General features: G+C 44.6%; 1 protein-coding gene across 1 annotated transcript; it reads left to right on the forward strand.

The window, feature by feature from the left end:
- Positions 1-15,256: 15,256 nt before the first annotated feature.
- LOC309415219 (Krueppel-like factor 9) lies at positions 15,257-43,426 on the forward strand (the record flags this gene model as incomplete). Its single annotated transcript, XM_082012670.1, has 2 exons — positions 15,257-15,722; positions 43,203-43,426. The coding sequence occupies 2 exons, from the start codon at positions 15,257-15,259 to the stop codon at positions 43,424-43,426; spliced, it is 690 nt and encodes a 229-aa protein (XP_081868796.1).
- Positions 43,427-72,089: the final 28,663 nt, after the last annotated feature.

Genomic DNA, 72,089 nt, shown 5'->3' on the forward strand with positions numbered 1-72,089 from the left:
TGATAAATTCGCTGTCTGCAAAGCACGTGCAGTAAATTAAATACAGCCGGGTTACACACACGTGTAAAAAAACAACTCTATATAGAGATTCCTAAAGTTCCCGGGGATTCACTCGGGATAGCCGAGTGTTCGAATCTTACCCAAAGGCGTCCCAATGGGGGAGAAGAGAGGGTCAGCCCGTCGGCGGATCCTAAAAGTCAGGAGCGATGATATCTTCCCTGACATCCAGCTCTTTTCCAACTATTTTATAGTGTTTTACTTTGCAGGTGGAGCTTGAGTGACTCTAGTCATACGTACCTTTATCAGGATTGGTCCAAAATTCTCTTGCTTCGCGTTTAAAGGCACAGACTAGGAAAAATTCAGTGCGCAAGCTCATTAAGGGGTGGTTGCACCTTGGGAGGTGGGTAACTTTTGAGAGGGGTGTGCGTTTTGGTATTATAATGATATTATAATAAGCAAAGTTCACTCCGAGTACAGCATTTTATCAAAAGTTGGCAGACTGCTGGCTCAGGGCATCGAATGTGCAGCTAATTAATTATACTGTGTACCTTTAGGTTCCCTCGCAATCACAGAGCGTGGCCGCGATGTCTCCACTCTGCTCCACTCTCCATGCAATTTCTCCCAGAGTCAGCACACCAAGTTCCCCTGATGTTGTCGACATCTGGGGTTGCCTAGGGAATTGCCACCGTACAGACTCGTACATTAGCTGCGTTCCACCCTGTTTCAATGCTGTTCTTAGAGTGTGAATATAAGTTTAATTTCTAAGTTTCCCTCCAGCAATTATTCCACATTATCCACCCTGTGACTATAGTCACTTAAGCTTCACAATTCTTTTCTTTTTAAGATAAATGGGGAGTGTCACATACATTCTTAATTGCAAGGATACATATGTATCCTGTGGGGGTACTGGATGAGTTAGGCATTTCCAAAATTTAACATACGAAATGATTATTAAAACAAAACACAATACATTAAATAATAACAAAACAATGATAGGATGTAACATCTTATTGAAGAGTCCCGTAGCAGTTGGTGACCATCCAAAAAGAGTGTCCCACCATTTGTGTTCTCCATCTTTCTTCACTCTTTCCAGCACCTGGCATATTTCTTTGACATCATGATGGACAGTAACTAGAATCTTTTGTCCATTTTCTCACACTTGCTTTAACAACGCCTTTAGGTCTTCATGTTGTAGGAGTCTTCTCACCAATGTGAGATTCATCCCAATAGTGACAGGTAACAGATCTCGAAATAGTGTGTAGTTGGATTGTAATAAGTGGTAAGTCACAACAGGTACTGAATAGCTGTTTACATCCTCTAATGTTAGTAAAATCACAAACACAAGTATTAGAATGATTGCTGGTATCTATGGTAGTATTATCTACAAACAAAAAATTACATGTGGTTCTAAGACAAATGCATCTTTTTCCCTTATATATGAGTACTGTTTCTAGAGTTTCATTCGGATGCATTTCAAAATGGCAAATATTTTGTTCTGTATCGAGACAGATGTCTTGGGCTTTGATGGTGTTACTTTCACAGATGAACCCTTGTTGTTCTCGCATGGTACATGCATCAACATCAATAGTTTGCCATTTATCTTTGTTTTGCTGAGCCCACACTCTATGTTCTATGGGGTAAAGTATAGTATAGTTTCATGTAGATTTATTCCCAGTGCAATGATTTGGTATATGGTATATACCAAAGCATTGCGTATCGTCAGCACAAAAGCTGTGGCTTTGTCGTCAGTAGGGCTGTAGGTGAAGTTAACTAGGTACCACCAGGATTGGAATTCTTTCTCAAATTCAGTAGCATTGTTCCAAATTACTTTTCGAATTTCAGTGGGCAAGATGCCCTCTTCACCTTCTCGTATAATTGCAGCTGCTGTTGATTGCATCCACAGCTGAGCTTGGATGCGACTAAGGGCTAGAGGAATATTATTTTGGGTTTGATCGAGTGCTTCCACAATCAACTGGTGATCCTTTTTGTTCACTTCTCCCCACTGAGGCAACAGATTTGACACAAGCCATTGGTTATTTCTCAGGGTTGAAAGAGAAGATTGTAAGGGGTGTCTGTCTTTGTTTAAATCATTGGTTACTGTAGTCAATTTATTGGCAAGTACCTCAGCATCTATACTGTTTAAGACACCTAATCCCATTCCCAAGATACCAGTCACATCTCTCTGATTGTCTTGGAGAGACGAGAGTCTGTCCACGTAGCCATGCTGACCATCCTGCGTAAGATGGACTCAAGAATGGTGAGCAAGTAGGTTTAATTGTGGAGATATTTGTTTGCATTGAAAATTCCACTCGCTTGAGGGAATATGATGGATTAAACAACACTTGTTGTTGACCTGTGGTTTTAATCACGTAAGGACCAATGTTGAAGATGTAGGGAGTTAGACTAATAGGAGGTCGAGGTGTTACATTTTCCAAATCTGATATGGGTAGAGGTTTCGTGTTCCTTTCAATTGGCACAGATGTTTTATCAATCATATATTCAAATAACAAGTCTGTACCTTTGTAACCTCATATACAGTACACAATTATAGGTTTGGTAAAGGTAAAGTTGTACCAACAATTTGAATTTGGTTCAATTATTTTGTAACACTCGATGTCATAGTTCTTTGGCCTGGTTCCACTCGTGTTTTGAAAACACCTTGGCCCCATGCATGACTACAGTAGCTAAAGTTAAATTTTTCGGGATGATTTGTGTTCCCACAATTTCATTATACTTGACATAAGCTTGGGACAACGGCCATTTCAGGTCTTTCGAATTACAAGTTAAGAGAAATTGTATTAAAATTAAGGCAAGATGCCACATCACTAATTCCATCCGTTGGGTTATGGTCCCACGTTGTTCATTTGGGATTCCTGTGAACACAAAAAAAAGAAAATATGCTCGGTCTTACTTAACCAGCAGGGTTAAAAAGAGGGTGAAATCCACCGGGTGCTAATCCGGCGTACTTTTCCTGAACAATCTTTGGCTTCCCGTGTGTAGGGATTTTTTGGGGGTGGCCAGTACCATTGGTACTGGTCCAATTTGAATGATATCTTTTTCCAATTCTGTTACCACCCCATCAATTCTCACCAGTGCTGCTGCTGGCAGCGGGTACTGCTGAACATTGGTGCCTGCAAAACTCCACACAGTCCCATCCGGGAGTTTCCACATCTGCCCACGCAGCGTGTTAAATCCTAGAATGTCAGTGTGTGCAGCACCTACCAGTACCTCCGCCCTGGTTAACCTCTGTTCCCCTGGCAACCAGAGGGAAATCTTGGCAGCGGGGTATTCCTTTACCACACCTTCTATTCCTGTAAATTTAACCCTGCGTCGACTGGGTTTGATGTTTAGGGATCGAGCTGTTTCTTCGGTGATTACTGACATTTGGGCCCCGGTATCAATGAGAAAATTTACCAGTATTTTCTGGGGTCCCACGGGGATGGCAATAATAGGTTCAGAGTTTTTAACAGAGAGCCATTGAATTGCTTATACCCGCCGGGCAGGGTGGCTCACTGCCCTCCCCAGGGATCGAAGTTTTTTTGCTGGACTTCTGCTGCATCAGTTGGATTACATTTTGGTGCAGAAGGCACACTTTCCTTGTGGGTTGGGAGTGGTCGAGCTGTAGGATTTTCCACAGCCAATTCATTCTTTTTGCCCAGAGATTGGATTAATGTACGGAGATCCCCTGTAGAGGCACCACACAAAAATATCGGGGTACGTCCAAATCCAGGGCTTTACGTCTAAACTTCCAATCTGGTTTATGTTTGGGGGTGTGTACTTGGCAAACTCGCCAGGCATATTCTGGGGGCTTTTCACCAGACAATCCGATCCAACCCATTCGGTGTCTGTACTTATCTAGGTCTTGTACAAAGTTACTCCAGGTGGGTATGTTAGCAATTTGACCCCAGTTCTTTCGACTGCGACCAGCGTCATTGATAGTGGTTTGTATACGATCCTGAGTATTTGCTACATACATCTTGAGACAATCGGGGAGACCACGAATGAGGGGGGTTAATCGTGCCGGGTCGATTTGGGCTAGCATCGGTGATTTCAAAAGCTGATTCCTGTCATACATCGCTTGTATGTAGGCTGCTTTCTGTACTGCCTCGGCTAGGTCAGAATAGCCTGTGGCTTTAATTTCTATTGGCTCTCCCCCCAGCTGGGGATCTATGCCGCCTGCCCAAAATGCAACCCGTGAGGTCAAAGAATAACTATGCTCCCCTGGGTTGGTGGTTAAAAACACTCCTGGTTCCCAAAAGCCTCCTGCTTCTTCCTCATTCAACGTAATCTGGTCTCCTCCCTCAAGGGAAACTCACCACGAATACTCAACCTCTGACTCTCCTGGTTGCCTTGAGAATTTTTCCTGTATTTTTATCAACTCTGCTGGTGACCATGGAATCATACGCACAGTAGTGCAGACCTCATCATCATCATCAACAATAGTCTCAGTTTTAATCAAGGGTCGTAAGGGGACCAGTTGAAAGTCGGAATCAGAGGTTTCTCCAATCTCCTCATCACTGCTACAAAACCCCACAAATCTGCTTCCAGTCTCAGGGTCCGATTTACGTATTAACCTGCAAATCTGTGTAACTGGAGCACAAGATGGTATTTTAGCTAACAGCTGACACACCTTGTCTAACAGCTGATTTTCTATTTTGGCACACAAGACCTTCATGTTCCTTTATAAGTTTACCCTTTTCTTTCACAAGTTTATCCTTTTCACTCAAAAGTTTATCAACTTGGAGTCCTAATTTTTCTCCTATCTCCCTTTCAAAAGCTAATGATGACTTCAACACCTCATTTTCTGATTTCAAAGTTGTATATTCCACATTAGAAACTAGTGTGGGAGCAGGGGCTTCCTTAGCTTCTTGTTGAGCACAAGATAAACAAGCTCCTAAAACTGCACAGATAACACCTTTGCTTTTTCTCATTCTACCCTTTTGTGCAGCTTGACGCTGCTCAATGTGCTCTATCACTTTTTCTTCATCCTTCCAAAATTGTTGGGCCCACTCCTTCACAGCCTGGGAACGGGCACAGTTATATTTTTGCAGCAGTTTATCCATGGCAATCCTGTCTGTGACGCCAATTTTTCTGTGCCACGCCACGCCAGGGGGCCGCCCGCAGGCCGAAGCGGTGATATCTGAGGCAAATGGAAGATTCTAGTGTGCAGATCGGTAGGAGTTAACACAATCATAAAGATTAATGGAACTGGATCTGGTGGTCAAGAAAATAAAGAAATATTTGTACTTAAGCAGTAAACCATGAAGACTTAGCTGTTCCTGCACTCTTGAAAAATGTAACTGTTATGAAGTCAGCAGAATCCACAGTAACTGGGATAAAGGTAAAGGTGGCAGGGGGAGATGACAACCACCGACTCAACTGAGGGACTATGCAAATTACCCCCCCCTCTTTCTAGGAACATGCATGCCAATTTGAATATGTGTAACCAATAATAATCAATATGGTAATTACTAGCCAATGAATGTAAACTTGGGTGGGTTCTCTGTTGTTTTCGCTAATTGTGTAACAGGATAAATATCTGGTGATTCCTCTGTGTGGTGTGCTAGCTTTGTGGAAAACCACCTAGCACCCATATCTGCGCAAATACGCTTTAAATAAAATACTTCTGTGTGTATATTGGCGTGTTGCACACCAGGTATACGATCCCACTTTTGGGACAACAGCAGTGGAAGCAGCACTGCCCGCACGGTCTCATTGCTTTCCCAGGGCAACCCTGACACTTCTGCCTGGCCCCCTGCACCTATGGCTGTTCAACCTCATACTTCCAAGAGACCATGTGCAGAGGAAAAGAAGAATTGTGTTGAAAAGTAAATAACTTTTCTTGGGATTTTTCCTGGGGGAAGGGAGAGGGGGTTGCATCAATGCTGGGGAAAGATACTGCTGGAAAACATGCAGACCAATATGGGAATCTGGAGTCAGTTACAAAAGTACAGAAAGAAAAGTTACATTTAAGTGTAATGATCAAGGAAGAAAAGCTCTAGGGTCAGCCAACAGGAGCTAATATGATTGCAAGGCTAGAGATATCTGTCTAGATTAACACATAAAATATGTTGAGCAGAGATCCTGGAGGATGGTCACTGGTGGGAAACCAGTATAAGCAACAGTTCTGCCATTTTATTGCTATCTCCACTTAATGAACTTAATAATAGTCAATGCAAAGCTGGCTGTAGAATTGTGTATATGCTCCATTGTACTTAATTATGCAGTGATATCCTAATAACAGTATTTTCCTTCACACTTGGAAAGGTAGAAGGCTTAAAAGACCTCACTCATTCAAAACACATAATGAATTACACTTTAACTCACTGAATTTCAATCTCTACTATTTTTTAATGAAACATTTCAATGCCTTGTCTGTATAATTTACACAATCCATCTGATGGGGTGAACTGGTGACAATGTTGATTGATAGACTGTGTTGCAGCACCCCTTCCCAGTGACAGCCTTCCACTGAAACAGTAGTGCTGTCAGATATCATTTCTTACTATCAAGTAGATATTAGGAAGTTTCAAAGGCCTTACATGTAAAGGCACATAAACTTACCTGATCACAGAATCACAGAATCACAGAATCACTAGGTTGGAAAGGACCTTCAAGATCATCAAGTCCAACCATTAATCCAGCACTACCATGTCCCCTAAACCATGTCCTGAAGTGCCACATCCACACCTTTTTTGAACACTTCCAGAGATGGCGACTCCACCACCTCCCTGGGCAGCCTGTTCCAATGCCTGACCACTCTCTCAGTGAAGAAATTTTTCCTAATATCCAATCTAAACCTCCCCTGGCGCAACTTGAGGCCATTTCCTCTTGTCCTATCACTAGTTACTTGGGAGAAGAGACCAACACCCTTGTCGCCACAACCCCCTTTCAGGTAGTTGTAGAGAGCGATAAGGCCTCCCCTCAGCCTCCTCTTCTCCAGACTGAACAATCCCAGTTCCCTCAGCCGCTCCTCAGAAGACTTGTTCTCCAGACCCCTCACCAGCTTTGTTGCCCTTCTCTGGACACACTCCAGCACCTCAACATCCTTCTTGTAGTGAGGGGCCCAAAAGTGAACACAGTATTCAAGCTGCGGCCTCACCAGTGCCGAGTACAGGGGCACAATCACTTCCCTACTCCTGCTGGCCACACTATTCCTGATACAGGCGATGATGAGCCGATGTTCTGTGATAGAAATGACAAAAAACTATTTTCAATTAGCATCATAGTACATTCTTGAGGAAGCAGGAGGAGGAATGTTTTTTTGATCAGTTTATAAAAATGGTGTGAATCACTGAATGAAATGTCCTTTAAATCTAACCATTAAGTGATTCCCAGTCCACATTCTCCATGTATATTGTGTGCTGGCTTTGTTGTGAATTTATTATTCATTGGATGTCTTCACTGCAGTCAAAGGTAGACATTTCCAAATTAACTTTAACTTACCTTTTCCTTCACATATGTGAACAAGCAAACAACTTCTCTTTCTTACATGTGCCTGAACCTCACTTTTCATTTTCCTCTTTGCTACTTCCCTTCTGCTGCACCTGTGATGTCTCCCTGTTAGCCATTGAAGCTTGACTCCCTTGCTGTGATCTGAGTCCTAATCCGTTCTTTTCTCATTCATCTTGGGAGGTCACCATCTTTCTCTTTTATGCCCTCTGTAACAGATGGCTCCTATTAATGTGCATTTCCTCTGTGTCAGAGAACAAGCAGCCTCCTCAGAAACTTCTGCTAATGACTTCAGACCTGTTATGAACAAAGTAGCTGCTCCTGAGGAGGAGCTACTAGTTATGCTATATTCCTATATGCGTGGCCAGTGTAGAAGGCAAACACCTGCCAATGAGAAGCTGGTTTGAGGCCATAAACAGCAAGTTGAATTTGGACTCTAGACTTTGACAAGTGAGTGCCACCTGGTCCTGAAAGCGTCCCATCTTTCTGTTTTATCAAAGTGCTATATTTGGTTTAAACTATTATCTCTACAAGTTATGATAATCATCCTTGGTCATCCAAATATAGTCTAAATACTGAAAAAAATTAGTTTTGTTATTAATTAAAAACTGAGCTATTGATTAAATGTATGTTCTGAAATAAAATCCAAATATTATCACCACTACAGTCAAATCCAGGTTATAGTCCCTATCTGTGATCATCTGGGGACAAAGGAGTTTACATACATAATCCCATTCCACTGTGTGTATAAAATGTTATTTAGAAAGTAATTGTGGTCATTTTGAAACCATGTCAAAGTATCAAATTCTGCTAACATCACTTAGTAAGTGATGTTTGGACCTAGTCAGTTTGGAGTCTCAGAGCTTTGGACTGCTACATATATAAAAATTAAATACATTATTTTTTCTTTAATAGGGAATGTATTTTTGGAGATATACTGAAATTATTTTTAAAAGCTCAGCGTGCTTCCTCATTATAGAATTTATCAGAGATTATTTTCTAGCCTTTAAACTGTATGCCAAGAGTTAGCTTAAAACCAAACAAGCTAACAGATTAAAAAAATGGTAATATTTCTTTTTTTTTTGCTTATTAACACTTCCCTCCCTGAACAGTATAAATTAATATAATTTTTCTGAGCTTGCAGAAAACCTAAAATAACAGCCTTAAGAGAATCATGAGTTTGTCCCAAATATCTCAAGATAACATCATACCTAAAGAATAATTATGACAATCTACAATTCAACTACAGTTTTCTGCAGGAAAAATATTTCTGCAGTAGTGAGGTTAGATGTGAAGTACTGCTAGATGTAGTAACAGATAGTGGAACAAAGAGAGAAGTCAGGCAAGGGATAATGAGAAAGAGAATGAACTCAATCCTGCTATGCCTAGACAGTGTGATAATTTTGATTAGTGGTCCTGAGTCATCAGTCTGAAGTTTTTGAGTATGTTTCTCCTCTGTATCCCATCATCACCAGCACTATTACCTCAAGTTGACTCAGTTTACATTACATTTGATCCCAAGAATTGAATTTGTTGTGTTACCCTGCTGTGCATCAAAGTTAAACTTAATGATTCCCTACCTCTCTCCAAATAGCTTCTTAGGAAGAAAAATGCTTTTAGTTCTTCTCTATCAGCACAGCATCTGTGAAATCCTTTTCACCAGAACAGCTCCTTTTGTTTGACAGCCCAATGAAGTCAGAGTTGTCTCTTCTAGGTATATATCTGAGAATTTATTAATGTGACAATTAGATTTGTATTCAGCAAGTCAACCTCTGGGAAATCATTTTCATGTCAGTAAAAGACAGACTATGACATTTCCTATTAGCAAGTTTTGGACGGTGTCAGCCAAAGAAGTTCTGGAAGTGCTATTAAAAAGCTGACGAAACTACAACTTGAAACGATGTTCCTTATATCCAATTTAATGAACCAGGGGGTCAACTCTCAGTGTAAAATGTTATTGCCCCTCTTAAGGGAAGAGAAGGTTTTAGCCACTGGTACTACAGAGAACATACCATATTTATTTACAGTATTAGTGGTACATGAACAACAACTCATTCTGTACTCCCTTCTGATCCAATCTGGATAACAGGGCCTGTTATTCTGCCTAGTGCCTTGTAAGCACCAGAGACCAACAGATGCAGTGTTTTCGTCAATCCCTTCAGTGACGGGGAAGAACGCTGAAAGGAACAGGAAAGCACACCTGATCAACACATGGTTCAGGGGCTGGTGCCGTCGTCAGAATTTTGGGTTTTTTGACCACGGGGCGGTTTACACGGCACCAGGTCTCCTCGCAAATGATGGAGTGCAACTGACGCCGAGGGGCAAAAGGATTCTTGCTCATGAGCTGGCAGGCCTCATTGAGAGGGCTTTAAACCAGAATTGGAGGGGGGAAGGGGCTAAAACCAGGCTCACTAGAGTTGAACCTAGGGGTAGGTTCAACGTGCCAGAGTTGAAATCTATAGCCCGGCTCAGGTGCATCTACACCAATGCACGCAGCATGGGCACCAAACAGGAGGAGCTGGAAGCCATTGTGCAGCGCGACAGCTATGACGTAGTTGCCATCACAGAAACATGGTGGGATGCTTCTCATGACTGGAGTGCTGCAATGGATGGCTATAAGCTCTTCCAAAGGGATAGGCAGGGAAGGAGAGGTGGTGGGGTGGCTCTGTATGTTAGGGAGTGTTTTGATTGCATAGAAATCGAAGATTGTGAAGACCAAGTAGAGTGCTTGTGGGTAAGGATGAGGGGGAAGGCCAATGAGGCAGACATCCTGCTGGGAGTCTGTTACAGGCCACCCAACCAGGATGAAGAGACGGATGAGACATTCTATAAGCGACTGGCGGAGGTCTCGCATTCGCTGGCCCTTGTTCTTGTGGGGGACTTCAACCTACCGGACATCTGCTGGAAGTATAACACGGCAGAGAGGAAACAGTCTAGGAGGTTCCTGGAGTGTGTGGAGGATAACTTCCTGACGCAGCTGGTGAGTGAGCCCACCAGGGGAGGTGCCTTGCTGGACCTGCTGTTTACAAACAGAGAAGGACTGGTGAGAGATGTGGTGGTCGGAGGCCGTCTTGGGCTTAGCGACCATGACATGATAGAATTCTCAGTTGTGAGTGAAGTAAGGAGAGGACTCAGCAAAACTGCTACCATGGACTTCCGGAGGGCAGACTTTGGCCTGTTCAGGTCACTGATTGAGAGAGTCCCTTGGGAGACAGTCCTGAAGGACAAAGGGGTCCAGGAAGGCTGGACAGTCTTCAAGAAGGAAATCTTAAAGGCACAGGAGCAGGCGGTCCCCATGTGCCGTAAGAAGAGCTGGCGGGGAAGGCGACCGGCCTGGCTGAACAGGGAGATTTTGCTGGGACTCAGGGAAAAGAGGAGAGTTTATCACCCCTGGTAGAAGGGGCAGGCAACTCACGAAGAGTACAAGGATCTCGTTAGGTCAAGCAGGGACAAAATTAGAAAGGCAAAAGCCCAGCTAGAGCTCAGTCTGGCCACAGTAGTAAAGGATAATAAAAAATGCTTCTACAAATATATTAACAACAAAAAGAGAGCCAAGGAGAATCTCCATCCCTTACTGGATATGGCGGGGAACATTGTCTCCAAGGACGAGGACAAGGCTGAGGTACTTAATGCCTTCTTCGCCTCAGTCTTTAATAGCCACTCCAGGTATCCACAGGATATTCAGCCCCCTGAGCTGGAAGACGGGGATGGAGAGCACAATGTACTCCTCATAATCCAGGAGGAAGCAGTCAAGGACATGCTAAGCCACCTGGACACCCACAAGTCTATGGGGCCTGATGGGATCCACCCGAGAGTACTGAGAGAGCTGGCGGAGGAGCTTGCCAAGCCACTCTCCATCGTTTGTCAGCAGTCCTGGTTAACAGGGGAGGTCCCAGAAGACTGGAGGCTTGCCAATGTGACGCCCGTCTACAAGAAAGGCCGGAAGGAGGATCCTGGGAACTACAGGCCTGTCAGCCTGACCTCTGTTCCAGGGAAGATTATGGAGCGGTTGGTTTTGAGAGTGCTCACAGGGCATCTGCAGAACAGCCAAAGGATCAGGCCCAGCCAGCATGGGTTCATGAAAGGCAGGTCCTGCTTGACCAACCTGATCTCCTTCTATGACCAGGTGACCCACCTAGTGGATGAGGGAAAGGCTGTGGACGTTGTCTACCTGGACTTTAGTAAAGCCTTTGACAGCGTCTCCCACAGCATTGTCCTGGAGAAACTGGCGGCTCGTGGCTTAGACGGGTTTACTCTTCGCTGGGTGAGGAACTGGCTGGATGGCCGAGCCCAGAGAGTTGTGGTGAATGGCGTTAAATCCGGCTGGCGGCCGGTCACGAGTGGTGTTCCCCAGGGCTCGGTTCTGGGGCCGGTCTTGTTCAATATCTTTATTGATGATCTGGATGAGGGAATTGAGTGCTCCCTCAGTAAGTTTGCAGATGACACCAAGCTGAGTGGGAGTGTTGATCTGCTGGAGGGTAGGAGGGCTCTGCAGAGGGATCTGGACAGGCTGGATCGATGGGCAGAGGCCAACTGTATGAGGTTTAATAAGGCCAAGTGCAGGGTCCTGCACTTTGGCCACAACAACCCCATGCAATGCTACAGGCTTGGGGAGGAGTGGCTCGAGAGCAGCCCAGCGGAAAGGGACCTGGGGGTGCTGGTTGACAGCCGGCTGAATATGAGCCGGCAGTGTGCCCAGGTGGCCAAGAAGGCCAACAGCGTCCTGGCCTGTATCAGGAATAGTGTGGCCAGCAGGAGCAGGGAAGTGATTGTGCCCCTGTACTCGGCACTGGTGAGGCCGCACCTTGAATACTGTGTTCACTTTTGGGCCCCTCACTACAAGAAGGATGTTGAGGTGCTGGAGCGTGTCCAGAGAAGGGCAACGAAGCTGGTGAGGGGTCTGGAGCACATGTCTTATGCGGAGCGGCTGAGGGAACTGGGGTTGTTTAGTCTGGAGAAGAGGAGGCTGAGGGGAGACCTTATCGCTCTCTACAACTACCTGAAAGGGGGTTGTGGCGATGAGGGTGTTGGTCTCTTCTCCCAAGTAAATAGCGATAGGACAAGAGGAAATGGCCTCAAGTTGCGCCAGGGGAGGTTTAGATTGGATATTAGGAAAAATTTCTTCACTGAGAGGGTGATCAGGCATTGGAACAGGCTGCCCAGGGAGGTGGTGGAGTCGCCATCCCTGGAAGTGTTCAAAAAACGTGTGGATGTGGCGCTTCAGGACATGGTTTAGGGGACATGGTGGTTCTGGATTAATGGTTGGACTTGATGATCTTAAAGGTCCTTTCCAACCTAGTGATTCTGTGATTCTGTGACCCACAAGCTTTTTCATCCTATTTTCTCCCCCTGCGCTGTTGAGGAGGAGGAGGGAGAGAGCAGCTGGATGGGAGTTTGGCTGCTCACCACACAGGTGATAATTTTAACAGCATGCAGAGTCTCACAAACAGACAGAAAAGACTAGTTTAATGCCTGAGTCCTGAAAATCCCAGTAAAAAAACCTTGATTTGTTTTGTTATCTGTACAGTTGTTCAGATCCCCTCAAGACACTCAAGCATTTTGACAACTATAAAAAACAAGATGAAGATGAATGCATGACTAGACAGATTGAGCTTGGACAATGACAGAATCACAGAATCACAGAATCACTGCTGAGTTCTCAGTGTCAAGGAGTGCTCTTGGCTCATATTTCAATGGATGATACTCTGCCCTTCAAAACAGGTATTACAAATAAGCATATACCTAAAGGCATACTATTTTGCCACTGACCTTCTTACATGTCTCTGAAATAAGTCATGTTACCAAGTGTTTGAATTTCTTTAAGGGGCTTTGAAAGGAAACTGGTTTCCTGTTTCTTGCACTGAATTTATATTTAAGTAAGTCCTACAGTCTTTTTTTTAAACTTTTTTTTTTTTTGGTTGTTTGCAGGGCCCAGGAAGTACCTTTTTTCTGCATTGTTGCAAAACGACTTCTTGGGCTTGGAGGTTTTGAAAGGGAGATATGTGAAACGGCATTGGTGGGAGGGAAGTTTCTTTTATTCCTGAGAAGCATAGGACTAGAAGAGGGATGCAAGATAGGGTGCAAAAGCACATTAAAATATTCCTCAGATACCCAATTTGTAGTTTTTCCCATGCACTTTGGGTTGAACCAGTTACCAACAATTTGTTCAGGAAGAAACTTTCCCCACAACAGACTTGTGGAGACTATTGAGGTGGTTTAGGTTTTTACCTCCTCTGTAACAGAGGAAGTAGTCCATTCTGTCCAACCCTACTATATTGGCAATAGACTGAAGTCCTCCTCCTCTCTCCCAGTGATGATATCATAAGTATGACTTTTGATCCTTTACATAAGATTTAGGTATGTCAAAGGGTGCCAGGGAATGTCCCATGTACCGTGGACCTGTTTATACTTCATATCCACTGCACAGTGACCTGAGCAGTCTCTTGCAGCTCTCCGTGAGGGAATGTGTGTGCAGCAGCAGGTTCATTCAGAAAAATTGTGCTGACCCTGTTTCCTCAAGGAGATACAGAGCTGCCTGTGGCACAGCTGCTTTTTTCCTGGCAGGGAGAAATGAGGCTCAATGAGATTCCTCCAGATGGAAAGTCAGGAAGTCGACTAAAAACACACATATGAATGCATATAAAAGTTACTCATTAAGTAATTTTACATTGCCCTAAACTTGTGTTTTCTTGTACTGAGTGGAGAGAAGGCCTGCTAGTTTTACAGAAGAGTCGGCTGGAGGTTTTGGAGCGCCTGAGCGAGCTGCTTGGCCCGCAGGGCCCTGGCCGGCCCACCAGGTTTACAAGTGTTGCAACACCCTTCGGAACCTCGCTCTGATTAGCCAAGCCCTTGTCAGTGACATCAGCCGGCTCACTTTTCATTAGCCGTCTGGTTGCTGGGACTGTAGGACTTCTAGCGAGACACTTAACCCTCTCGATGCCGCGCGGCACCGGCGGCGCTGGCCGCCTCGGCGGCCTCCCCGCAGCCTGCCAGCAGGACCGCGCACCCCTCACATAGGAGGGCCCGGGGTCGGTGGTGCGAATCGAGCCTCGGAGAGGCTGCGACGAGGGAGCCGCGAGGGAAATGTGGATCCCCCTCCTCTCGCTCCCCTTGCATCATCGCCCTTTTAAACGGGCGTGCCAAGGCACCCAGAGTAGCACGCGGTCTGGGGAGAGAGCACAGGGATTGGTAGGTCTGCCGCCTGGTGGACACACCCTCCATGCAAAAAGGCTCATCTGAGTGAAAGAGACAAGAAGGTAAATAGAGTTGGTTTGTGCTGTCTGTTGGTCGATGGGGCGGGCGGGGTCCGAACGTAACGTGATGGGATTCAGCGCAGTCATTCCTGAGCAGTAGTGCGCGAGGCAGCCAGCAGTTTCCTCTCTACTAGCAGCTGCGCCTCGGCGTCCGCTGCTGTCTCCAGACCCAGGCCGACCGTGCGGCGAAACACTGTTCCTCAGCACTGCTCTCTGTCTTCTGAATATTGCCTTGGGGTGGGGGGGTGTGAAAGGTGAGCCCTAGGGGCAATTTGAACCCTCACGTTTTCTTTTATTAAATATTCCCCAGTGAACTACTCGATGTCAGCTCTGGCAGCTGTGTCTCTGAGCCTCGTCCCAGTGGCACGCTGCCCAATACTGGACTGGCCCCCCAGCGGTTGGCGGACCATGGCTTGCAGTATCTAGCACGACAGTGCGGCAGGCCCCAAGGGAGTGTATTGAGGTACCCCGCACCGCCTGGGGACTTGGCGAAGCGCAGCCAGAAGCAGGAGTGGGACTGTGCACAGCGGTGGCAGGGCTGCTCCTGTACTATGTCAGCCATCGCCTACATGGACTTCGTGGCTGCCCAGTGCCTGGTGTCCATCTCCAACCGCTCTGCCGTGCCCGAGGGGGCACGGCTGAAAGTGCCGGGTGACGAGCAGGTGGGAAAGGAGCTGTGTGACCCCCGTGATGCTTGGAAGGACTACTGCACCTTGGTGACCATCGCCAAGAGCCTCCTGGAGCTGAACAAGTACCGGCCCCTGCCCGTCCCCTCTGTCTGCAGCGGCAATGTGGAGAGCCCGGATGAGGACGTGGGCTCTGACACTGACGAGACCACAGAGCTGGGGTCGAGTTCAGCACGCAAATCGGCACTGGGGCAGCCCCCCCACCCGCGCGATGCCGTGCCCCCCAAGGGGATGTTGGCGGCTGAGAAGCGGCACAAGTGCCCCTACAGCGGCTGCAGCAAGGTCTACGGGAAGTCCTCCCACTTGAAAGCTCACTACCGAGTGCACACAGGCAAGCCGGGGGTGCGGGGGGGGAGGGCGGGGCTCAAGGGAGCTGCTTGTCCTTGGATGAACCCTGTGGGGATAGTTTGCCGCAATATCAGTTCTTTCCTCTCCCGCATTTCGGGTGGGGAGACTGTGGAGGGCGGGTCCCGTGTGAGCCCTACGTTGGCAGCACCGTAAATCTGTCCGAGAGCCCTCGGGGTTGTCTAAAATGGCGCGGCTTGGTCAGATGTGGTGTCCGCCAGACCAGCGGCAGGTGAGCAGGCCGCCTGCCACCACGGGGAGTGGAGCCGGCTGTCCTGGGCAGGGCTGTGGCAGCAGAGCGTGGCTCATCCTTCCACACCCCTATGAGCTTCCTGAATCCTCAAGGGGTGAGCCCAACTCAGCTCCTCCAATAGCCCTGGTGTGAAAGGGCCGGCAATTAATGGAGGAAAGCCCAAGGAAGAAAAAGGCAGGGAGCAGATTAACAAGTTTTGTGGAAAATCTTGGTTTTTAGAAAGATAGCACCTTTGGAAAGTGGAATACACTTTAGGTAAATGGATCAGCTTGAAGAGAAGCTGTCGGTGACTGATATTCCAAAATTGCTGTGTTGCTTTTATTTATGAGCTTCTTGAATTGGACTTTCTGATACAGCACATAAGTTTCTTAGTTATGTGACAATCACCTTCATTATATATGCTGTGGTAGGTTAACCTTGTCTGGCTGCTAGATCCCCACCTAGGTGCTCTCTCATTCCCTCTCCTGAGCAGAACAGGGGGAGAAAATAAGGTGGAAAAGCTCATGGATCAAGATAAGGACAAGGAGATTGCTTAGCAATTACAGTCAGGGGCAAAACAGACTCTACTTGGGGAAGATTAATTTATTGTCAATTAAAAATAGAGTAAGACAGGAAACAAAACCCAAAACTTTTAAAATAAATAAATGTATTTGGTTTGCATGGCAAGGTTTTGGAAGTGGGGGGCTGCAGGGGTGGCTTCTGGGAGAAGCTGCTAGAAGCTTCCCCTATGTCCCATAGAGCCAATGCCAGCTGGCTCCAAGACAGACCCACTGTTGGCCAAGGCCAAGCCCATCAGCGATGGTGGTAGTGCCTCTGGGATAACATATTGGGGGGGGGGGGGTGTCAACAGCAATTGCAGCCGGAGAGAGGAGTGAGAATATGTGAAACTCTGCAGACACCAAGGTCAGTGAAGAAGGAGGGGGAGGAGGTGCTCCAGGCGCCGGAGCAGAGATTCCCCTGCAGCCCCTGGTGAAGACCATGGTGAGGCAGGCTGTCCCCCTGCAGTCCATGGAGCTCCACAGTGGAGCAGATATTCACCTGCAGCCCGTGGAGGACCCCATGCTGGAGCAGGTGGATGCCCGAAGGAGGCTGTGAACCTGTGGGAAGCCTGTGCTGGAGCAAGCTCCTGACAGGACCTGTGGACCCGTGGAGAGAGGTGCCCATGCTGGAGCAGGTTTGCTGGCAGGACCTGTGACACCATGAGGGACCCAGGCTGGAGCAGTCTGTTCCTGAAGGACTGCACCCCATGGAAGGGACCCAGGCTGGAGCAGTTCTTGAAGAACTGCAGCCTGTGGGAAGGACTCACGTCAGAGAAGTTCATGGAGAACTGTCTCCTATGGGAGGGACCCCATGCTGGAGCAGGGGAAGAGGGTGAGTCCTCCCCCTGAGGAGGAAGGGGTGGCAGAAACGATGTGTGACGAACTGACCACAACCCTCACTCCCCATCCCCTTGTGCTGCTTGGGGGGAGGAGTTGGAGGAAAAATTGGGAATGAAGTTGAGCCTGGGAAGAAGGGAGGGGTAGGGGAAAGGGATTTTAAGATTTGGTTTTAGTTCTCATTATCCTACTCTGATTTGATTCATAATAAATTAAGTTAATCTTTCCCCAAGTCGAGTCTGTTTTGCCCGTGACAGTAATTTCTGAATGATCTCTCCCTGTCCTTATCTCAACCCACAAGCTTTTCTTTATATTCTCTCTCCCCTGCCCAGTTGAGAAGGGGAGTGATATAGCAGCTTTGATGGGCACCTGGCATCTAGCCAAGGTCAACCCACCACAATAAATAAAACCCAGCACTACCACCCACTTCTTCCTAGGTTCACCTTCACTCCTTCGTTCCTGACTTCTCTACCTCTTCCCCACCCCAAGCAGCACAGGGGGAATGGGGAATAGGGGTTGTGGTCAGTTTGTAACCCTTGGTCTCTGCTGTTCCTTCCTCCTTACACTCTCTCCCCTGCTCTAGTGTGGGGTCCCTCCCATGGGATACAGTCCTTTAAGGATTGTTCCAGCATGGGTCCTTTCTGTGGGGTAGAGGCCGTCAGGAATAGACTGCTCCAGACTACAGGCTGCAGTTCTTTCCAGGAGCCTGCTTCAGTGTCGGCTATCCACAGGCAGCAGCTTCCTTCAGGGCATATCCACCTGCATGACCCTCTCCATGGGCTGCAGGGGAACAACCTGCTTCACTATGGTTTTCTCCACAGGCTGCAGGAGAATCTCTGCTCAGGTGCCTGGAGCACCTCCTTCTCCTCCTTCTTCACTGACCTTGGTGTCTGCAGGGTTTTTTCTCTCACATATTTTCTCACTCCTCTCTGAGGAGTGCACAGCACTTTTTTTTACCCTTTCTTAAAAATGTTATCACAGAGGCATTACCAACATCGCTGATTAGCTCAGGTTTGGCCAGCGGTGGGTCCATTTTGGAGCTGGCTGAAACCACCTCTGTCTGGCACAGGGGCAGCCCCTGATTTCTTTTTATATAGGCCACCGCTGCAGCATCCCCCCCTCCCCGGTACCAAAACCTTGCCATGTAAACCCAATGCAGATGTTTATTATAATATTGGCTTGTGGCAGAGTAGCTTTGTATGAAGATGCTGAGCATGTTCTGTATGTAAGGAAATCCTCGCTACTTCTCAGAGTATTAAGCTCTGAAAGAACACAGAGGCAAACTTTCTGCTGATATAAATGAGCAAGTTTCAGTAACACTAATGGCGTTTTGCTCACTTGCAGCAGTAAAGTTTTTTGGCCCATTTTCTAAAAATAAATCAGTGGCCTTGGGTAAAAAAAAAAAAAGCTCTCCTGCTGTTCTTTGAGAGGATGTGTATTTGGTAATGCTCAACTACTGGTTTTACCTTTTTGAAGCCAGGTTTAATTCATCAGTTTTGCAGTCTGTGTTTTGATAGTCCTTAGTATCTTTAAGCTTTGTTTCATGCCAGGGAAACTGGATGTTTCAGGATCCTAGTAATGGCTTGAGTACCGAAGTTGTGCGTTGGCACCATACTCTGTCTCACTTCTGGGCTATGTGAAGTGAACTGTTAAATCTTGGCATAGCTCTTTGCAAAGGGGAGGCCATGTCTCCCTTGCACAGTGATAAATTACACCTTTTGGCTTTTGTTGGCAGACCCCCTCAAGCAGGTGAAGGACCAAATGAACTTAAGGGGGAAATTCCAAAAGTATGCAACTTAACTTAAAAACCTGTGTCAGCCCCACAGACCCCCCCATGGAAGAGGCTTTCTTCAGGGACTTAGGTTACATTGCAAATGATACCAGCAGGTTAACTTGTACTCCCTAGAGGATTTAGCCACTGTCCATATGGGATTGGCTACTTCTCTGCTCAGCTGTTCCTGTTATTATAAATGCCATCTCAGCTGTGATGGGTTTTCATAAGGGCTTCATTCATAAGACTCTGTCTTTTAATACCCATGTACTCTCCCAAGTTGTTTAGAGGGTGTGGCAAGATAGAAACTTAATGTTTAAGAAAATATCTGCTGCAACAACTCTTATTTCCTCTGGTTTTGCCTAACAATTAAAAGTATAGTAATTGTGGACTTTTTTTTTAATTTCTCTAGATTAAAGGGCTGTGTATGAGTAAGGAAAGGCATGGAGCAAAGGAAACACACTGGCACATGCTTCATATCTGTTTTGTAAATGACTTCTGGATTTTGTATATTGGCAGTGATAGTAAGTGGTGAAGTAAAAAATGAATTTATCACCGAGGGAAGTGTTGCAAGTTGTTGCTTTAGTATTTAGTGCAGTCTGAGTAGGATATGGTCAAATCTGAACACTGTCTAAACTTCTATTGCTCTGACTTGCCTGTTCATCTAGCTATATTTGTATTGCAAAGGAAGAGACCTGGAGTTGGTTATCTACCTATGCACTACTAGGAGATCTGTTATGTGCTTGGCTCAAGAGGTCAGGAGAAGGAGGATTACTGGATGTGGTTCAGTGGTGGACTCTGTGTTTAGGTGGAGTTAAGATTGTCTCCATGAGCAAGGAAAGATGGTCAGTGATGACCCTTAAATAACCTCAATACCTACCCTAGGGATTATTGTGTTATCAACTCAAAGATTTCAGCTCAAATCTTCTTTCGGAGGCTGAAGGTAACTGATGCCTTGCAAAACTTTGGCTCACAAGTGACAAAGGAAATACATTAGTATCACTTCCACTTAGTGCTCAGATACCCACCCTGATATGGGGACCAAAATAGACATCAACTAGGATAGCATTTTGGGTGTTAACATGAAAATTAATATACTGTACAACTCACACTGCTTGCTGTATGCAATATAGTTCTAAGTATCTTCTGAAGTGGTGTGAGGCTTACAAAGGCCACTCACTTGTGGGTGACATATAACTCCAAGTATTAAATGCCTAACGGACACAGTAATGTACCTTCACTGTAGTTCTGTGTGATTAAAAACATTACAAAAATGCAGCAGTAAATAAACTTTGAGAGCTTTCTAATGTGAACAGTAATAGTAACCAACTGAAATACTAAATGCTGCTGCTAATGCTAACTACTTTTTATAAATGGTAGAACAATTCCATAGCAACAGTGGGATTTGATTGAGCCTCCAGAGTTATTCATAACTACATATTGCGGAGCATTAATGGTCCCTCCTCAGTACTATTAAAAAAAAAAATCATTTATCTCAGATTTTTGAATCCCACCTTGCACTTCTTAGGCCATCAATTTGGTTTCTTCCTGCTTTGTAGCCTTTAGTTGAAGTGGGTAAACAGCTATCAATTAAAAACTTCCTGGTCTTAAAATTTTAATATTTAACCTCAGTCTCTCAATCTTGGACAATGACTTTAGGACTTTGGTTCACACCTATGATCTTCCTTGTATCAACATGGCTTTTTACTCATGGATGCTTGATGTCAGAGACAAATGAAAGATTCTAGGGGGGCAGGTCAGTAGGAGACAACACAATTAAAAAAAGATTAATGAACCTGGATTTAGTGGTCAAGAAGATTAAGAAGTAGTTGTACTTAAGCTGTAAACCATGAAGACTGACTTGTTCCTGCACTCTTGAAAAATGTAACTGTCATGAGATCAGCAGAATCCACAGTAACTAGGGTAAAGGTAAAGGTGGCAGGGGGAGATCGTGACCACCGACTCAATTGAGGGACTATGCAAATTACCCCCCCACTCTTTCTAGGAGCATGCGTGATAATTTAAATATGTGTAGCCAATAATAAGCAATGTGGTAATTACTAGCCAATGAATGTACATTTGGGAGGTTCTCTATTGTTTTTGCTGATTGTGTAATGGGATAAATATGTGGTGATTCCTCTGTGTGTGTGCTAGCTTTGTGGAATACCACCTCGCACCCATATCTGCGCAAATATGCTTTAAATAAAATACCTCTACTCTGTGTCTATATTGGAGTGTTGCACACTGGGTATACGATCCCACTTTTGGGACAACAGTTTTCTGGTGACCCAGATGGGACTGCGCTGACAACCTTGCCCGGATCGTCTCGCCGCACCCGATGGGGAGAAGCAGTCTGACTGGACTCCAGCACAAACCGACTTGTTGACTGGGGACTCCATCGGCTCCTCTCCTGCCATCAGGCGGTGAGCGACACAATGGCGCAACGCTACTTGAAAGAGGTATTTTAAGGGAAAAAGGGGGGAAGGGCGAGACTCTCTAAGGAAGCAGTTGGAGTTGTTATTTGTTTAAGCTCTGCATAAGACACATCAGAAGGGGTACGCAGCAGCAGCATAGTTTGTTTCTACACGCTGTGGAATTTTTGTGTATGAAACGTTGGTTTACCGAAATGGGTTCCGCTGCTTCCACAGAGACTCCTCTTTGCTCTCCCTTAGGATGCATCCTAATGAACTGGAATAAGTTTGGAGGGGACACCTTGAAAAAAACAAAATTGAAATGGTATTGTAATCAGTGGTGGCCACAATATAAACTGGACGATGGTGAAAGGTGGCCTGAAAATGGATCCTTGAAATATAATAGTATTTTACAATTAATGTTGTTCTGCAGAAAAAAATGAAAAATGGTATGAAGTACCATATGTAGATTTGTTTTTTTAATTTCATAAATAATTGGGAAGTTAGGAAAAGGTGTGGTTTAGTGGATTCAAAACACCAGAATGGGATATATTCTTTAACAGAGAAAGAAAGGAAAGAGAAAGAAAATTTATGTTGTGGTAACTGTAGGACGGGAAAGTCTAAGTGTGAGGAAACAGAGGAAGATGTTCAATTACTATTACACCCCCCCCCCCCCGAAACAACCAGATTCTGAAACTTTGAGTGAGGATGAAAATGAGGTTACCAGCCCTGTGTCTGGAAGAACTAGAGGACAGAGACCAGTGATTCAGGCTCCTCTTAGACAGGCTGTCGGACCTGAAGGGACACCAGTATATGTGCATGTACCTTTTACCACATCTGATCTACTAAATTGGAAACAGGCAGATGGGTCTTATCAGAATAATCCAGAGGGAACGTATAGTACTGTTAAAACTGTAATGATGACCCACAACCCGAACTGGGGAGATATACAAGCCCTTTTAGAATACTTGTTTACTTATGAAGAAGAATGGAGAGCAGTTTTAGAGAAAGCTAGGGAAGGAAACCCCACCTGCTTTCTATGAGAGACTGTGCGAATTAGCTTGAAAATGGACTGATTTGAACCTGGAAGATGCTAGTAATATGAAATTGTTTAATATGTTGTTCATTGGTCAATTGGCATTGGACGTTAGAAAGAAACTGCAGAAAATAGATGGTGCAGACAAGGATGACAATTTCACAATTAATGTCGATGGCATATAAGGTACATAATAACAAGTGTATAAGGTATATAATAACAGAAAAAGAGAGGCGAGGGCAAACAAAATTGCAGGCTTCTTTACTGGCTGCCCTGACAGAAGGACAGACAAGGTTCAGAGGTAGTAGAGGGAGCCATTGTGAAACCTCTCTAAAAATGAATCAATCTGCCTATTGTAAACAGGAGGGTCACTGAAGGGAGAATGTCCTCGTTTTTTGAGTGATCAGGAAAAAAGCACGGAGGGAGCTGCTAGGGAAACGGCAGAGATTGGATTAGACTGAAGGGGACCGGAGGAATCTATTAAAGTTTCCCCAGACGTTCCTCTGGTTCCAGTTAAGCTGGGGAATGAAATAATAGATTTTCTGATTGATAGTGGGGCCACCCATTCTGTAGTGACTAGTTGTAAGGAACCGTTAAGCAAGACTAAGATAAGCATTGTTGGTGCGACAGGGAAAAGAACTTTAAGACCATTTTTGTAGCCTATGGAGCTCTCAATTTGGGATACCAAATTAACACATAAATTCCTCTATATGCCAGAATGCCCTTTGCCATTGCTTGGCCAAGATTTACTTTGTAAGTTAAAAGCACAACTAACGTTCTCTGAAGATTCTGTCCAGCTACATATTCCTCCAGAGAATGTGTGGAGGCCCAGATATGTTTGTTAACTGAGAAGAATCACGTGGAAGAAGGAGGCATTCCAGATGAAGTACTGGATGCAGTGATACCTTTGGTATGGACTTCAGAAATGCCAGCATGAGCAAAAAACGTGACACCAGTAAAGATCGAGCTAAAACCAGCATCCCAGCTGGTAATAAAGAAACAGTACCCTATTAAATTGGAAGCTCGGAAGGGACTGAAGCCTATAGTCAATTCCTTTTTAGAGCATGGACGATTAAGGGAATGTCAATTGGAGTTTAATACTCCAATTTTGCCTGTAAAGAAACCTTATTCTCATGAATATAGGTTGGTACAGGATCTACAAGAGGTTAATGCAAGGACTATAGATGTGCACCCTGTGGTTCCAAATCCATATACCCTCCTTGCCTCAATTCCTGATAGTAATACTTATTTTACTGTATTGGACTTGAAAGATGCTTTCTTTTGTATGCCCGTGAATGAACAGAGCCAGACCATTTTTCTTTTAAATGGGAAAACCCAACTACAGGACAGAAAATGTGACTCTGCCTCCCTCAAGGATTCAAAAATAGCCCCATGCTGTTCGGTAATGCATTGGCGAAGGAACTAGAGTAATGGCGCAATGAGTATGATAACGTTACTACAATATGTGGATGACTTTTTGATTGGGTCGGGTACCTACAAGGAGTGTTTGGAAGCCATAATTGGCTTACTCAATTTGCTAGGTTTAGCTGGTTATCAAGTAAGAAAAAAACCCACATTGGAAAAGAGAGAGTTCAGTATATGGGATTTGAGGTTACAAAAGGAAAAAGAGAATTAAGTGCTGAAAGGAAGGAGGCTATTTGTAGGATTGCAGTACCTACATGAAAGAAGCAATTAAGGGGATTTTTAGGAATGGCTGGATGGTGTCAGCTATGGATTCCTAATTTTGGGTTAATTGCCAAACCATTGTATGCTGCTATAAATGGACCTGAAGGAATCTTGGAACGGACAGCAGAATGCCGTAAAATTGATGGAAGCCCCTGCTTGGGAACTACCAAATTTAAGAAAGCCCTTCCATTTATATGTACATGAGAGACAACAAGTGGCATTGGGAGTATTAACACAAAAATTGGGAGACTGGAAGAGACCAGTGGGATACTTTTCCAAACAATTGGATGAGGTCAGTAAAGGTTGGCCCACCTGTTTGAGGGCAGTAGCAGCGACTGTAACCCTAATTGAGGAGTCTCGAAAACTGGCATTGGGCCAACCAATCACCGTGTTTGTACCTCATCATCCCTCCTTGAAAATAAGGGACACCACTGGATTTCTCCAAATAGGTTAGCCAAATATCAAGCCGCGCTACTAGAAGAAGATGATGTCGAACTTTCTTTAACCTCCACCTTGAATCCTGCCACCTTATTCCCAATCTCTGAGTCTGATGAACTGCAACATGACTGTTTAACCTCTATTGAACAAGTGTATTCCAGCAGACCAGGCCTACGGGATGAACCCCGTGGAGCTCTTCACCAATGGCAGCAGCTACGTGCAGGAAGGAAAATGAAGGTCTGGATACGCAGTGGTAACAAACACCCAGACACTAGAAACCAAGGCACTGCCTAATAATACATCCGGACAAAAGGCAGAATTAATAGCCTTGACTCGAGCACTGGAACTGAGTCATGGAAAGAGAGTCAATATATACACTGATTCCAAATATGCACTTGGAGTGGTGCATGCACATGGGGCAATTTGGAAAGAAAGAAGGCTATTAAATTCACAAGGGACTCCAATAAAATATGGAACAGAAATTACGAGACTATTACAAGCAGTTCTCCAACCAAAAGAGGTTGCAATAATGCATTGTAAAGCTCATCAAAAGGGAAATAGTGAAATTATAAAAGGAAATAAAAAGGCAGATTGGCTAGCTAAAGAGGCAGCCCTGAGAGAGATAAACCTGGAAGGAGCTTTAATTCCAGGGTCGGGCCTGGAATTGTTGCCACCAAAATACACTGAAAAGGAAGACCGAATGGCAGAACAATTAGACTGTTCCAAAAATGATCAAGGATGGTGGGTAACGCCGCTAGAACAGTTATTGGTCCCTGAGAAAATGATGGAAAATCTGCTTAAAAGACTACACCAAGAAATGCACACAGGAGCAGATGCACTGATATTAACTGCTAAGAGAAATTTTTTTGGACCAAAAATGCAGAGTACGGCAGACATTGTAGTAAAGAAATGTACTATGTGTTGTGCCAATAACCCGAAAATTGGGAAAAAGATTATAGGAGCAAGTGTGAAACCAGGCATAACTCCTGGGGAACACTGGCAAATAGACTTTTCAGAATTACCTAGATGTAACCGATATAAGTATCTATTGGTATTGGTAGATACCTTCACTGGTTGGCCAGAGGCTTTTCCTTGCTGTACCAACAAAGCTAGGGAAGTAATTAGGGTTTTGTTAAAAGAAATTATACCTAGATTTTGTGTTCCAGAGGGTATCTCTTCTGATAATGGGCCTCATTTTATTGCAGAAGTAGTGCAAGGAGTTTCTAAGTTTTTACAAATCAAGTGTGAGTTACACACCCCTTGGAGGCCACAATCCAGTGGGAAAGTAGAAAGGATGAACGAGACTCTCAAAAGACAAGTTGCTAAACTTTGTCAGGAAGCACATCTTAAGTGGACAGAGGCCTTACCCTTAGCTCTTTTTTGAATAACCCCTGGGGTCAAGGAAGAAGTAAGTCCCTTTGAGATTCTATATGGGAAAGCATAACCTGCGCATCTTTTCAGCATCAAGGGAGACCAAATGCATATAAAAGTACAGGCTGGTATTAAGGAACATATGATGTCTCTTTCGCAGACATTATCTACACGGCACAGGTACCTAAATCAAAGGGTTTCTCTTCCATTAGACACACCAGTTCACCCATTCCAACCGGGAGACATTGTTTACTATATTATTAAACACTTATACCATGGTCAAAGTAGAGGGAATTGACTCCTGGATACACTACACGCAGGTGAAAAGGGCACCGGAATCGGATCAAGAAAAGTGATCCTCCACACTGTCCAGAGAACTTAAGCTTCGACTGACCAGAAACTTTAAATAAGATTTGCTTACGTAGGGATTAAATGTCTCCAAGGACAATTGTTTTAATGTTGAGAAAATGAAAGTTTTGGGAGTGGTTTTGATCTGTTTAATGTTCACTGTGTGTAAGGGAAACCTAGCCTTGCGACTCATCCAGTCATTTGAGAGAATCCATACTAGGATTCTCCCTTACCGGATGGCTAGCAAGTTTACTCCAAACCGGAACTGTGATCATAATTGTCATAATTTGTATTGCTTTAAACGGTTAATTATACAAACTGCCATGGGAAACTATGTGATGTTAATGAAAAAAATAGAGAGACATACGAGATCTATGAAAGAAGATCTCATAGTCTCAAAGGGGGGAAATGATGTCAGAGACAAATGAAAGATTCTAGGGGGGCAGGTCAGTAGGAGACAACACAATTAAAAAAAGATTAATGAACCTGGATTTAGTGGTCAAGAAGATGAAGGAGTAGTTGTACTTAAGCTGTTAACCATGAAGACTGACTTGTTCCTGCACTCTTGAAAAATGTAACTGTCATGAGGTCAGCAGAATCCACAGTAACTAAGGTAAAGGTAAAGGTGGCAGGGGGAGATCACAACCACAGACTCAATTGAGGGACTATGCAAATTACCCCCCCTTTCAAGGAGCATGTGCGGCAATTTAAATATGTGTAACAAATAATAAGCAATGTGGTAATTACTAGCCAAGGAATGTAAACTTGGGAGGGTTCTCTATTGTTTTCACTAATTGTGTAGCGGGATAAATATGTGGTGACTCCTTTGTGTGGTGTGCTAGCTTTGTGGAAAACCACCTAGCACCCATATCTGCGCAAATATGCTTTAAATAAAATACCTCTTCTCTGTGTGTATATTGGCGTGTTGTGCACCAGGTATACGATCCCACTTTTGTGACAACATGCTATCCAAGCAAGGTAGAAAGCTCTGAATACTGATTTGTGCTATGTAATGTTGAGAATCTAAAACTTCACTGGACCATATTTGGTCAGCTAACAGAACATGAGACATGAAAGAGCAAATAAAGTTAGAAGATTAAAGACTTCATTTTCAGAGGTTAAAGGTCTGTGTCTTACTAGTAATTCTTTAAACCTGTTGGTTCAAAGGTGCCATGTATTGCAGAGATCAAAACTATCTGTATAATAAATGTTTGCTTGAGCCTTTGTGTCTAGCTAAAGCCTCTCCACCCGACTCTGGTGCGTTGACCCCAGCCAAACAGCTACCCTGACCATCTCATTCCCCTCTCCTATGCAATGGGGAGAAAATGGAAGGAAGGCAAGAAGACTTGTGCTTCATGGTTTAGCCCCAGCCGGCAACAAAGCACCACGCAGCCGCTCCCTCACCTCCCCCCGAGGTGGGGTGGGGGAGAGAATCAGAAAAAAAACTCATGGGTTGAGATAAAAACAGTTCAATAAGACAGCAAAGGAAGAGGACACAACAATGATGATAACAATAATATTAATGATAAAGGAATAATCAAAACCAAGTGATGTACAATGCAACAATTGCTCACCACCTGGTGATCGATAGCCCATCCCTGAGCAGCGATTTGCTCCCCCTGGCCAACTCCAGTTTTATATACTGAGCATGTTGTGATGTGGTAGGGAATATCCTTTTGGCCAGTCTGGATCAGCTGTCCTAGCTATGCCCCCTCCCAGCTTCTTGTGCACCTCCCTGCTGGCAGAGCAGGGGAAGCTGAAAAGTCCTTGACTGAAGTATAAGCACTACAGCTACTTAGCAACAACCAAAACGATCAGTGTATCAACATTATTCTCATCCCAAGTCCAAAACACAGCACTATACCAGGTATCAGGAAGAAAAACCAACTCTATCCCAGCTGAAACTAGGACACTGTGGATGGAGATAATGTCTGTTTAATAGGGAAAGCAAAAGCTGTGTGCTCAAGCAAAGCAAAATAAGGAATTCATTCACTACTTCCCATCAGCAGGCAGATGTTTAGCCATTTCCTGGAAAGCAGGGCCTCAGCACGTGTAGTGGTTGCTTGGGAAGACAAATGCCATAGCCATGAATGTCTCTGCTTCCTCCTTATTTCCACGAGATTTTATTGCTGAGCATGATGTCATACGGTATGGAATATTCCTTCGATCAGTTTAGGTCAGCTGTCCTGGCTATGTCCCCTCTCAGCCTCTTGCCCACCCCCAGCCTACTGGCCTTTGAGCCAGGTGGGGGATTTGGAGAGAAAGCCTTGATGCTGTGCAAGCACTGTTCAGCGGTAGCCAAAACATTGGTGTGTTATCAACATGGTTCTAGCCACAAATGCAAAGCACAGCACTATATAGGCTGCTATGAGGAAAGTTAGTTCCATCCCAGCCAGATCCAGCACATCCATCTAAAACTGTCTTCTGTGGTGAAGACAAACAAAAAAGTCAGTGGATGGTACTGCACACCCTACTTAAGCAAGCAGCCCTTGGTTGCGCCACCATTCCCACTGAACTCAGTACGACTTAGAATAGGATTTGCAGGAGGAAGCTAAGGAAGTCTGAACTCTCTTCTTTTCCAGAGTGTAGGCCTTTCATTTCTTGACAGACCCTCAGTGTCTCTTGTGATATAATCAGGTATTTCTTCATTCTATCTTGGATGTATACCTAAATTCAAAATTTATTAACTTGCAAAAGCCTATGATACAAGGACGAGCCTATCACTGTAACTAAACTACTGCCTTTCCTGTCTTATCACTACTATCCAAAAGTAACTTGGAATTTATTATTTAAATTCTGATGTCTTGGACAGGAATACTATTACAAGTAAGATTGTGTGAACTATTTCCCATAGCATCTCTGAAGTACATGGGACTTTGAGTAGAAGATAAAAGATGGTGTTATCCCAAAGCTCACAAGCCAAAAGCTGTTTGTCTGGAGGGCAGGTGGAGGATATGAAATATGAAGTGACCTTACCTTAGTCTTATAATACTTAGGTAGTATTATGAGAATAGGACAGGTAAACTCTGATCAAGTTTGGTAGTAGCAGGATGGATTACAAGTGTGGTCTTTCTGCACAACAGTCTTGAGTATTGAGGTGGCATGGGCAAGTCTTGCAGGCTTCCCCTGAAGGCTTTCCGAGCATAGAAAAAGGCCCAGACATAGGCAAGATGTGCACAAGACCAGAGCCCTGGAAGTAAGAGCAGATATGCAGAGGATTAGCTTGAAAATGCAAAGACTTCTTTAAATAGGTAGTTTTAGAGGTTTGATATGGCCAGTAATATGTAGGTTTACTGTTAGCCTCAAAAATGAGGAGGGAGGCGGAACTTAACAGAGGAGGATGTGCAGACAAGAGGACCTCCAGGGAAAATAAAGATAGACATATGAGAGTAAATAAGCAATCATCTCAGCCAGAAGGCCTGGGCAGGGAGCATTGAGCAAAGGACAAGATACCAAAAGAAAGGAAAAGAATGTCAGGAGAAACTAAATTAAAGAATTTACACTTGTTATGATGATGTGAATGCAAGCCAGTTAAAGGGCATATTGCAGCTCATAGCAGATCTTCCTGGTTAGAAAAGAGGGATAAAGAAGGTACCATGATGTTAGTTTGTGATATGCCTCTTACAGGACCTTTAGAAGTTAACTCACCTGGGGGGGGTGGAGGGGTGGTGTGTGTAAATTCCAGACACTTCCCAAAATTTAGTGCCACAATTTGGTGGGAAGTTCATGTCTACATCAGGTACTCTTAATTAAGGTTAGATGCATAAAAAAATCCTGTTGTATGAAAAGTTTTCCCTCTAACTAGGTTTTATAGTCAACTGCCATCTTGCGAATCAGGTCCAAACAATACAAAGTTTGTAACATCAGGCAGTTGATACACCCTTAAACTCTTCTGACATTTTGCTCCAATTGATAGTCAGTAGTAGTAGGTTGTGGGCAGAAGCATGGATCCATAGATGGCCATTCTACAAGGTGAATCTGAGAAGCATTTCTGGTAGAAGGGAAAGACACACACAGCAACTGATTAGTGCTGCAATATAGGTATCATAGCATTGATTCAGGTGCCATATCAGTTTAGTTTGGTTGTTTAGTCTGGAGAAAAAGAGTCTCAGGGGAGACCTTATCACTCTCTACAACTACCTGAAAGGAGGTTGTAGCGAGGTGGGTGTCAGTCTCTTCTCCCAAGTAACAAGTGATAGGATGAGAGGAAACAGCCTCAAGTTGCACCAGAGGAAGTTTAGATTGGATATTAGGAAAAATGTCTTCACCAAAAGGGTTGTCAAGCACTGGAACGGGCTGCCCAGGGAAGTGGTTGAGTCACCATCCCTGGAGGTATTTAAAAGACATGAAGACATGTAGACGTGGTGCTTAGGGACATAGTTTAGTGGTGGACTTGGCAGTGTTAGGTTAACCATTGGACTAGATGATCTTAAGGGTCTTTTCCAACCTAAATGATTCTATGATTCTATGACTGTACTGCTTTGTTATTTGTATTCTAGATTATCACTAGATTGACAGACTGTACTCATACAGATATGTTGGCAGTCCTCTGCTTGAGCTTTTTTGAGTCTTTTATGTGAGCATAATCTGAAATCTATGCAATGCAATGACATGTTGCCAGTTCCTTTACAGTAAGACTGAAGAGCAGAAAGTGGAGCCAGCAGGAAATTTTTGTTAAACCCAGAACTTTGCCTGCAACCCCTGTTCTCAAGGATTTATAAAAACCTGCAAATTCCTATGGTTCTAATAGGCATATTTCCAGGTATTGGAGAAATATGATAATATTGACTGGAAGCCTTGCTAGCTGAGCAAGGTAGGCAAAAATCATAAAGATTAAGTCCAGTGTTGCCCAACTCAGTTGTGGTTTTTTTTCTGGTTCAAAAAATGAAGTTAAGTGAGTGTATGTTTCACAGTGGGGAAAACACCCCAGAAAAGCTTCAGTCCTACACATGAGCAGGCATTGCCTATAAGGATGTCACTCCTGTTGCCAGGTGAATGTATTGAAAATGCAGCTCTATTGAGTTCCTGCATGCTGTTGTGTTATGATATTGAAGACCATGTGGTAGGCATCACCTGTGCTTTTTTTAAGTTTGTGTCTCTTGCACTCCTTGGTGTTAGGAACCATGTGGGAATGATCATTCCATTCATTGCAGTGCTGTTCTGTACCATGCTGTTATTCATTGCCTCACTGCCTCACCTGCAGCCAGAAAAGCGGGAAAAAGCCAAGTTAAGATTAAAAGGCCAAAGTCTGGGGTAGTGATGGTAAAGCACACTTCAAACGTTTATTTGTTGTAATGTAGGTTATTATCTAGATATAAGCTATGGTGATTGTGAATAGCATGAGAGACACTCTATACATACCTTAAACTTGGAGGAAGAGTCTGTTGAAATATTGACTAATGAATTAATATTAAAATAATCAAAATTATATTATCCTTCTGAATACACATAAAATCAATACCAGTAATGTACCTCAGTTTCGTCAAAGATGGACAGAAGGCATTAAGTACAGCAACCATATGTGTTTCTGGCCACAAGTGTTAAGCTTGTCTATACATGGGCAACTTGATAACTACCACTTAACCTCCTGCACACACATCTTCAGAGAACAGAGGAGTACACTGCAGTGAGGATAATGCTTGCTCTAAGCAAGCTGAACTTAGCCATTGTCCACCTGGTTGTGGCAGTCCCTACAGGAATGTTGATTGTGGTTACTTTCAGCTAGCCCCCACAGTTGCTTGCAACACTGATATCTGCGGAGCCAGGTCACCAAGTGGAATCCAAAGAAAGGTCTTCCTTTGCAACCCCAATGCATAAGGACAGCCAAGCACCTCAAAGAGGGAGCCCCAGCTGTCATAGAATCATAGAATCATAGGGTTGGAAAGGACCTTTAAATGTCATATAGTCCAACCCCCCTGCAGTAAGCGGAGACATCTTCAACTAGATCAGGTTGCTCAGAGCCCCATCCAACCTGACCTTGAATGTTTCCAGGGATGGGGCATCTACCCACTTCTCTGGGCAACCTGTTCCAGTATTTTACCACCCTCATTGTGAAAAAATTTCTTCCTTATAACTAGTCTAAATCTGCCCTCTTTTAGTTTAAGACCATTACCCCTTGTCCTATCACGACAGGCCCTGCTAAAAAGTCTGTCCCCATCTTTCTTATAAGCCCCCTTTAAGTAATGGAAGGCTGCAAGAAGGTCTCCCCAGAACCATCTCTTGTCCAGGCTGAACAACCCCAACTCTCTCAGCCTGACCTCATAGGAGAGGTGTTCCATCCCTCTGACCATCTTTGTGGCCCTCCTCTGGACCTGCTCCAACAGGTCCATGTCTTTCCTGTGCTGAGGGCTCCAGAGCTGGACGCAGTATTCCCGGTGGGGTCTCACCAGAGCGGAGCAGAGGGGCAGAATCCCCTCCCTCGATGTGCTGGACATGCTTTTTCTGATGCAGCCTAGGATATGGTTAGCCTTCTGGGCTGTGAGCGCACATCGCCGACTCATGTCCAGCTTTTCATCCAAGTCCTTCTCGGCAGGGCTGCTCTTGATCCATTCATCCCCCAGCCTGTATTGATACCGGGGGTTGCCCCGACCCAGGTGCAGGACCCTGCACTTGGCCTTGTTGAACCCCATGAGGTTCACACGGGCCCATTCCTCGAGCTTGTCCAGGTCCCTCTGGATGGCATCCCGTCCCTCAGGTCTGTCAACTGCACCACTCAGCTTGGTGTCATCTGCAAACTTGCTGAGGGTGCACTCGATCCCACTGTCTATGTCACTGATGAAGATATTAAACAGCACTCATCCCAATACAGACCCCTGAGGGACACCACTCGTCACTGATCTCCATCTGGACATTGAGCCATTGAGCACTACCCTCTGGGTGCGATCATCCCACCAATTCCTCATCCACCCAACAGTCCACCCATGAAATCCATATCTCTCCATTTTAGAGAAAAGGATGTTTTGGGGGACCACGTCAAAGGCCTTACAGAAGTCCAGATAGATGACAGCTGTGCGACACGATAGCTGTGCATAGAGCTGTCTGTGTTAGCATGTCGGTAGTTCAGTGCCTGACTACAGGCTGGAGAGAAAGATGGTCCTGTCTTTGCTCAGGATGCCTAGCTATGAACCTTCTTCTGCAGCAAAGTGCCTATGCCAAGTCATTCCTCTTAATGCTAGAGAGGAGGGAGGGGACACGTTCCATAATACCGTTATACCCAATAGCTCAGTAATTAGAAAATGCCATCAATAGCTGAAAGACCAGTTTTTAAGACCCTGGTCTGTGGAGTTTGGAAAGACACTCCTCTGATCGGAGAAAGTTTCTGCTCCTTACCCTGTCAAAGCTATTCCTCTTTAACTTCTCTCCCTTCTGAGGGGTACAGAGGGCCCAATATGTCGACTGGACCCAACCCACAGGGAAGTCTGCTGCCTCCCTGGGGCCTGGGTGAGAGATGTCACCAGGAAACTCCCTGGTCTGGTTCGGCCCACTGATTACTGCCCACTGTTGGTCATGGAGGTTGGCAACGATGAGGTTGCACTAAGAAGCCCAAAGGCAATTAAAAAGGACTTCAGAGCGCTGGGGCGACTGGTCGATGGAGTGGGAGCACAGGTAGTGCTTTCATCAATCCCTTCAGTGACAGGGAGGAACGCTGAAAGGAATAGGAAAGCACACTTGGTCAACACATGGCACAGAGGCTGGTGCCATCGGCAGAATTTCGGGGTTTTTGACCATGGGGCGGTTTACATGGTACCGGGCCTCCTGGCAGCAGATGGAGTTCAACTATCTCCAAGGGGCAAAAGGATTCTTGCTCATGAGCTGGCAGGCCTCACTGAGAGGGCTTTAAACTAGATTTGGAGGGGGAAGGGGATAAAACCAGGCTGACTAGAGATGAGACTAGGGGTGGCATGCCAAAGTTGGGGGTGAAATCGATAGCCCAGCTCAAATGCATCTACACCAATGCACGCAGCATGGGCACCAAACAGGAGGAGCTGGAAGCCATTGTGCAGCGGGACAGCTATGATGTAGTTGCCATCACAGAAACATGGTGGGATGCTTCTCATGACTGGAGTGCTGCAATGGATGGCTATAAGTTCTTCCAAAGGGGTAGGCAGGGAAGGAGAGGTGGTGGGGTGGCTCTGTATGTTAGGGAGAGTTTTGATTGTATAGGAATCAATGATTGTGATGACCAAGTAGAGTGCTTATGGGTAAGGATGAGGGGGAAGGTCAATGAGGCAGATATCCTGCTGGGAGTCTGTTACAGACCACCCATCCAGGACGAAGAGACAGATGAGACATTATATAAGCGACTGGCAGAAGTCTCACAATTGCTAGCCCTTGTTCTTGTGGGGGACTTCAACCTACCGGACATCTGCTGGAAGTATAACACGGCAGAGAGAAAACAGTCTAGGAGGTTCCTGGAATGTGTGGAGGATAACTTCCTGACACAGCTGGTGAGTGAGCCCACCAGGGGAGGTGCCTTGCTGGACCTGCTGTTTACAAACAGAGAAGGACTGATGAGAGATGTGGTGGTCGGAGGCCGTCTTGGGCTTAGCGACCATAACATGATAGAATTCTCAGTTCTTGGTGAAGTAAGGAGAGGGGTCAGCAAAACTGCTACCATGGACTTCCGGAGGGCAGACTTTGGCCTGTTCAGGTCACTGGTTGAGAGAGTCCCTTGGGAGACAGTCCTGAAGGGCAAAAGGGTCCAGGAAGGCTGGACAGCCTTTAAGAAGGAAATCTTAAAGGCGCAGGAGCAGGTGGTCCCCATGTGCCGTAAGAAGAGCTGGTGGGGAAGGTAACTGGCCTGGCTGAACAGGGAGATTTTGCTGGAACTCAGAGAAAAGAGGAGAGTTTAACATCTTTGGAAGAAGGGGCAGGCACAAAGAGTACAAGGATCTCATTAGGTCAAGCAGAGACAAAAATAGAAAGGCAAAAGCCCAGCTAGAGCTCCGTCTGGCCACAGTCGTAAAGGATAACAAAAATGCTTCTACAAATATATTAACAAAAAAAAGAGAGGCAAGGAGAAGAGTACTGAGAGAGCTGGCGGAGGAGCTTGCCAAGCCACTCTCCATCATTTATCAGCAGTCCTGGTTAACAGGGGAGGTCCCAGAAGACTGGAGGCTTGCCAATGTGACGCCCGTCTACAAGAAAGGCCGGAAGGAGGATCCTGGGAACTACAGGCCTGTTAGCTTGACCTCTGTACCGGGGAAGATTATGGAGTGGTTGGTCTTGAGAGTGCTCACAGGGCACCTGCAGGACAACCAAGGGATCAGGCCCAGCCAGCATGGGTTCATGAAAGGCAGGTCCTGCTTGACCAACCTGATCTCCTTTTATGACCAGGTGACCCGCCTAGTGGATGAGGGAAAGGCTGTGGACGTTGTCTACCTGGACTTTAGTAAAGCCTTTGACAGCGTCTCCCACAGCATTCTCCTGGAGAAACTGGCGGCTTGTGGCTTAGAAGGGTTTACTCTTCGCTGGGTGAGGAACTGGCTGGATGGCTGAGCCCAGAGAGTTGTGGTGAATGGCGTTAAATCCGGCTGGCAGCCGGTCACAAGCGGTGTTCCCCAGGGCTCGGTTCTGGGGCCGGTCTTATTCAATATCTTTACTGATGATCTGGATGAGGGAATTGAGTGCTCCCTCAGTAAGTTTGCAGATGACACCAAGTTGGGTGGGAGTGTTGATCTGCTGGAGGGTAGGAGGGCTCTGCAGAGGGATCTGGACAGGCTGGATCGATGTGTGGAGGCCAACTGTATGAGGTTTTTTAAGGCCAAGTGCCGGGTCCTGCACTTTGGCCACAACCACCCCATGCAACGCTACAGGCTTGGGGAGGAGTGGATGGAGAGCAGCCCAGCGGAAAGGGACCTGGGGGTGCTGGTTGACAGCCAACTGAACATGAGCCGGCAGTGTACCCAGGTGGCCAAGAAGGCCAACAGTGTCCTGGCCTGTATCAGAAATAGTGTGGCCAGCAGGAGTAGGGAAGTGATTGTGCCCCTGTACTCGGCACTGGTGAGGCCGCACCTTGAATCCTGTGTTCAGCTTTGGGCCCCTCACTACAAGAAGGTCATTGAGTCGCTCGAGTGTGTCCAAAGAAGGACAATGAAGCTGGTGAGGGGTCTGGAGAACAAGCCTTCTGAGGAGCGGCTGAGGGAACTGGGGTTGTTTAGTCTGGAGAAGAGGAGGCTGAGGGGAGACCTTATCGTGCTCTACAGCTACCTGAAAAGGGGTTGTGGCAGCGTGGGTGTTTGTCTCTTCTCCCAAGTAAATAGCGATAGAATGAGAGGAAATGGCCTCAAGTTGCGCCAGGGGAGGTTTAGATTGGATATTAGGAAAAATTTCTTCACTGAGAGGGTGGTCAGGCATTGGAACAGGCTGCCCAGGGAGGTGGTGGAGTTACCATCTCTGGAAGTGTTCAAAAAACATGTGGATGTGGCACTTCAGGACATGGTTTAGGGGGCATGGTGGTGTTGGGTTAATGGTTGGACTTGATGATCTTGAAGGTCCTTTCCAACCTAGTGATTCTGTGATTCTGTGAAGAAGCATTTAGTTATTTAGAAGGAACAGGAATCTAAACCCAGTGCTTCTCAGTACTAGGTAAGTGCCCTAAGCACCATGCTATGAGTTTGTTTCTCTCCATTGCTCAATTAATATTTAAATATTACTGCAAAATGAAAGAAATTCAAATGGAGAAAAGATGGAAACGGAGAGGAGGTAGAGACTTGCCCCAGAGTACCTGGGAGTCTATTGCTGAGGATATTCCTCTCAGCTATGAAAAGTGTGAATTTAACTCTCAGATGAGGTCTTTCATCTCCCAGGTAGCTTCCCTGACTGGTAGACATAAGGGAGTACAATCCCCCAAATAAAGCCTTTTCTAAGGCATACGGGGAGGGATGTAATCTAGTAGTGAAGCTACAAGTATGTTTGTTACATCCGACACTGTATCAGATGGGGGTAACAGCAAGACTGAGTCTCACGGGTTCAGGCATGAGCTAGGACTCCCAACAGTTCGGTAGAGCTGGGTTTGTTTTTTGTTTGCTTGTCTGGGTTTTTTTTAAAGAAACTCAAACACCTGCACATGTAAGCAGCTGTTGAGTGGTGGTTTTGAGGATGTCAGAGCAGTCTACTTGCATTTTTAACATCTTAATCAACCTGTGGTGTTAAGTCCTGAGTGCTGGATGGAATAAACTTATTGATGCAAATTATCCATCCGTTGCCTATCCTGTAATCACCTGACATTGATTAGGGGTCTGTTAAATCCGTTGCAAGACTAGCTGGTTGAGGTTTAAGTGTTCTAGAAGTCCTTGTTTTATACAAATAGTACATACCATCCTCACTGCTGATCGTGCTCTGTGCTGTTTCTCACCAGCATCTGTAGCTTTGGTTGCCATGTTTTAATGATCCAATTTTGGACTCTCAGAAGAGGAAAAAGGCTGCTAGCAATGCCTCCAGTCCACTGCTCAGAAGTGGTTGTACAGATGCCTGTGAGATTCATCTTCATCAGAATATCTTGGATTTTGAATGAGTGTCCACAGGAAACTGCTCATTCAGAGTGTGGGGGGAGGCAAGGACACTGGAAGACAAAAGTAAGAGAGACCTGAGATAACAGCTATTCTGAGGCAGGGAAGAAAGCCTGTCCATCTTTTTTCCTGCGATAAGCTGGACCATGTTCTTTGCATTCATCCTTCTACAGAACCTGTGATACTTTGTGAGACACTGAGAAACACAGGAGTGGTGGCTGAGTGAGTTCACAGGAAGAAGAAAAGAAAAAATTATTATTGCAGTCATGTCAAAGATTGTAGTTCAGGACCAGATCTTTTCAGGATACCAAGATTTCTTTGGAAAGTTTGAGTTCCAGCAGCCACAGAGCTTCAGAAGGATCTTGGAAGTCAAAGACAAGAAGGTATGCTAGATTCTCCTATTTGAACCACGCAGAGTTGAATCTGTGTGTTGAAGCTGTGCGAATGTTTTCTCTCTTTTTTTCTTTTCTTCTTTTTTTTTTGGTTTTCCTCCCCTTCCCCCCTCTGGCTTCATGCAAACAGTCCTGTTTTCCTAAGTAGTTTTGCTCTTATCTGATGGCAAAAGATTTCCTTATTTCAGCTTTCCATAGTTGTGTGCTTTTCCATCTGCCTCTTTCCCATCAGCTCCCTCAAATCCCTGATAGGAAGGGGTCAGCCCTGCTGTAGTTCTGTACCTCTGGATTTTAGGGCAGGTGCTGCAGGCAGAGATGGAAGTCCCTGCAGCAGTAGATAATGGCTACAGCTATGCCATGTCACATGGCTAGACACAGAATGGGAATTGAGTACAGACACTGCATCCCATAAGTCAAACTCAGAACCATTCTTCAGTTTTGATACTTAATATAGTTTCTATTATGCATCCTAGGCAGCACAGTCCTACCATGTACCTGATGGTATCTTGTTTTGTACATGTCAGTCAAGGGTGTCTAATTTGCTGCCCATTCATGTAGCTGCAACCACAGTCTATTTTACTTCCTAGTTAATGTGTGAAGCAGTATCATTAGCATTATTTGATAATAAACTGCATTAGCATTAGCTAACATAGATCCCAGACTCTGGACTCATGGCTGTGTCCAACTTCACTACTGTCAGCCAGAAGAACAAAGCAAGTTTAACAAACAGCTCATGTTGTCCAGACTTCCATCCACAACGACAGCAATTTCTGAAAGTCTGTAAAGTCAGTGCTCAAACAATTCCAGTAATTCACTTAAAATTAAGTTAATACACAGTGAAATTAAAATTAAGTTTGCACCACAGAAGCTCAATTTGCTCCAGTCCTAGTGCATGTCCTTTTATAAGCCTTTAATAGCCTAAGTGTGTGATTATGAATTTTGTCTTCAGCTTTTTCAAACACCACTTTCTCATTTTCCCTCTGGAAAAATAAGACAGTCCAGAACTTCTTTATCACTTGTTTGTCTAAATCTTTGTTAAAGCCACTGAACTGCAGCTCTTAACCTCAGTCATCCACATCTAAAACAGCATCTTGTAGTGAGAAGACAAATAAATAATGAATCAGGATATTGGGTATAATACTTGTACTATTAATGAATCTACTAATGCAGACTTTATATTCTTTTTTCTTTTCTCTCCCCTCTCCCCCAACCCCTGCACAAGACCACAATGTGGAAAATCTGGAATGTTTCAGGGCAGGACCAAAAAAAGCTAAATAATTGACCTCCCTAGTCAGAGAAAAACAGAAAGTTACTTGCCTCAACTCACAAAAAGCAGCTTAGATACAGAGTTTAAACTTGCAGAGAAATTAAAAACTCTCCATTTGAGGGAGAGCACGTGAGAAGAAACAGGGAGAAAAGATCAACTGGAGCAAGAGAACAGAGATCAAAAGGATCCACAATGGCTTTATATCCATATGGGATCTGATGCAGAAGTGCAAGTTCTTTAGACTTCAAAAAAGATCTATGGAGAACCGATGTTAGCTTGTGCTCTTATGTCCACCACTATGTCCCTGGTGACAAACAGGACAAAGAATGGGAATTCTGCAGACACCTATTCCAACAACCTTTAAATGAATTTGTTTGTTTGTTACTTCTGCAAGCTGCCCTGGATATGTCTTTTGAATAAAGTTTTATCTCTTGTTCAGATTCTATTGCATATAGTTTTAAAGTTATTGTTGATACATCAGTGGCCATTCCTCCATCACTTGGTTGAAATCCAAGCTAAGGCATATTTTAAAACATAAGTAGCATACTGACAACAAAGGAAATAGTACATAATGCCACTTCATTTTAAGGGTTTATTCTGCTTATTTCAAGCCTTAGCAGGGGAAAAACATGCAGAGGAGGGAAATGTCTGACTAGATCACAGAAATCAGTAGCACCTTGTTATCCAGCCTAGATACCTGATCTCTCTCTAATAGAATTAGGCATTTCTGCAGGCTGAAGAGCTGTCCTGAGGTAGATTATAAGAAATGTTGCTTCTGGGGAAGGGGCAGGATGCCTGAACTTTTACCACTGCTCTGGAGTGTAGATAGCTAATACTAGATGCCTCCACACACGCAAGTTTTATAGCACTTCTCCCACAGTCCCTGGGGGATCTAGAAAGCTTTTCTGCACCTCCTGCTGATGCCTGCTTCAAGAAGCTGTGACAGAAACCATGAGACAGTAGGAGAGCAGTACAAGTGAAATGCTTGACTCAAATGTCATGTGCAGACATCAAACAGAACAAAGCCAGAAGTGACCAGTTAGCACGGTGCCATCACACAAGTGCTCTGTATGGTTGTGTGCACCTCCCAGTATTGCCCTGGGTTGTAGCTGTGATCATGGCCTTCATGTGTATATGAGCAAACATACAGTTTTAATTTGTTCTATACGGGCAGTGCTTATTTCAAAAGGCTTCCAAACACATTTAAAAACATACATCAGGAAGTCAAGAAATCTGTAAAAAATGACCCACAGGTCAGAATGGCTTGCAATGATGTTTCCACCCTGCTCTGGGTTAATGCACCAGGCTAAACTGGCATTTTTCTATTTCTGCTTCCTTCTTCCTTGACCAAGAGCTAGTCTTGCTGTGAGATGAGGAAAGAAATTGCACAGGAAGCAGGCTATGCTGTGGCTGACCTAAGAAGCTGCCTTAATATGCAAACTCTTACTCATCTATCTAAAACTACCAAATGCTGCTCATTTTGGGACAGAGTAGTCTGCCTGTCAAAGAATACTATATAATTAGAAGCCTAAACTATTAAAATTACTACATTACTTATGAGAATTTCACTAGGGCTTTAAGGGCCCATTGTGTGGCTAAATCTCAACTTATTTAGTCCATCATCTTCCTCCTTGACATTACATCTTCTGGATGCTATCAGTCATTTTCCCCTCACTCCTCTTCCCCCATTCTTCTCTCTAAAGCTTTGCAATGCTTTCCATTACCTGTTGTCATCCTGGCTTCTGGGCTATTAATTCCTCAAGTCTTTAGCCTGGTCTTTCATCTCTGCTGCTGTGTCTGAGGAGTTATTCCAAGGCACACTTGCTTGTAAATGACTCCTTGTTTTTGTGATCTGTAAATGTAAAGTGAGCTTGTGTGTTGTGTCAGACTTCACAGTATCAAGAAATACTGGAGTTCTTTAATTTCTTTCCAACTCTTCCAAGTTGGAAACACTCCTGAGATAGCTGTCACATAGCCGTTATTTATATTCCCTTCGGGAGACTCTTAAGAAAGAGAATTAAGACATCAAAATGTATTGGCACATGATGTCTGTGACTGAAAGCTTTCATGCGAACTTAAAAGTTTTCATTTCCTTCTGTGTCATATAACTGAGTCGGCGTACTGACCTGAGCATAATGCATATGGTATGGAATAAGGGGTGTAGATTGTACCGGGTCTGGCTGGGATGGAGTTAACTGCCCTCATAGCAGCCCATATAGTGCTGTGCCTTGCATTTGTGGCTAGAACCATGTTGATAACACACCAGTGTTTTGGCTACTGCTGAGCAATGCCTGCACAGCATCAAGGCTGTCTCTCCAAACCACCCTCCAAAGGCCAGTAGGCTGGGGGTGGGCAAGAGGATGGGAGGGGACATAGCCAGGACAGCTTACCTAAACTGACCAAAGGAATATTCCATACCATATGACATCATGCTCAGCAGTAAAACCTGAAGGAAAGGAAGAGGAGGGACATTCGTGGCTAAGGCGTTTGTCTTCCGAAGCAACTGCTACATGTACTGAGGCCCTACTTCCCAGGAGGTGGCTGGACATCTGCCTGCTGATGGGAGGCATCTGCCTCTTTTTGCCTTTGCTTTTCTCATTAAACTACCTTTATCTCAACCCATGAGCTTGTCCATCTTATTTTCTCCCCCTGTCCTGTTGAGGAGGGAGAGTGAGAGAGTGACTGGGTGGGGGTCTGGCAGCCAGCCAAGGTCAACCCACCACAGTCAGCTTTGCAGACTAGGAAGAATTGGGTCTGTGACTGTATACAAGGCCCGTGCAACATGCAGAGGTGAACTGCAGGGATTTGGGATGTTAGGGAAATTATAGTGAGTACTGTTCACTCCTCCCATCCTTGTTTTTAAAACAAAGGTGCAGTGTATTTTAGATTAAGGTGTTTGGTTTTGTTCTTTGCCATTATAGCAAACATTCGTATTGATAAGAGCTGAGAATAATGAGATAATTTTCTTGCCCTCAAATCAACCATCTAAGAGATTGAGGGGAGTTCTTTATTTTGTGGAGCAGCTTGGATTTCTGGGAGAAAGGGAAAGGAAAAGAAGGGAAATATAGGCCTTCTCTCTACAGCTGCAGCATTTTTGCTGTACATATTTGTAGCCCTGGGGCTGCACAGCTCTCCCAATCCCCTCCCCACTCAATTCTTCCTAGACTGGAATTACTTGTCCTAGGTGAGATTTTTTTTTTCTTTTTTCCTAATAGTTACAGATTACTTTATTCAGCAAAATGGAAGTGTTAGAATAATAGTGGTGTTCCTTTCTCAAACCTCTGTAGTGAGCACAACATAAAAAATGTGCAGGAATAGGCAGAGCTCATCTGTTGTTATGAAAGCATTCAGAGTCATGTAAGGTTCTGTACTAGAGTGTGAGTTTCACGTGGTTAGAGGGGGTTTTGACTTCTGCTAGAGGTGAGACTGAAACCTTATGAAGTGATCAACAGCTCTGCAGATGCTGACACCATGGCAAGAAATAAAGGCAGCTTTTCCCCTCAGCAGCATATTCCCCAGCTTCTCAGCCGTCCTGCTGCAGCAAAGTTTGTATGTGCTGGTGTTTATATCCCTCCCCTAAATTTCTTGTCATCCTTTCCTCCTGCAGGCGAGCGACCATTCCCCTGCACATGGCCTGGCTGCCCTAAAAAGTTCTCTCGCTCCGATGAGCTCACCCGGCACTACCGAACCCATACAGGTGAAAAACAGTTTCGGTGCCCTCTCTGTGAGAAGCGGTTCATGCGGAGTGACCACCTGACAAAGCATGCCCAGCGCCACACCGAGTTTCACCCCAGCATGATCAAGCGATCCAAAAAGTCCAGCTCTTTGTGAAGGCAGAGCTGGCCTGGGGAGGGGAGCGGGGGAAGCAAGCTGCGGCAAGGACATGGTGAACAGTGCAAGAGCAGTCCGCTGCCATGCTGTTCAGTCTCTACTCATGGTTTGAAAGCACATGTAGCCAAAGTTTAAAAAATAAATACTCTGTGCCCCCCTCCCCACCCTTTACTAGGAACAACAGTCTTAAGCAAGTGAATTGCAGAGTGAATGAGGGAAGGGATGGTGATTGGTCTAGGCAATGACTTTCTTTTGTAATTTAAAGCATTGACACTGGTGTATATAGGTCTGACTGGATGGTTTGGCCTGTGACACCACAGTAGCGTGATTCCAAGGTCTTTGTGATTGCTGTGTCATGAACATGTTTTGTTGAACAATGTAATGCTGCTTGTATTTAAAATTTATTGAGTAAAACCATGTTCTGAGTCAAGTAAAAACCCCATAGCACATTTTAAAAGTGGGTTTACTTCTATCTCAGAATGATCCTTCATTTAAAAGGCGGTTAAGAGAAACATTGCATTTGTTACTAATAGTGTTTGATTGATACACAAAAATAAGGTGAATTTATACTCAAAAAGATCCATTAAAGTAAATGTGTCTTTTCAAATTTTCCTTGTATTAACTATACTTTGGAATATAAGCTGCACTTTTTCCAGTAAAATTGTGTATAATTCAAGCAGATAGATACTTAAAGCAAAGAAAGTCACAACAGCTCAGTCATTTACTGACAGTATGTGTATTCAGCTCTATTATTTACTTACCGGGAAAAAATAGAAATCAGCCTGTGTAATGTGGCAGGTGTTTGAGGGCAGAAAAAGACATCTCAGTTAACCCTATACTTTCATTTGACAATACAGTACTGTACTATAGAAATGCCACTAACAGTGCTTTATTTTGCTGTGTTTTGTTTGAATGGATGTATAACAGCAGCTCTCATCTTTATAAACTGCTCCTTTTTAAAGGTTGTTTTTTCTCTTCATACACTTGCCTTAAAGATTTATTCTCTTCATACGCTTATCTAACTCCTGCAAAATCCAATGGCAGTTGTGCGTGCTTATGGAGAGAGTAGACATTTCCTTAAGAGCATTCTATTAATGGAAACAGCTAAAATTATTGTAAAGAGCATTTTGAAAGGGCTCCTATATGTTTTTATAGCTGTTGCTGTAGAGTATGTGGGAAAACCATGAGCTAATTGGAAATACAACACAGAAGGTGTGTCATAATATTCCTAGTGTCATAAGCTTCTCCAGGAACCTTGCATTGTACCTGTGTCATGCATAACACATCAAATACTGAGAAAGGCAATATTTATTTTAAAACTATGTTTTGCTCTTTAAGAGGAGCAAAAACATCACCGAAGGAAAACTTTAAATCATTGTCATTATCTGAGTATTCCATCTTTGCTATGTTAAAAGCATGAACTGTAAGAGGTTATCAGTGATTTTTTTCCCTCCCCAACTACTTATAGGGGGAGAATTATGTTTACACATTTTTCTTTCCAGAAATATTCTTTTGTTCTGTTTTCACCCCTCAAGAAGAGGAAGGGGAGGTGCAGCCTTTAGAGTCTTTGGGCCAAATTCATCTCAGGATAATCACACTGAAATCCAAAGTGTTTCCCCTGCAAATGAATTTAGGTCATCTTGTAAAATTTTTTACATAAAAATCTTGTTAGTACACCCGTATCTTGTTGTATTATGTGATAAAAAGCTTGCTTCCTAGAAACAAACATTAAAAATTCAACTCAGAGAGTATTTTCTTCTACAGCTGTATATAACTTTCAGCATTAGAAATAGTTTGCATATAGTTCATCATAAATTCCATCTATGTGAGGAGAACTGCTTTTAAGGCATTAGGGATATTGAGCGGTCTATGCAATAAAAAAAGATGTGTTTTCTTCAGTGAAGACATCAGGAAAGCAAGCACATTTTCTACTTCCATTTCAGCTTTTTGAAACATTTATTTTAGAAACCAAACTTTAATTTCTGGTGTCCAAACTGAGCTGTAGGAACATGTGTTCTTCCTAATAAAAATAGGTAGCAGCAGTAGTTCTATTGACCTAGAAATATAGTGCTCTGCTTACCAATACTGTTAATGCTGTCTTGTTGAGCGGGGTCAGGGCCACATGTAACCCAATGACATTCAAGGGAGCATTCACATTCATCTTAGAATCATAGAATCATAGAATAGTTTGGGTTGAAAGGGACCTTTTAAGGTCATGTAGTCCAACCCCCCTGCAATGAGCAGGGACATCTTCAACTAGATCAGGTTGCTCAGAGCCCCGTCCAACCTGACCTTGAATGTTTCCAGGGATGGGGCAGCTACCACCTCTCTGGGCAACCTGTGCCAGTGTTTCACCACCCTCATTATGAAAAATTTCTTCCTTCTATCTGGTCTAAATCTACCCTCTTTTAGTTTAAGACCATTACCCCTTGTCCTATCGCAACAGGCCCTGCTAAAAAGTCTGTCCCCATCTTTCTTATAAGCCCCCTTTAAGTATTGGAAGGCTGCAATAAAGTCTCCCCAGAGCCTTCTCCAGGCTGAACAACCCCAACTCTCTCAGCCTGACCTCATAGGAGAGGTGTTCCATCCCTCTGACCATCTTTGTGGCCCTCCTCTGGACCTGCTCCAACAGGTCCATGTCTTTCCTGTGCTGAGGGCTCCAGAGCTGGTCGCAGTATTCCCAGTGGGGTCTCACCAGAGCGGAGCAGAGGGGCAGAATCACCTCCCTCGACCTGCTGGACATGCTTTTTCTGATGCAGCCCAGGATATGGTCGGCCTTCTGGGCTGCGAGCGCACATCACCAGCTCATGTCCAGTTTCTCATCCACCAGTACCCCCAAATCCTTCTCGGCAGGGCTGCTCTTGATCCATTCATCCCCCAGCCTGTACTGATACTGGGGGTTGCCCTGACCCAGGTGCAGGACCCTGCACTTGGCCTTGTTGAACCCCATGAGGTTCACATGGGCCCATTCCTCAAGCTTGTCCAGGTCCCTCTGGATGGCATCCTGTCCCTCAGGCGTGTCAACCGCACCACTCAGCTTGGTTCTTCTCTGTGAAGATCACACAAACTTTAGACTCTGTCATACAGTCTGTATTGTTGACATTTTGTAGGACAAATGCAGTACTTGTAAAATTAAGGCCTGAGCCTGTGAAATATGAAACACCCTCACATCCTATCAACTACAGCTGATAAACACATCTTAAATCAATATGTACATATTTTGGGTGCTAGGAATAACCTGCATATGGATGTAAAATGGGATCTCAACTTGAAAAGTTGGGGTAGAATGCACATTTAAAGAAACATTTTTTCTTCATATTCTAAAGGAAATAACAGATGGGGGGGTACTTTGGTCCATGAAACAATGGAACATATAGACTCATGTTGTTATTACTTGTGACAAAATCCTGTTTCTGAAAAAAAACCCAAACCACTAAACAAACCCCACTCCTAAACAGTAACTGATTTGCTCTAATGTATGCTGTATTTCAGCATAGGACAGATAGATAGGATTAATGTGATTCATTAACCACTATATATTTGGAATGATCAGATTTGGAGATTTCTATTTTATAGTTTTGTTCATTTGGCTTTTTAAGATTGTGGGTTTTTTTTAATAAAAGCAAACAACAGATCTAACATATGAAACAAACTCCAGGTTAGTTCTTTGCATCTTGAAGTTAAGTTTTGAAAGAGTGTTGCAAATATTGGGAAAGAAAGGAAAATCAGGTTCTCTAATACTGTATGTACTTGTACATACATTTTGGAAATACTTTATAGTGCTGAAGTTAGGACAGCTCCTCTCCTTGGTTAAGAAAGCCCATTATTACAGAGAAGCCATGGCTTTAAAGGTATAGCTATACAACATCTGCTTTGAACAATTTTTCATGACCTGTATTGCAGATCTATTTTCAGTTTGCAGATGGACTTAGCCCAGCATACACCAGACTGCACACATACTTCAAAATGCTAGTTTACAGATTAGTGATCTGTAACACTAAAATACCAACTTTCCAACAGTTTAATCATTTATCAGTTTTCTTTTTGTACAGTATTGGTATTCTTTACAAGTTATTTTGCTGTCCTGTTTTGTAAATAACATAAAATTGTAAAAAAAAAAAAAAGGGGGGGGGAAAAATAGGCATAGATGGTTTTGTACATATATATAATGTTCAAAAAAAAAAAAAAAAGAATGTTGTTTTGAATGATTGCATGAGAGTGATCATGTAAACCAATCTGAATTATTATAAAAAAATACTTCTGCACATGATGAAATCCATGAGCTGAGTGGTGTATGAGCCAGTTTCAAAGATCTTAGCATTGCTAGTTATTATGCTTGGGTCTTGTTTCTCTACTTTTTCCAAGTATTTTCCCAGCTATTCCTTCTCCCACTACTCCTGGGAGACAAAGACTAATTGTGGCATAACTTACCTCACAAGTATGCTCCAGCTACTAGGAAGTTCCTCTCTCATTGCTTAGTGGCTTCTGAGCTCAAGCTGGTGCTCACCATGCAGCTTCCCCATGAGCTAACATGCTTCAGCTTGTGCAACCACACTGCTACCTTGAGATTTCCATAGATTTGGATGGGGTCACGAATGTAAAGAGAAAAACTACCTGTTCAGCCTCTGAAGGAAGGAAAGACAAGGAGCCCTGCCGCAAAAAGTTCACTGACATTTATAGTCAGAGCAACTACTTACACTAACTTAACCTGATACCTGAACTGTGCTAGGGTGTGAGCAAAATTAGACCCCTGATCCAAGGGAATATTTTAACCCTCTGGCAATATTTAACCCTCTGGCAAGGCAAGCAGAGACAGAGGGATGGGATAGTACTATCTGAAGCCAGAACAAGTATGCTGGGCTGACCCTGGCTGGTGCCCACCAAAGTCTTCTCAGCTGGACAGGAGAGAGAAAATATAAAGAAAAGCTTGTGGGTTGAGATAAGGACAGGGAGAGATCATTCAGAAATTACCATCATGGGCAAAACAGAATCAACTTGGGGAAAAATTAATTTATTACAAATCGGACCAGAGTAGGATAATGAGAACTAAAACCAAATCTTAAAATGCCTTCCCCTCCCTTCTTCCTGGGCTCAACTTTATTATCGATTTCTCTACCACCTCCCCCTGAGCAGCACAGGGGGATGGGGAATGGGGGTTGTGGTCAGTTCATTACACGTTGTCTCTGCTGCTCCTTCTTCCTCAAGGGGAGGACTCCTTACACTCTGCCCCTGCTCCGGCGTGGGGTCCCTCCCACAGGATACAGTTCTCCACGAACTTCTCCAACATGAGTCCTTCCCACAGGTTGCAGTTCTTCATGATCTGCTCCAGCCTGGGTCCCTTCCATGGGGTGCAGTCCTTCAGGAACAGACTGCTCCAGCATGGGTCCCACACGGGGTCACAGGTCCTGTCTGCAAACCTGCTCCAGCATGGGCACCTCTCTCCACGGGTCCACAGGTCCTGTCAGGAGCCTGCTCCAGCACAGGCTTCCCACGGGTTCACAGCCTCCTTCGGGCATCTACCTGCTCTGGCATGGGGTCCTCCACAGGCTGCAGGTGAATATCTGCTCCACCATGGACCTCAATAGGCTGCAGGGGAACAGCCTGCCTCACCATGGTCTTCACCATGGGCTGCAGGGGAATCTCTGCTCCAGTGCCTGGAGTACATCCTCCCCCTCCTTCTTCACTGACCTTGGTGTCTTCATAGTTGTTTCTCTCACATATTCTCACTCCTCTGTCTGGCTGGAATTGCTGTTGCCATTTTTTTCCCCCCCTTGTATTGGGTCTGGCTGCAATGGAGTTAATTTTCCCCACAGCTGTGCTTTGCATTGGTAGCTAGAACAGTGTTGATGATAACACACCAATGTTTTGGCTACTGCTGGGCAGTGCTCACACAGCATCAAGGCTGTCTCTCCAACATTCCCCCCTCACCAGTAGGCTGGGGGTGGGCAAGATCTTGGGAGGGGACATAGCCAGAACAGCTGACCCAAACTGGCCAAAGGGATATTCCATACCATATGACATCAGCTCAGCAATAAAAGCTAAGAGAAAGGCGGGGGGGGGGGGGGCATTAATTTTCTGATGTTTGTCTTCTGGAGCAACTGCTATGCATACTGAAGCCCTGGTTCCCGGGAAGTGGCTGAACATCGCCTGCTGATGGGAAGTAGAGAATGATTCTTTTGTTTTCCTTTGCTTCCAAACACAGCCTTTGCTTTTTGCTTATTAAACTGCCTTTATCTTGACATGTTTGGTTACTTTTTTTTCTTTCCATCCTAATTTCCCCCCCTTGTCCTGATACAGAGACATAACTATCTTTTAAACCACTTAGATACAGTCTTTTGTTTATTCTTTAAAGACTCACTTACCAAGGTTGGCACTTGTGATGTCTGTTAAGGGTTAAGCTTATCAGGGACTGGTATTTGTCAAGAACAGACTTACTAAAACAAAGAAAGTGATAACTGGGACTGCAAGGTTAACTGCGGGAGAAGGATGGACTTCACAACTCTATGAGAGTTATATTCCGAAGCCATTTATTGTCTTGTCTGACTCCAATATATATCATAATTTTCGCTTAGTCACTGCGCACACACTCATGATTGGTTACAGCTTGTTACACACATTATTGCAATTGGCTATGTACAAAATATCACGCGCTGTCCACGCGCCTCTCACACAGTCAGGATTCGCTGCTTGCACGTGTTCCTGTGCTCCTTTGCTGCTTCTTAGCTGTTTACCACAGCTCCTTCTCCTCAAGGCCAAGCTGTGCAGATCAATGCCACAGCTCCTTCTCCTTAAGGTCGAGCCATGCAGGGTGATCCCAACAGTTAACCTTATCACAAAACTGGCTAGAGCTTGTTAAAAACTGTTGAAATCAACAAGTAAGAAAAGAGCATGTATAAAGGACTAAAGTTCATCTAAAGGACAGAAGAGGAAGATAAGACCCCTGAAGAAGTAAACGACCACCAGAGACAGATCTGAGCCTGCGCATTGATAACAAAAACTGCTAACGCAAGCCTTTTGAACTACTCTGTCTCACTTATTGTCATGGTTTAGCCCCAGCCGGCAACTAAGCACCACGCAGCCGCTCACTCACTCCCCCTCCCACAGTAGGGTGGGAGAGAGAATTAGGAAAAAAACCTTGTGGGTTGAGATAAACACGGTTTAATAGGACAGAAAGAAAGAAGGAAACAATAATGATAATACCAACAAAGGAATGTACAAGAACAAGTGATGCCCAATACAGCAATTGCTCACCACCCGGCGATCGACAGCCCGTCCCCAAGCAGCGATTTCCGCCCCCCGGCCAACTCCAGTTTATGTACTGGGCATGACGTCGGATGGTAGGGAATATCTCTTTGGCCAGTCTGGGTCAGCTGTCCCGGCTGTGTCCCCTCCCAGCTCCCCGTGCACCCCCAGCCTCTTTGCTCGCAGGCCAGCACAAGAAGCTGGACTGTCCTTGACTGCTCAGCAACAACCCAAAACATCAGCACATTATCAACAGTTCCTCATCCCAAATCCAAAACACAGTCTCACACTAGCTTCTGTGAAGAAAACCAGCTCTATCCTGGCTGAAACCAGGACACTTATGCATATGTATGTTTTATGTTGTGTAATCATATGAATATGTATGCTTTTGTGTAATAAATATTTGCCTGCTTGCCGAAACAGTGTGCAAGTTAGGAGGAGTGATCCCCCTTGCACCCGGCGCCGTAATAAACATACCTGCTTTATAACTCTTTTGAGTTGTGAAGTTTGATTATGCACGTCAGTCCTGCTGAGAAGGGTAGTGATAGAGCGGCTTGGTGGCACCTGGCATCCAGCCAAGGTCAACCCACCACAGTCCTTTTTGGCACCCAACGTGGGGCATGAGACAATGGCAGTTTTGCATTAAGCTGCTATAGTATAGTAGTTATAAAATGGCAAGCTCCTGTGCGGGTCACAGAGTTTGCTGGCTGCACTGCTTATCTCTTTATTTTGCTGAGCTTGGGAACATGTTGATACAAATAATGGCTATATGTGCTTTGCCCTGGCACTGATGGATTTATTGTGCTGGAGGAGCTATTTTGTGGAGAGGATGAAGGAACTTGGGAATGTGCTAGTACAAACAGTGACTATGGGCTTTGTCCTGGCATTGATGGCTGTGCTATGGGAGCTATCTTGTGGAGGGGATATCTTGTGAGGTTCCCCTCCGCCCAACTCTCCAGTCTGTCCAGATCCCATTGAATGGCAGCACAGCCTCCTGGTGTATCAGCCACTCCTCCCAGTTTTGTATCATCAGCAAACTTGCTGAGGGTACATTCCAACCCTTCATCTAGGTCACTGATGAAGATGTTGAACAAAACCGGACCCAGTACTGATCCCTGGGGAACACCACTAGCTACAGGCCTCCAACTGGACTCTGTGCCGCTGACCACAACCCTTTGAGCTCTGTTGCTTAGCCGGTTCTCGATCCATCTCACAGTCCACTCATCCAACCCATACTTCCTGAAGTATCTCCTTGCTCTCCTTTAGGATGCATCCTTAAAAATTGGGGTAAATTTGGTGGGGATCCCTTAACAAAGGAAAAATTGAAATGCTATTGCATGCAATGGTGGCCAATGTATAAATTGGAAGATGGGGAAAAATGGCCAGCTATGGGAACGCTGGGATATAACACTGTATTGCAGTTGATGTCATTTTGTTGCTGAACAGGAAAATGGGATGAGATCCCCTATGTAGATTTGTTTTTCACATTACGAAATGATTATAATGTTAGAAAAAAATGTAAATTAATGGAAACTGATTCGGGAGCTATAATGATGTTGTTGGAAAATGAGAAAACCAAGAACGAAAAGAGGAGGTGTTCTGCATGTAGCATTGGAAAAAAATGCTTAAAACAGAATAATGAGGAGGAGGAGGATGTGCAGTTGTTGGTGGCTGGTGCTGTGGACGGAAGGTGGGATGATGATATTTCAAATGCTAGTGGGGAAGTAGGAAATGGTCAAACGATGAGATCGGAGGGATTTAGTCCGATTGCAGGAAGAACTAGGTCTCAGCAAGCCCCAGTTGTCCAGGCACCACTGAGGCAGGCTGTAGGGACCATGGAAGCACCTGTCTGGGTGCAGGTTCCTTTTTCTTCCTCAGGTCTAATGAACTGGAAGGAGTCGGCTGGGTCTTATAGGGAAAATCCAGAAAAAGTTTATAGAACTATGCAAATGATCATTTTAAATCATAATCCTGATTGGAAAGATATGCAAGTTCTGTTAAATATGTTGTTACTTCCTGAAGAAAAGCATCTGGTTTTAGAGAAAGCAAATGAGGAAAGTAGAAGGGCGAATGCAAGGGAAGGTCCAGAAAGGTTTATGCCCGAAATAGAACCAAGGTGGGATCCCAGCACAGAGGGAGGGCATTGATGACCAAACAATACCAGCAATTGATATTATATGGAATACAACGTGGAGTACCGAGACCTAAAAATATTTCGAAATTATATCAAGTGACTCAGGGCCCAACTGAAAATCCATCAGCTTTCTATGAGAGATTATGCAAAACTGCTAGGAAATGGACCGATTTGAATCCAGAAGTGGAAGAGAACAAAACTATGTTCAATATGCTATTTATCGGACAATTGGCCCCCGATATCCAAAAGAAATTACAGAAGGTTGATGGAGTTTCAGGAATGTCCATTTCCCAATTAATTGAAATAGCATACAAGGTATATAATAATAGGGAGGAAGCAGAAAATGAAAGCAAGCAAAGGGACAAGCAGACGAATAGTAGGATGCAAGCAAGTTTTTTGGCAGCAGCTATGGTCCAAGCTACCAATCAGAGAGGAAGAGGTCATGGGGCGAGCTACAGAGGAAAGGGTTGCGGGGCGAGTTGCGGAGAAAGGGGTCATGAAAGGGGATTTAGTCCCCAACCCACAACAATGATTAATGGACCTCTAGGATCAAATCAGTGTGCATACTGCTGGCGAGAGGGACATTGGAAGAGAGAGTGCCCTAAGTTGAACTGGCAGAATGGCTCCGTGCCAGCACAGGTGCGGGAAGCAGATTTGTTAATGACAGGAGCGCAAGATTCTGATTGACGGGGACCGGGGTAAATATGCCAAGCTCCCCAGCCGAATCCCTGGTTCCAGTAAAGCTGAGGAATGAAGTTGTTAATTTTTTAGTGGATACTGGAGCTACGTACTCTGATTTGAATTATTGTAAGGGATCTGTAAGCAAATTTTCTATGCCAGTGATTGGGGCCACGGGAAAGCGAGAAGTAAGGCCTTTTTTTAACCAATTAAATGTGAAGTAGGAAATAAAGTTTTAACCCATGAATTTTTGTATATGCCAGAGTGCCCCTTACCTCTCATGGGACAGGATTTACTAAATAAATTAGGAGCATAAATAACTTTATATAAAAATAGAATTCGCATACACATCCCACCAGATAATGCTTGGCAGGCACAAGTTTATCTGTTACAGGAACTTTCAAAAGAACAAGAAGAACCAAAAGAACAAATACCAGCAGAAATTATGGATGCAGTAGTCCCCTTTGTGTGGGCATCGGAGAAACCGGGGAAAGCTAAGTCTGCTGAACCAGTGAAGGTAGAATTAAAACCAGGAGCAAAACCAGTAAAACAAAAACAATACCCCATGAAGTTAGAGGCTCAGATTGGATTAGAACTGATAACCAAGAATTTTCTCAAGTATGGACTGTTGCAAGAGTGCCAATCAGAGTACAATACTCTGATTTTATCAGTAAAGAAGCCCCGCTCGCAGGAATACTGTTTAGTCCAGGATTTGTGGTCCATCAATCAAATTGTAGTTGACGTGCATCCCGTGGTGCCAAATCCATACACCTTGCTGACCACAATGAATGATTCTAATGCTTATTTCACTGTTTTAGACCTGAAAAATGCCTTCTTTTGCATCCCTTTAGAGGAAAACAGCCAGGAGATGTTTGCGTTTGAACGGGAAAGTCCCGCCACAGGACAAAAAACACAGCTGTTCTGGACTGTGCTTCCCCAAGGATTTAAGAATAGTCCCTACATTGTTCAGTAATGTACTTGCCAAGGAACTGGAGCAATGGCAAGGTAGGAATTCATCAACTACCTTATCACAATATGTGGATGATATTTTATTTGGAGCAGATACTTTTGAGCAATGTAAAGAAAGCATGATCCGTCTGCTTAACTTTCTAGGACAGGCAGGGTATAGGGTATCTCAGAAAAAGGCACAAATTGCACAGAGAACTGTGACATATTTGGGCTTTGAAATTTCCCAAGGAGAAAGAAGGTTAGGAACAGAATGGAAGGAGGCCATTTGCCAAATTGCTTCCCTGAGGTCCAAGAAAGAACTACAGGGATTTTTGGGAATGGCAGGCTGGTGTCATGTCTGGATACCCAATTTTGGACTTATGGCTAAGCCACTATATGAAGCAATCAAAGGCTCTGTAGAGGTATTGGAAAGGACCCCGGAGTGTCGAAAGGGATTTGATGACATAAACATAGCATTAATGAACACCCCTGCATTGGGTCTCCCAAATTTGATGAAACCATACAGATTATATGTGCATGAAAGAAAACATAGGGCTTTGGGAGTCCTAGTACAGACATTGGGAGATTGGAAGAGACCGGTAGCTTATTTTTTGAAACAACTTGATAAGGTGAGCTTGGGATGGCCAGGATGTTTGAGGGCAGTAGCGGCTACAGTGTTGATAATACAGGAAGCCCGAAAATTGACTCTAGGACAAAAAAATCACTGTATATGTCCCACATGCTGTTATATCTGTTTTGGAACAAAAGGGTCACCATTGGTTATCCCTGAGCCAGATGTTACACCCCTGTCCAGCTGAGGAGGGGGAGCAATAGAGTGGCTTTGGTGGGCACCTGGCATCCAGTCAAGGTCAAAACCACAACACTGATAATCTATTATATAGTGGGGCCTCTTCGGCGCGCATCACCTCCTCCTCTGGTGACACTCCAAAATCTTTGCCTTCCAGCCAGTCCATGATCACCTCCAAAATTCCTGGAGGATTGGGGTTCCCTATTCAAGCCCGCTGAGTGATCAGGGGAAATTTTGTGTATGAAATGTTGGGGAAAATTGCTCTGCATGAGACACACCAGAAAAGATACACAGCAGTAGCATGGTTTCTACACATTGTGGAATTCTTGTGTATGAAATGTTGTTTTACCAAAATGGGTTCCACTGCTTCCACAGAGGCTCCTCTTTGCTCTCCCTTAGGATGCATCCTTGAAATACAATACTATTTTATGATTAATGTTATTCTACAGAAAAAAAGAAAAATGGGATGAAGTACCATATAGAGATTTGTTTTTGATTTAAGAAACAATTGGGAAGTTAGAAAAAGGTGTGATTTCGTGGATCCAAAACACCAGAACAAGATATATTCTTTAACAGAGAAAAAGAGGAAGAAAAAGGCAATTTATGTTGTGGTAGCTGTAGGATGGGAAAGTCTAAGCGTGAGGAAACAGAGGGATCTGGACAGGCTGGATCGATGGGCCGAGGTCAACTGTATGAGGTTTCACAAGGCCAAGTGCTGGGTCCTGCACTTCAGCCACAACAACCCCATACAACGCTGTAGGCTTGGGGAGGAGTGGCTGGAGAGCTGCCTGGCAGAAAAAGACCTTGGGGTGCTGGTTGACAGCCAGCTGAACAGGAGCCAGCAGTGTGCCCAGGTGGCCAAGAAGGCCAACAGCGTCCTGGCCTGTATCAGGAATAGTGTGGCCAGCAGGAGTAGGGAAGTGATTGTGCCCCTGTACTTGGCACTGGTGAGGCCGCACCTCGAATCCTGTGTTCAGTTTGGGCCCCTCACTACAAGAAGGACATTGAGGTGCTGGAGCATGTCCAGAGAAGGGCAACGAAGGTGGTGAGGGGTCTGGAGCACAAGTCTTCTGAGGAGCGGCTGAGGGAACTGGGGTTGATCAGTCTGGAGAAGAGGAGGCTGAGGGGAGACCTCATCGCTCTCTACAACTACCTGAAAGGGGGTTGTGGTGAGGTGGGTGTTGGTCTCTTCTCACAAGTAATTAATGATTAGAACAAGAGGAAATGGCCTCAAGTTGCACCAAGGGAGGTTTAGATGAGACATTAGAAAAAAATTTCTTCACTGAGAGAGTGGTCAAACATTGGAACAGGCTGCCCAGGGAGGCGGTGGAGTCACCATCACTGGAAGTGTACAAAAAACGCATAGACATGGCACTTCGGGACATGGTTTAGTGGGCATGGTGGTGTTGGGTTGATGGTTGGACTTGATGATCTTAAAGGTCTTTTCCAACTGTCATGGTTTAGCCACAGCCAGCAACTAAGCACCACGCAGCCGCTCACTCACTCCCCCACGGTGGGACGGGGGAGAGAATCGGAAGAGTAAAAGTGAGGAAACTCATGGTTTGAGATAAAGACAGTTTAATAAGTAAAGCAAAAGCTGCGCACGCAAGCAAAGCAAAACAAGGAATTTGTTCACTACTCCCCATGGGCAGGCAGGTGTTCAGCCATCTCCAGGGAAGCAGGGCTCCATCATGCGTAGTGGTTTCTTGGGAAGACAGACGCCATAACTCTGAACGTCCCTCCACCTCTTCCTTCTTCTTTGTCCCAGCTTTATATACTGAGCATGACGTTATATGGTAGGGAATATCTCTTTGGCCAGCCTGGGTCAGCTGTCCCAGCTGTGTCCCCTCCCAGCTTCCCGTGTACCCCCAGCCTGCTCGCTGGCAGCCCAGCACAAGAAGCTGGACTGTCCTTGACTACTTAGCAACAACTCAAAACATCAGCACCTTATCAACATTTTCTCATCCCAAATCCAAAACATAGCCACACGCTAGCTTCTATGAAGAAAATTAATTCTACCCTGGCTGAAACCAGGACACCAACCTTAATGATTCTGTGATTCTGTGAAACGGAGGAAGATGTTCAATTACTAGTAACCCCCCTGAAACAACCAGAGTCTGAAACTTTGAGTGAGGATGAAAATGAGGTTACCAGCCCTGTGTCTGGAAGAACTAGAGGACAGAGACCAGTGATTCAGGCTCCTCTTAGACAGGCTGTCGGACCTGAAGGGACACCAGTATATGTGCATGTACCTTTTACCACATCTGATCTACTAAATTGGAAACAGGCAGATGGGTCTTATCAGAATAATCCAGAGGGAACGTATAGTACTGTTAAAACTGTAATGATGACCCACAACCCGAACTGGGGAGATATACAAGCCCTTTTAGAATACTTGTTTACTTATGAAGAAGAATGGAGAGCAGTTTTAGAGAAAGCTAGGGAAGGAAACCCCACCTGCTTTCTATGAGAGACTGTGCGAATTAGCTCGAAATTGGACTGATTTGAACCCGGAAGATACTAGTAATATGAAATTGTTTAATATGTTGTTCATTAGTCAATTGGCATTGGACGTTAGAAAGAAACTGCAGAAAGTTAGATGGTGCAGACAGAATGACAATTCCATAATTAATGTCGATTGCATATAAGGTATATAATGACAGAGAAGAGGCAGAAGAAAAAAAGAGAGGCGTGGGTGAGAAAAAATGCAGGCTTCTTTACTGGCCCCCCTGGCAGAAGGACAGACAAGGGACAGAGGCAGAGGAAGCGTACAAGGGGGGTTCAGAGGTAGAGGTAGGGGTCATGGAGGTAGTAGAGGGGGTCATTGTAAAACCTCTCTGAAAATGAATCAATGTGTCTATTGTAAACAGGAGGGTCATTGGAAGGGAGAATGTCCACGTTTTTTGAGTGATCAGGAAAAAGACATGGAGGAAGCTGCTAGGGAGACGGCAGAGATTGGATTAGACTGAAGGGGACCGGAGGAATCTATTAAAGTTTCCCCAGACGTTCCTCTGGTTCCAGTTAAGCTGGGGAATGAAATAATAGATTTTCTGATTGATAGTGGGGCCACCCATTCTGTAGTGACTAGTTGTAAGGAACCGTTAAGCAAGACTAAGATAAGCATTGTTGGTGCGACAGGGAAAAGAACTTTAAGACCATTTTTGCAGCCTATGGAGCTCTCACTTGGAGATACCAAATTAACACATAAATTCCTCTATATGCCAGAATGCCCTTTGCCATTGCTTGGCCAAGATTTACTTTGTAAGTTAAAAGCACAACTAACGTTCTCTGAAGATTCTGTCCAGCTACATATTCCTCCAGAGAATGTGTGGAGGCCCAGATATGTTTGTTAACTGAGAAGAATCACGTGGAAGAAGGAGGCATTCCAGATGAAGTACTGGATGCAGTGATACCTTTGGTATGGACTTCAGAAATGCCAGCATGAGCAAAAAACGTGACACCGGTAAAGATCGAGCTAAAACCAGCATCCCAGCTGGTAATAAAGAAACAGTACCCTATTAAATTGGAAGCTCGGAAGGGACTGAAGCCTATAGTCAATTCTTTTGTTAATCGGAGTTTAATACCCCAATTAATCCTGCCACCTTATTCCCAATCTCTGAGTCTGATGAACTGCAACATGACCGTTTAACCTCTATTGAACAAGTGTATTCCAGCAGACCAGGCCTACGGGATGAACCCCGTGGAGCTCTTCACCAATGGCAGCAGCTACGTGCAGGAAGGAAAATGAAGGTCTGGATACGCAGTGGTAACAAACACCCAGACACTAGAAACCAAGGCACTGCCTAATAATACATCCGGTCAAAAGGCAGAATTAATAGCCTTGACTCGAGCACTGGAACTGAGTCATGGAAAGAGAGTCAATATATACACTGATTCCAAATATGCACTTGGAGTGGTGCATGCACATGGGGCAATTTGGAAAGAAAGAAGGCTATTAAATTCACAAGGGACTCCAATAAAATATGGAACAGAAATTACGAGACTATTACAAGCAGTTCTCCAACCAAAAGAGGTTGCAATAATGCATTGTAAAGCTCATCAAAAGGGAAATAGTGAAATTATAAAAGGAAATAAAAAGGCAGATTGGCTAGCTAAAGAGGCAGCCCTGAGAGAGATAAACCTGGAAGGAGCTTTAATTCCGGGGTCGGGCCTGGAATTGTTGCCACCAAAATACACTGAAAAGGAAGACCGAATGGCAGAACAATTAGACTGTTCCAAAAATGATCAAGGATGGTGGGTAACGCCGCTAGAACAGTTATTGGTCCCTGAGAAAATGATGGAAAATCTGCTTAAAAGACTACACCAAGAAATGCACACAGGAGCAGATGCACTGATATTAACTGCTAAGAGAAATTTTTTTGGACCAAAAATGCAGAGTACGGCAGACATTGTAGTGAAGAAATGTACTATGTGTTGTGCCAATAACCCGAAAATTGGGAAAAAGATTATAGGAGCAAGTGTGAAACCAGGCATAACTCCTGGGGAACACTGGCAAATAGACTTTTCAGAATTACCTAGATGTAACCGATATAAGTATCTATTGGTATTGGTAGATACCTTCACTGGTTGGCCAGAGGCTTTTCCTTGCTGTACCAACAAAGCTAGGGAAGTAATTAGGGTTTTGTTAAAAGAAATTATACCTAGATTTTGTGTTCCAGAGGGTATCTCTTCTGATAATGGGCCTCATTTTATTGCAGAAGTAGTGCAAGGAGTTTCTAAGTTTTTACAAATCAAGTGTGAGTTACACACCCCTTGGAGGCCACAATCCAGTGGGAAAGTAGAAAGGATGAACGAGACTCTCAAAAGACAAGTTGCTAAACTTTGTCAGGAAGCACATCTTAAGTGGACAGAGGCCTTACCCTTAGCTCTTTTTTGAATAACCCCTGGGGTCAAGGAAGAAGTAAGTCCCTTTGAGATTCTATATGGGAAAGCATAACCTGCGCATCTGTCGTGGTTTAGCCCCAGCCAGCAACTACGCACCACGCAGCCGCTCGCTCACTCCCCCACGGTGGCACGGGGGAGAGAATCGGAAGAGTAAAAGTGAGGAAACTCATGGTTTGAGATAAAGACAGTTTAATAAGTAAAGCAAAAGCCGTGCACGCAAGCAAAGCAAACCAAGGAATTTGTTCACCACTCCCCATGGGCAGGCAGGTGTTCAGCCATCTCCAGGGAAGCAGGGCTCCGTCACGCGTAATGGTTTCTTGGGAAGACAGACGCCATAACTCCGAACGTCCCTCCACCCCTTCCTTCTTCTTTGTCCCAGCTTTATATACTGAGCATGACGTTATATGGTATGGAATATCTCTTTGGCCAGCCTGGGTCAGCTGTCCCAGCTATGTCCCCTCCCAGCTTCCCGTGCACCCCCAGCCTGCTCGCTGCAGGCCAGCACGAGAAGCTGGACTGTCCTTGACTACTTAGCAACAACTCAAAACATCAGCACCTTATCAACATTTTCTCATCCCAAATCCAAAACATAGCCTCACGCTAGCTTCTATGAAGAAAATTAACTCTACCCTGGCTGAAACCAGGACATTATCCACCCCTTATTCCATACCATTTACGTTATGCTCAGGTACCACACTATCCAATATAACCTCATTAACCACCACCACCCCTTCCCATCCTTTAATATAATACACAGATTATCATCCCCTTAGTCCATAGACTTCCCTCCAAAATGTCCGTGAAATGTCTGCTGAGTTCATTTAGTCCATGACTTTGGGCTCCATCCCTTATGGTGGTCACTCAGAACAGGCGAGGTGGGGTGTTGCATGGAGTTACTGGGCACCAAAGCCGGCTCAGGTCAGGTCACTGCTGCACTGGCACTGCTTCTTGTAAGGCTTGTCCTCCATTCATTCAGGTGGTTCCTGCTATAGTAGTTCCTATAACATGCAACTCAAATCATGGGTTACAACAGTTTAAAGGTACTTCCATTACAATCTCCACCCCTGGGCCCTTTGTACTGGACCATAGGGTGTAACATTGCAATGAACTCCTCCCCTTGCCCCTGCTCCAGCTTGGACTTATCCACAGACTGCAGTCCCTTCCGTGAGCCACAGTCTCTCCAGGGGTATATCTGCTGTGGCATAGACTTATCCACAGTTGCAGTCACTTCGAGGTGCACCTGCTCCAAAACGGCCGTCTCCACAGGCCACACTACCTCCAGAGATAAATCTGCTCCAACGTGGCCTTACCCATAGTTCCAGTTCCTCCAGGGCTTCTCCATGGCCACACACTTTGAGGTGCTCCAAGCATGACCTCATGCACAACCAATAATGCTTCAAGGTGCACCTGCTGCAACATAGACTTATCCACAGCCACAGACGCTTCGAGATGTACCTTCTCCAGCGTGGACTTATCCTTGTGCCACAATCCCATCAGAGGTATACCTGCTGCGGCACAGACATAACCATGGCCACAGATGCTTCGAGATATACCTGCTTCTGTCATGGGCTTATGCACAGCCACAGACGCTTCGGGGTGTCCTGCTCCCACATGGACTCACCCACAGGTCACAGTCCCTTCGACTTGAGTTCACAGTGGAGTTCCAGCCTATTCAGTACAGCAGCACAGGAGAAAAACCAGCAATACCCCGGCCATCTGCCAGCCCAGGTGCAAGGCCATTGCTGTTATCAGAATCTTCCCAGGCACAGCAGAGTCAGACGATCAGCAGTACAGCAGCAGCGAAAGCAAAAAGCAGCCACTAACGAGCACTGGACTCTAATATATGCAGGGAAGGCAAACCCATGGCAAGCACAGGGGCCTGACAATTAATGGCTAAGCAGCAATAACAGCGATAAATTCTATCATCTAGCACATTCCAATCAAACTTGTCATTATCTCAAACCCTTCGAGCCCCACGTTGGGCGCCAAAAAGGACTGTCGTGGTTTAGCCCCAGCCAGCAACTACGCACCACGCAGCCGCTCGCTCACTCCCCCACGGTGGCACGGGGGAGAGAATCGGAAGAGTAAAAGTGAGGAAACTCATGGTTTGAGATAAAGACAGTTTAATAAGTAAAGCAAAAGCCGTGCACGCAAGCAAAGCAAACCAAGGAATTTGTTCACCACTCCCCATGGGCAGGCAGGTGTTCAGCCATCTCCAGGGAAGCAGGGCTCCGTCACGCGTAATGGTTTCTTGGGAAGACAGACGCCATAACTCCGAACGTCCCTCCACCCCTTCCTTCTTCTTTGTCCCAGCTTTATATACTGAGCATGACGTTATATGGTATGGAATATCTCTTTGGCCAGCCTGGGTCAGCTGTCCCAGCTATGTCCCCTCCCAGCTTCCCGTGCACCCCCAGCCTGCTCGCTGCAGGCCAGCACGAGAAGCTGGACTGTCCTTGACTACTTAGCAACAACTCAAAACATCAGCACCTTATCAACATTTTCTCATCCCAAATCCAAAACATAGCCTCACGCTAGCTTCTATGAAGAAAATTAACTCTACCCTGGCTGAAACCAGGACAGCATCTTTTCAGCATCAAGGGAGACCAAATGCATATAAAAGTACAGGCTGGTATTAAGGAACATATGATGTCTCTTTCGCAGACATTATCTACATGGCACAGGTACCTAAATCAAAGGGTTTCTCTTCCATTAGACACACCAGTTCACCCATTCCAACCGGGAGACATTGTTTACTATATTATTAAACACTTATACCATGGTCAAAGTAGAGGGAATTGACTCCTGGATACACTACACGCAGGTGAAAAGGGCACTGGAATCGGATCAAGAAAAGTGATCCTCCACACTGTCCAGAGAACTTAAGCTTCGACTGACCAGAAACTTTAAATAAGATTTGCTTACGTAGGGATTAAATGTCTCCAAGGACAATTGTTTTAATGTTGAGAAAATGAAAGTTTTGGGAGTGGTTTTGATCTGTTTAATGTTCACTGTGTGTAAGGGAAACCTAGCCTTGCGACTCATCCAGTCATTTGAGAGAATCCATACTAGGATTCTCCCTTACCGGATGGCTAGCAAGTTTACTCCAAACCGGAACTGTGATCATAATTGTCATAATTTGTATTGCTTTAAACGGTTAATTATACAAACTGCCATGGGAAACTATGTGATGTTAATGAAAAAAATAGAGAGACATACGAGATCTATGAAAGAAGATCTCATAGTCTCAAAGGGGGGAAATGATGTCAGAGACAAATGAAAGATTCTCGGGGCCAGATCAGTAGGAGACAACACAATTAAAAAAAGATTAATGAACCTGGATTTAGTGGTCAAGAAGATGAAGGAGTAGTTGTACTTAAGCTGTTAACCATGAAGACTGACTTGTTCCTGCACTCTTGAAAAATGTAACTGTCATGAGATCAGCAGAATCCACAGTAACTAGGGTAAAGGTGGCAGGGGGAGATGACGACCACCGACTCAACTGAGGGACTATGCAAATTGCCCCCTCACTCTTTCTAGGAGCATGCGTGATAATTTAAATATGTGCAACCAATAATAAGCAATGTGGTAATTACTAGCCAAGGAATGTAAACTTGGGAGGGTTCTCTATTGTTTTCACTAATTGTGTAGCGGGATAAATATGTGGTGACTCCTTTGTGTGGTGTGCTAGCTTTGTGGAAAACCACCTAGCACCCATATCTGCGCAAATATGCTTTAAATAAAATACCTCTTCTCTGTGTGTATATTGGCGTGTTGCACACTGGGTATACGATCCCACTTTTGGGACAACAACAATATCAGGCTATATTACTTGAACAGGATGATGTGATATTAAAAATATCCAGTGTTTTGAATCCTGCATCCTTGCTACCTGTTAACAGAGAAGAAGAATTAACACACAATTGCTTGCAGACTATCGAGCACATATATTCCAGTCGAATGGACTTGAAAGATACCTCCCTGGAAGATCCTGACTTGGAGCTGTATACTGACGGGAGTAGCTGTGTAATTAAAGGAGAACGAAGAGCTGGATACGCTATCGTGACTTTGGAAGAAGAATTAGAAGCAAAACCCTTGCCAGCTAATACATCAGCTCAAAAAGCAGAACTGATCGCTTAAATCCGAGCCCTGGAATTATCAAATGAAAAGCAGGTTAACATATATACAGATTCAAAATATGCATTTGGGGTAGTGCATGCTCATGGAGCAATTTGGAGAGAAAGAGGACTATTTATAGGAGTCACAGGGGACTCCTATAAAATATAGTTCTGAAATTATGAGATTGTTGGAAGCAGTCAACAAACCTAAAGAGGTAGCAATAATGCATTGTAAGGCCCATCAGTCAGGGTACACTGATGTAGCCAGAGGAAACAAGAAGGCTGACGAGGCTGCAAAAAAGGCAGCATCATCAATATGGATAGGAGCATTGGTTCCGGAGAAATCATTGAATGTTGAAATCCCTGAATATGGCCAAAAGGAGAATAGGTTAGCTGAGCTGCTAAAATGTACCAAAACCGAGGAAGGATGGTGGATCACCCCTCAAGGACAATGCATAGTTACCCCTTCAGTAATGAAGATATTGATGGAGAAAACACATAAGAGCACTCAGATGGGAATTGGTGCTCTGATTGAAGCAGTAGAGAGATATGCGATTGGGGTAAACATGGTACTAATTGCTAAGAGTGTTGTACAAAAGTGTGAAATTTGTCTTAGAAATAATCCTAAAATCCAGAAGAAACTCCCTCCAGGAGAGGTAAGAAAAGGTATAGTACCTGGGGAATACTGGCAAATTGATTTTTCTGAATTACCAGAGTGTAATGGATACAAATATCTATTGGTGTTAGTGGATACTTTTTGGGGATGGCCTGAAGCTTTCCCGTGTCGAACCAACAGGGCACGGGAGGTGGTTAGGATATTGTTAAAGGAAATAATCCCAAGATTTGGGATACCAGAAGGGCTCTCCTCGGATCGAGGACCCCACTTTGTTGCAGAAGTAGTGCGGGATATATCCAAGTTCTTACAAATAAGATGGGATCTGCATACAGCTTGGTGACCACAGTCAAGTGGTCAAGTAGAGAGAATGAATCAGACATTGAAAAGACAGATAGGGAAGCTTTGTCAAGAAACACATCTGAAATGGGTAGATTTATTACCCTTGGCACTGATGAGAATTCGGATAACTCCCAGAGTTAAGGAAGGAGTTAGCCCTTTTGAAATTTTGTATGGAAGACCTTATATGGTAAATCTAACTGGAAAGGCAGATCAAATGCATGTGATGGGTAATCAAATATTAACAGAATACCTCTTGTCCTTGGCAAGGGTCCTTTCCTCCCTCCACAGGTACGTGCAATTGAGAGCCACCATACCTTTGGATGTACCAGTACATACCTTCAAGCCAGGGGACTTTGTGTATCTCCGAACTTGGAAGGATGAGTCTTTGACAGAAAGGTGGAAAGGACCATACTTGGTACTCCTGACGACAAACACGGCAATAAAGGTGAAAGGAGTGGACTCTTGGATACAAGAAGGCCCCGCAACAAGAGTGGACTTCTACTGAACTGGGACCCTTGAAGTTGAAATTTCAGCAGACTGAAGGACTCTTGGGAAAATAAGTGTTGAAGCAGATTGTAAATAAGAATATAAGGACGGATGGCTCTATGTTAGGCTTACCGTAACAATATAGTGTTGTATTGATACTTTCTACACACGTACTTTCTACGTGTGAGAAATGAAGGTACTAAGGGGGGTGATATTCCTCTGTTACCTCTGGATAGTAAAGAAAGCTGTAGCACAGGATCGGGAACCAGGAAGTCCCTGGAACCAAAATTTGTTTCATAAAGTACTTCTTATGGATTTGAAGAAGTTTTCCATTGGCTGACTTCCTGGTTCCCTAACCTGAATTTATGGGTTAAGAAAATTGTAGCAGTAGTGTTTATAGATATTTTGATTTTTATCTGCTTATATGTTATGCTACAGTGTATATCCAAGTGCTGTATTATGTTACTAAATGACACTTCAGAGAAAATGAGGCTAATCTAACTTTATTAGTCAGACAAGTCTCAAAGGGGGGAATTGTTATAAGGCAACCAAGAGTTAATCTGTATATGTGTAAGTGTGGATGTAGCTGAGGTATGTTCTTTGCCTGGGAACAAGCTGGGTGTCCTTGAGTTAGTCAGGACTGGATAACGAAGGAATCTCTAATCTCGATTTTGCCTCAAATTTGTCCTTCAAGGCGGGAACATCCCAAAGCATGAGTGAACTAACTGTGTGGTTAATCGGTATGTTTAGAATAGTCAGCCAAAAGGGTGATTAAAACTGAACCTTGAGTGATCTATCCTAATTAACACATACTTAACATATAATTGGCATAATAGAAACCTGACCCTGGGCAGGGAAAGCCCCCTACTCACAAGAGCCCCTTCCTCACTGAACACGCGCAGTAAAAAAAAAGGACACTGTGACTTTAAGTGGAGACGAGGCTTACGAGAACCAACAGGAACAAGCCAATTTTAAAAAATACTGATAACTGTTGCTAGAAATGTATAAATACTTTCCGTGTGTTAACTGAGGTGTGCTAGCTTCATGGACCTACCACCTAGCACCCAACTCTGCGCAGATTTGGAATAAACCGACATGTCGTCTCTGTGTGTGAAATTGGCTTATTGCACACCAGGTAACGAATCTGCCTTTTTGGACAACAGACCTACCATCTAGTACCCCACTCTGTGCAGACATGGAATAAAAGCACATACCTTGACTCTGTTATTGGCTCTTTGCACACCATGTAAAGAACTTCATTTTGGGACAACAAAGTCGAGTCTGTTTTGCCTGTGACAGTAATTGGCGAGGGATCTCCCTGTCCTAATCTCGACCCAGGAGCCTTTTGTTATATTTTCTATTGCCCGTCCTGCTGAGGAAGGGGAGTGATAGAGCAGTTTGGTGGGCACCTGGCATCCAGTCAAGGTCAACCCACCACAATACTCAATTACAATATTACTCAATATTACTCAAAATTACTCAATACATTATCAAAATACATTATCAAAAATTATCAAAATTACTCAATACACAATTCCAGTTCACCTCAGAATGACAATTTAAACTCCGTTAAATATCCTTCAAACTGATTTCTGCGTAAGGAAGCAATTCTAATCCCTCTCCCCCCATTCTGCATGTGAAGTTCTGGATGCAAGGCATTTGTAAGGCATTTCACAGAATCACAGAATCATTAAGGTTGGAAAGGACCTTCGAGATCATCAAGTCCAACTGTTAACCCAACACCACCATGCCTACTAAACCATGTCCCGAAGCGCCACATCCACACGTTTTTTGAACACCTCCAGAGATGGTGACTCCACCATTGGGCAGCCTGTTCCAATGCTTGACCACTCTCTCGGTGAAGAAATTTTTCCTAATATCCACTCTAAACCTCCCCTGTTGCAACTTGAGGCCATTTCCTCTCGTCCTATCACTAGTTACTTGGGAGAAGAGACCAACACCCTCGTCGCCACAACCCCCTTTCAGGTAGTTGTAGAGAGCGATAAGGTCTCCCCTCTTGTTCCTTCCCTCAAGGTTGCGCCTTGTTAACTGCTCACAGAGACTAAATAATACCCCCAGCTTAATTCCTTGCATGCCTTCAACATGGGGACTGCCTGCTCCTGCACCTTTAAGACTTCCTTCTTGAAAAACGTCCAGCCTTCCTGGACCCCTTTGCCCTTCAGGACTGTTTCCCAAGGGACTCTCAACCAGTGTCCTGAACAGGCTGAAGTTTGCCCTCCGGAAGTCCATGGTAGAGGTTTTGCTGACCCCCCTCCTTACTTCACCAAGAACTGAGAAACCTATCATTTTATGGTCACTAAGCCCAAGACGGCCTCCAACCACTACCTCTCCCACCAGTCCTTCTCTGTTCGTAAACAGCAGGTCAAGCGGGGCACTTCCCCTGGTAGGCTCACTGACCAGCTGTGTCAGGAAGTTACCTTCCACATACTCCAGGAACCTCCTAGAATGTTTTCTCTCTGCTGTGTTGTATATTCAGCAGACATCCGGTAAGCTGAGAACAAGGGCTAGCGATTGCGAGACCTCTGCCAGTCGCTTATAGAATGTTTCATCTGCCTCTTCATCCTGGTTGTGTGGTCTATAACAGACTCCCAGCAGGATACCTGCCTCGTTGGCCTTCCCCCTCATCCTTACCCATAAGCACTCGAGTGGGTCTTCACAATCATTGATTTCTATACAATCAAAACACTCCCTAACATACAGAGCCACCCCACCACCTCTCCTTCCCTGCCTATCCCTTCGGAAGAGCTTATAGCCATCCATTGCAGCACTCCAGTCATGAGAGTCATCCCACCATGTTTCTGTGATGGCAACTACATCATAGCTGTCCCGCTGCACAATGGCTTCCAGCTCCTCCTGTTTGGTGCCTATGCTGTGTGCATTGGTGTAGATGCACTTGAGCTGGGCTATCGATTTCAGCCCCAACTCCGGCATGCCAACCCTAGGCTCATCTCTAGTGAGGAAAAATTCCACCAATGGCACCAGCCTCTGAGCCATGAGTTAACCAGGTGTGTTTTCCTATTCCTTTCAGTATTCCTCCCTGCCACTGAAGAGATTAACGAAAACACTACCTGTGCTCCTGAGCCATCAACCAATCAACCCAGTGCTCTGAAGTCCCTTTTAATCACTTTTGGACTTCTTTGCGCAACCTCGTCGCTGACAACCTGCATAACCAACAGCAGGTAGTAATCAGTGGGCTGTAGCAGGCCAGGGAGTTTCCTAGTAACGTCTCTCACCCGGGCCCCAGGGAGGCAGAAGATTTCCCTGTAGGTTGTGTCTGGTCTGGTTGGGCCCTCTGTACCCCTCAGGAGGGAGTTACCTATGACAATTACCCTCCTTTTTTTCTTAACAGAGGCAGTCGTAATGTGTGGGGCTGGCTGACTCACCCTAGGCGACCCTCTGGATGGACCTTCATCTGTATCCTCATTTGCTTGTCCTTCAAGTTCCAGAGCCCCATATCTGTTGTGTAAAGGGCAGCTGGGAAGGTGAGGGAGGCCGGGAGGGGATTCGCCTGGTGCTCCAAGCAGGGACCCATTTCCATTCCCCCTCGGCTCTTAGGTCCCCTCTTTCTCCTCTGCTTCTTGTGGAGCCTCCACCAGCTGCCCCTGCCTCAGGGATGGCCGGGTGTGGCTCCACCAATCCATCTCCCTCTCACACTCCCTGATGCTCCTCAGCCTCTCCACTTGCTCTTTCAGCTCTGCCCCCAGGCTGAGCAGATCCCTCACCTGGTCACACTGCACACAGGTGTTGTCTCTGCTGCCCTCCAGCACAAGTGACAGGCTCAGGCACTCCCTGCAGCCGGACACCTGGACAGCCATATCTTTGTGTGGGAGCTCCGTCTGGGTCGCCACATTCCTTCTGGCAATGGCTTTCAGCCGAGTGGAGACCATAGATAGGTCCTCTTTCGGGAGGGCGATGACCACTAGTTTGGAGAGCCGCTAGAGCCGGGGCGGCGGGGGGGAGACTGCGCCCTGGCTGCGCAAACTGCCGCGCCACGCCCTCCTAACGTACCCCATCCTGTTTGCCCGCCCTGGTCGCCGCGCTCCGGGTCGCTCGCGCTCCCGGGGGCTGCTCTTGTACGTGAGGGGCTTTGGCCGCCGCCGCTCCTGTCCCCGCCCACGCTGAGTCAGCGCTGCCGCTCGTCAGGAGCCCACTCTGCCGGCCGGGGGGGGGGGGCAGGACGCTGGGTCACTCTCTCCCTGCGCTTTTGCCTTCGCGGTTTTGCCGCTTTAGGAAGGGTCCCCCGGCGTGATCCTCCGCTCCGGAGCCCTTCGCCTCGGTGGCTTCGGGGTGACTTATGTGGTATATGGCAGACAAATTCCTACCACCAGCTGGTTTGTGTACAATGACTTGTGTTTATTGATTTTAAAAGAAAAAAGTGTATTTTTTGCTTTTAAAAGTAGCAGTCAAATCTGTTATGGGTTTTTATGTGGTTTGGGTGGGTTTTTTGTTGTTTTTAATGCTTGTGTGTGTTTATATGCAGGTGAAGTATGCCAAGGTATGTGTGAGAGAGACTACTTTAATATCCCCCTTTCCCATTTTGCTTTTTGGTGGGGATATAGAAGTCCAGCATCAGGAGCATCTCCTGACAGTTGATGGCTGGATCCATTTTCAGGTGCATCGGAGTGGTAACTACCTTTTGTGGTTCCATGGGCTTTTGTATTACACCGTTGATGTACAAGCTTAATTCAGAACACTATATATGTGCCATGAAGACAAGAGGGAGGAATGAAGGAGACAGTTAAAGGAAATGATGGGAAATTTTATATACATGTAATGAAATCTTAGCAAATCACACTTGAAAGAATAGATCAGTAATATGCATCTTGTAACAAACCAGTTCCTTCTCTCTTCAGGAAGAAAGTTGATGTTCTTTCAGAGAAGGTATTAGAAATGGATATAGCCTAAACCTTGCTTTTTATAGAGCTGTTACTGAAAGCAGATATATGCTATTTTATACTAACCTTTCCTACAATCCTATAAGCACGTAGGTATATATTTATCTTTAAAATACTATTTTTTTTTGCTTTATAGCCCAAACAGAATTATTTGTGAAAGAAAAAATCCAAATGGAAAATACCTGTTTGCTTGGATTTGGGGTGGGTTGTTTTTTTGTTTGTTTGATTTTTTTTCTTTCCAGATGAAAAAGTTTTGCATTTTCTTAGTACATTTTGTTCAGACAAAATTAAAACAGATCATATGCCAAAATCCTCTGTGAATTCTGTTAAATGGCAAACATTGGCTTTTGCCAGCCTGCCAGCTACTTGGTTACAATTTTATGTTCTCCTGTGAGCACTATGTTACACTCAAGGAGGACTATAAACTACAAACCATTTTTAGTTTTTTGCGCTCTCTCTACAGTAAAAATCTGCATACCCAAATGCTGATGCAAGCAAGCAGCTCCCTTGTGGATTTCTGGAACGATTCTTTTTTTTATAGTCTCTGGGTGGTTACAGGTTGTCCATTTGCTGGGCAGATTATATCTTGTAGTATACTTCATAATTTTTATTTTTTACTGAGACGCTAAGCAGAATATGTTGCATTTTGTTCTTGTTCCATAATAGCTACTTATTGCACCACAGGCAGTATATAAATGAAATAAAGACTGGAAGAGGGATAAAATGAAAGATTCCCGGAAAACGCTTCAGCTTTAGATATCTGACTTCCTAGCAAGGTATAGGAGAGACTTATGATTGCTTTCTCAGGAAGCCAGGCAGACCTCCTGAGGGAGACATGTAGATATTTTATTTCATGTGTATATTAATTTGTATTTTTATACCCTGGAAAAAAGCAGTTAGAGTAAGTAGGGTATCAGTTCAATAATAATAGTTTCTCCATATGCTGGTTGTTTATGATTCTGAGTTACCCTTCTGAGCTGCTGATCTTTAGGCTGTGATGTTATAAACAAAAGGTGCTTAAAGATAAGAGGGTATAATATAAGCCCAGTCATTTCATGAGTACAATGTCCATATGCTTAAAGCTATGTACATGCATAATGTTTGCAGGAATTTTGTTATAAACTTCTATTTATATGTAGGGTAATCTTTTAATCTGTGTTTTGGTATAAAATGTCTGAGTAATGCAAATGTTTGTCTCTCTGTTCTTTACAGGCTCCTGTAAAGATAGCAGTAGTTTTCAAACAGTTGAGAGTTCTCATTGAGTCTGTATTAAAGAAGCTTGAAAAACCGAAAATGTCACTTGAAGGTAACTTTATTATTGGATTGGTGACATGGCTGTTTGATAATTGAACCTCATCGCAAATCTGAAAAAGTATTAGTATATTGCATCCATGCCCAATAGGGTTAGTGTAACTTGAATATAATTCCATTATCATAGAATCTTTGCATTGAAAGGGACCTTTTAAGGTCGTC

The sequence above is a fragment of the Phaethon aethereus genome, assembly GCF_964289735.1.
Source record: "Phaethon aethereus genome assembly, chromosome: W".
Classification (NCBI taxonomy): domain Eukaryota; kingdom Metazoa; phylum Chordata; class Aves; order Phaethontiformes; family Phaethontidae; genus Phaethon; species Phaethon aethereus.